At 46.2% G+C, this 72,089-nt stretch overlaps 2 protein-coding genes across 2 annotated transcripts; both read left to right on the plus strand.

Moving 5' to 3' along the window:
- The first annotated feature begins 16,625 nt into the window (after positions 1 to 16,625).
- LOC138663328 (gastrula zinc finger protein XlCGF66.1-like) lies at positions 16,626 to 29,284 on the plus strand. Its single transcript, XM_069749509.1, has 6 exons — positions 16,626 to 16,697; positions 27,701 to 27,850; positions 27,980 to 28,159; positions 28,242 to 28,365; positions 28,449 to 28,546; positions 28,745 to 29,284. Exons 2-6 carry the CDS (start codon positions 27,773 to 27,775, stop codon positions 28,841 to 28,843), a joined length of 579 nt encoding a protein of 192 aa, XP_069605610.1. The 5' UTR covers positions 16,626 to 16,697; positions 27,701 to 27,772; the 3' UTR covers positions 28,844 to 29,284.
- Positions 29,285 to 62,431: 33,147 nt separating this feature from the next.
- Positions 62,432 to 70,665, plus strand: LOC138666446 (oocyte zinc finger protein XlCOF6.1-like). The gene is made up of 4 exons (XM_069754669.1): positions 62,432 to 62,440; positions 62,567 to 62,747; positions 69,629 to 70,179; positions 70,276 to 70,665. The coding sequence occupies exons 1-4, from the start codon at positions 62,432 to 62,434 to the stop codon at positions 70,663 to 70,665; spliced, it is 1,131 nt and encodes a 376-aa protein (XP_069610770.1).
- Positions 70,666 to 72,089: the final 1,424 nt, after the last annotated feature.

Consider the following 72,089-nt stretch of genomic DNA (forward strand, 5'->3'; position numbering starts at 1 on the left):
AAACGGGGCCAGGGTGGGGAATAGTGTTACCATAGGGGATAATTAAGGGATATTATTACTGCAGTGATGTATTTATTTTATTTTTTGAGTATACTGTTTTAAATGGGGGGGCGGTCCTGTTACTGTGCAGAGTGACACTATATCACCTTTTTTTCTTCATGTGATGTAATGTAGAAGTTGTGAAAAATTAAGTAATGTGTTCTGCAAGCGGAGCTCGAGATAACTGTGTTATTTCCTGCAGAAACGAGTCCTGGCTGGAAGGAATGATGGCGGTCTGTGCTGGATGAAAGATGAAGGACTTCACCTAGAGACGTCACTGGTGAGTCAGTGTTACCTATACACTGACACTATACACTGTATACTATATACAGGTCCTGTGTATAATGTCACCAGTGATCTCTGTATTACCTCTACACAGACACTGCATACTAAGTACAGATCTCCTGTGAATACTGGCACTTATGGTGATAGTATTGTGTTTTTTTTTTTTATTACTGATCAGTATTGTAGTATTCAGTCACTATGTGGTGGTAATATGTGGTCTGGAAATGGTGTTGTGGTATTTGTCCCCTGTATGTAGTATTATTCGGTCACTATGTGGCCTGGTCATGGTGTGGTGGTATTAAGTCACAGGTGTGGCATGTGGGGGTGACACCATTAGGCCCAGTTTAAGTTCTACAAAACAGGAAAACCATTTTTGGTAACCTTTGTGTGTATTGAGCCGGGGGGGTGGGGGGGGAGGGCGCCAAACTCGGGAACAGCCCCGGGCGGCAAAAGCTCTAGCTACGCCTCTGCTCATGTGGACTTTAATCTTGAGCTCCTTCCACAAGTTTTCAATTGGGTTAAGGTCAGGAGACTGACTAGGCCACTATAACACCTTGATTTTTTGCCTCTTGAACCAGGCCTTGGTTTTCTTGGCTGTGTGCTTTGGGTCGTTGTCTTGTTGGAAGATGAAATGACGACCCATCTTAAGATCCTTGATGGAGGAGTGGAGGTTCTTGGCCAAAATCTCCAGGTAGGCCGTGCTATCCATCTTCCCATGGATGCGGACCAGATGGCCAGGCCCCTTGGCTGAGAAACAGCCCCACAGCATGATGCTGCCACCACCATGCTTGACTGTAGGGATGGTATTCTTGGGGTCGTATGCAGTGCCATCCAGTCTCCAAACGTCACGTGTGTGGTTGGCACCAAAGATCTCGATCTTGGTCTCATCAGACTAGAGAACCTTGAACAAGTCAGTCTCAGAGTCCTCCAAGTGATCATGAGCAAACTGTAGACGAGCCTTGACATGACGCTTTGAAAGTAAAGGTACCTTACGGGCTCGTCTGGAACGGAGACCATTGCGGTGGAGTACGTTACTTATGGTATTGACTGAAACCAATGTCCCCACTGTCATGAGATCTTCCCGGAGCTCCTTCCTTGTTGTCCTTGGGTTAGCCTTGACTCTTCGGACAAGCCTGGCCTCAGCACGGGAGGAAACTTTCAAAGGCTGTCCACGCCGTGGAAGGCTAACAGTAGTTCCATAAGCCTTCCACTTCTGGATGATGCTCCCAACAGTGGAGACAGGTAGGCCCAACTCCTTGGAAAGGGTTTTGTACCCCTTGCCAGCCTTGTGACCCTCCACGATCTTGTCTCTGATGGCCTTGGAATGCTCCTTTGTCTTTCCCATGTTGACCATGTTTGAGTGATGTTCACAAGTTTGGGGAGGGTCTTAAATAGTCAGAAAAGGCTGGAAAAAGAGATAATTAATCCAAACATGTGAAGCTCATTGTTCTTTGTGCCTGAACTACTTCTTAATACTTTAGGGGAACCAAACAGAATTCTGGTGGGTTGAGGGGTTGAATAAATGACCCTCTGAAAAAACTTTTCCCAATTTAAAAAAAAAATAAACAAAGGAATAACATTCTTTTTTGCTGCAGTGCATTTCACACTTTCAAGCTGATCTACAGTCCAAATGTCACAATGCCAAGTTAATTCCAAATGTGTAAACCTGCTAAATCTGCAGGGGGTTGAATACTACTTGTAGGCACTGTATACATTTTTTATTTTTTATATATATTGGTAATATTTAAATTTTTTAATATTTAAAACTAATGTTCTTCATTTCATATTCCTCATCCCGATATAGTATTTCCTGTGAGAATATGAATATAATATATTGGCAACCTATAATTATTTATTATTGCATAAATAATTTCAAGCAATTTATCTGAATATCATGTGTTTAATGAATTATCTGGTCTCCGTATATTATTATAGTACCTGTAAATTGCAGTGTAAATTTTGCTATATATTTGTTCTACTTCAATTTAATTGCCCAGTATGGATGGCATTGATGTGAAATGTTGTAATATCGGAGAATCCTGTTTGCGATGACTTTGCGGTCCATGGTTGGTGTTTGATCGTGTCTGCTTTAGGTTTCCTATTTGCTTCCCGGCGGATTGCGTTTCTCTGCTGTGCTATTCCGGGCTATCCCGCCTGGTGATGATTTGCTGTCACTGACAGGTATCTGATCGTGACTGCATTTGGTTTTTCTTTTTTCTGGGTGGTGGAAAATTGCCTTCCCCGCTGTGCTTACAGCGTGAACCTGCTACTGGATTGTTCAGTGGAGGTAATTGACCCTGCTATTTGAATACCCCTCTTCCGTTCCCCGTTTTTCTAAGTGTAATAACTAATAGTAATATGAAGATTAACCTTATCATTATCATGCGAATTAATACATACTTTTTTTGCATATATTTTTTCTTGAAATGTTTTATAAAACTTTTTTAATAAATAGATATATTTACAATTTTTCTATATGCATGAAGTAACCATTTTTATGCATACATGAAATCACGATTTTTATACAATATGTCTTTTAATAGATGTTGGCAATATTATTTTTCCTTGTATAATTCTGATTATACATAGTTAAATAGTTACATAGTTATTAAGGTTGAAGGAAGACTTTAAGTCCATGTAGTTCAACATCATTTTATTTCTTCCGCCTTGTCTTTGAGTTTTCTCTGGCTGGAATAGTGGCATGAGAGGTTAATGAGTGGATCAAAATCCTGGTTTATACTTTTGAAGCAAGTTCGTATCCCCAATTTGTTTTTCTTTGTTCAATATTTTTATAAAAGCATTTTTTTTTCTTTTTACTTTCCTGAACGAACCTAAAAAAGAAAAAGAAAATATATGAGTATAATAATTACTAATATTTTCAATTGTAATCAAGTTCCTAATGATGATCCACAATTGAATACTCTGTACCTGGTTTTCTCCCATCCCGGCTCACTGCATGACTTTACTAACTCCCCTCTCCCACTTTCTGACCACAACCTTCTTTCCTTCTCTGTCAAGAATTGTCTCCTTACCCGGGACACCCGCACTTACCACACTTATCGGAATACACTTTCCATTAATACCCAGCAGCTTATGGACAATCTCCACACATCTTTAGCCCCCATCTCCTCCCTCTCCTGTCCAGACTTAGCATTGTCACACTTCAATAATACACTGAAGAATTCCCTAGATGAAGCAGCACCTTCTACACGCAGAAAGACCTGACCCAGACAACGGCAGCCCTGGCACACAATGCAAACACGCTTTCTTCAGCGCTGCTCAAGGTGTGCAGAGCGGCAATGGAGAAAATCTCTCTTAGCAGAAGACTTCATCCACTATAAGTTCATGCTCAAAACCTATAACTCTGCCCTTCATCTGGCTAAACAATCGTACTTCACCACCCTCATCACCTCACTATCCAACAACCCAAAATGAATTTTGAAACCTTAAACTCCCTCCTGAAACTCAGCGGTGAGGATCTGGCCACTTATTTCCTAGAAAAAATCAACCACATCCATCAGGATATCTCAGCCCAATCTCCTCAGTGCCTGGATTCTCTTCCCTGAAAGTAGAAAAAACCGGCGCACAGCCATACATGTAATATCTAAACAGGGGGTGCAAGCAGCAGAATAATAGACGAGAAAAGGGAAGAAAAAAGACACTGCTACAAAATTGCACACCACCCAATATATATATATATATACAAAACAAAACACTTTATTGGCATAACAATAAAAACAATTAAAATCACTACGCCACTATGGGCCACCTGGATACATGATGTAACAACATATACAGATAAATATAACGCCTGTCAATATATCAATAGAATATAATATAATATAGAATATAAACAAGTATAAAATAATACCGTCCTGCCTAATGGCTCATGGGGTATCTAAAGGCATATATATAGTAAGATGACATATCTGGACCCAAGGAATAGAGGGTAGGCTAAATAGCCACAAGGTTACCAATATAGTGGTCACAAAAGAATCCCCATACCTCCATACAGAGTCATAGAGTGTAATAAGCTGCGGTATAATACAAACCGGCCTATAGAAGGACAGGCTGAGATATCCAGGAGACCTAGTGGGCCATAGCCCCATGCGTATCGCCTCCGAAATGAGGCTTCCCTGCCGCACCTCAAGCTCACTAGACATCTTTGAGCCTGTTTCAGAAGAAGAAGTTTCCACGCTCCTCGCTTCTGCTCGGCCTACAACCTGCAACAGTGACCCCATTTCTTCACATCTCCTGCAGTCTCTCTCACCAGTGGTCACCACTCACCTGACTAAAATATTAAACCTCTCTCTTTCTTCAGGTATCTTTCCCTCCTCATTTAAACATGCCATTATAACCCCTTTACTTAAAAAGCCATCCCTGGAAAAAAACTGCACTGCTAACTACAGAACTGTCTCTAGCCTTTCCTTCATCTCTAAACTCCTGGAATGCTTGGTCCACTCCCGTCTAATCCGCTGTCTCTCGGATAACTCTCTTCTTAACCCCTTACAATCTGGCTTCCGCTCTTTACACTCCACTGAAACTGCCCTCACTAAAGTCTCTAATGATCTAATAACAGCTAAATCCAAAGGTCAATGCTCCCTGCTGATTCTCCTGGATCTCTCTGCCGCATTTGACACTGTGGATCACCAACTCCTCCTCACTATGTTATAGGCCTCAAGGACACAGCCCTCTCCTGGTTCTACTCCTACCTCTCTGACCGCTCCTTCACTGTATCCTTTGCCGGCTCCTCTTCCTCTCCTCGTCCCCTTACTATCGGGGTTCCGCAGGGCTTAGTCCTAGGCCCCCTCCTCTTCTCTCTATACACTGCCCCTACTGGACAAAAAATCAGCAGATTTGAGTTCCAGTATCATCTTAATGTTGATGACACCCAATTATACACTTCCTCCCCTGACATCACCCCTACCCTAATTCAAAATACCAAGGATTGTCTGTCTGCTGTCTCTAACATCATGTCCTCCCTCTATCTGAAACTAAATCTCTCTAAAACGGAACATCTTGTGTTTCTCCCTTCTACTAACCTCACTCTACCGAACATCGAAATAACCCTGGAGGGTTCAACCATAACTCCCAAGCAGCATGCCTGCTGTCTTGGGGTCATATTCGACACTGAACTTTCTTTTACTCCCTATAGCTGATCACTTACTCGCTCTTGTCACCTGCATCTTAAAAACATCTCCAGAATCCAACCTTTTCTCACCTTTGAAACTGCTAAGACTCTTACTGTCGCTCTTATTCATTCCCGTCTGGACTACTGCAACTCTCTTCTGATCGGTCTCCCTCTTACCAAACTTTCTCCTCTCCAATCCATCTTGAATGCTTCAGCCAGGGTCATATTTCTGTCCAGCCCTTTCACCGATGTCTCCATCTTGTGCCAGTCATTACACTGTCTACCCATTCGCTACAGGGTCCAGTATAAACTCATCTCTCTCACCCACAAAGCTCTCCACAGTTCTGCACCGCCTTATATCTCCTCTCTCATCTCTGCCTATCGCCCTACACGTGCCCTCCGTTCTACAAATGACCTAAGACTAACATCCCCCGTAATCCGAACCTCGCACCTCCATCTCCAAGACTTCTCTCATGCTGCGCCAGCTCTCTGGAATGCACTTCCCCAGATGATCAGACTGATACCTAGCCCCGACCTATTCAAGCGCGCTTTGAAAACCCATCTCTTCAAACAAGCCTACCACATCAACTACTCAGTAAACTAACTTTGCCCTGTTCCCTCCTTCCAAATATTATTCTGAATCCGCACCCTACTATTCATCTGTCTCCACACCCTCTATGCACACGATAACTGCACTTGATACTTGACTATTGCACTTAAGCACATGGGCTGATGACCGGATCATGCAGCTTTATATGAAAATCCCTATTTACTATAATTGCCAGACCTGAAATAACAAGCACTTTTCACCTATTGTGCCCCCCCATTTCCTTGTAGATTGTAAGCTTGGGAGCAGGGACCTCACCCCTAATGTCACTGTTTAAATTGTCTTAAATTGTATTGAATTTATTGTCTGTGCATTTTTTCCTCTTAATTGTAAAGTGCTGCGGAATATGTTGGCACTATATAAATAAATATTATTATTATTATTATTAATTGTCATGTGCTATACCATGTGTCTATCATATGAAGTTTGACATTGTTTGACATGTGATTTCTTTCTGGCACCAGATTTGAATGTGTAATATATTTGAACAGCATGTAACGACATTGTAAGTTCAAAGCATCTCCTGAGGAAGAAGTCCTAGTGACTTCGTAACGCGTTGAGAATAAACCATCATCTTTATCTTCAATACGTCCGGACATTCATCTTTACAGCAGCGTAGATACTAACCACGTAACTTCCAGATTGATTACCCTGACTTGCTCACGATCTGACCTAGTGGATCTGCGGCAGCTGTCAAAACTCTGAGTTTGTTATGTGGTTTTTTACAATAAATAGGTGCGTGCAATCCTATTGTACTTTTGAAATTCTCTATCGGATAAGACCCTATTGCGCTTTTATTTTTTCCTGTAGTTGTTGCTGTCTAATTTACATTACATGGCAAAAACGCTGAAACGTTTCCACATATTTCAGTGATTTTAAGATTGTTTTTTCATGAAACATTGTATTTTGTTAGTGATAAATTTAGGTTTATATGTTTTGCTTTTATTTATAAAAAATATCAGACGTTTTGAAAAATTTAACAAAAGTTAACAATTATCAAACTTTGAATAATTATACATTTTAATCCAGGTAGTCATACAACATAAAATTGTTAAAAAAAAACAACATTTACCTTAGGCATCCTTCCCATGTCCATATAAAACAAGTGCGTGAAAACCTGCTACGTTTGAACACGGTCTTACAGTCGTTTTTTTGTCAAAATGACCTTAAAAAAAACTACGCTTGTCTCACACAAAAACAAGACGTCATATAGTGAGAAGTTGCAGAGGGAGTCACGGTTTTTGAGATATTTGTTTTCTTGACGAATTTCCCCATTTCTCTTGCGCTTTTTATGTTAGAATTAGCTTCTCATGCTTGTGCGTGGGTGGGGTAGGGAAGAGGTGATGGAGCTGGTGTTGGTGCCCCTGAAATTGACCCCTCTTATGTAACTAGGGGGCTGAGGAGTATTTTGTTCAGAGGTGTTCTGCTTCCTGGACAAGAAAAGGGAGCAGGACCACTGCAGAGACCTTCCTCAGATTGATCGCTGCAGGCCCTCAGACCGCAATATCGTCGTGTCTGTGTGACAGCAAGACGAACCCTGCAAACGACAGGGGAAACCCCAACCACTGCGCCCGCACTGCAAGCAGCGGTATAGGACGTGAAGTGCGACCCAGCTGATCCAGTAATTCACCGGCAGCTGCGACAGCAGAAGAGGCAGACCGGCAGAGTACAGGGCCAAGGGCCCCAAAGTGCGGGAGGTCCGGGGCCAAGGGAAACCTAGTCTGAGTCATCTGAGGAACCTGTGCTGTTCGGTGGGGCAACTCGTTCTGGAAAGCAGTCTGTTGTTCAGCACAAAGGGGAGTATGTTTTTACTGTGGTAGAAAGGGCAATTTCACGGGCAAGTATCTTTCCCTTTCTCACGGTAAACAGCCGCCTGGAAACTAAGTAGCTCAGGTTGCGGGGAGGTTAGCAACCCCGGTGTATATATCTCCTCTGTAGTGAGGGATTGACACGCTTAGCTGCTTCCTCAGGTAGACACAGGAACACTTTGGTGGTGAAGAACTTGCTGGTTTATTGGAGTCCGCATACACCAAGGCAGGCTTAATGGAAAAATAAAACAAAGTGTAACAGAGTCCTTTCTGTAGGTCTCAACCTGCAGGCACCTGGCAATTTCCTCCGCTCCTCCTTGGAGCTACATGGGAGTACCTCCTCTCCCAAAACACCACCCAGACTGTATCACATGTCCAGGTATTTAACCCCTTAAGCCCCGAGGGTGGTTTGCACGTTAATGACCGGGCCAATTTTTACAATTCTGACCACTGTCCCTTTATGAGGTTATAACTCTGGAACGCTTCAACGGATCTTGGCGATTCTGACATTGTTTTCTCGTGACATATTGTACTTCATTTTAGTAGTAACATTTATTCGATATAACTTGCGTTTATTTGTGAAAAAAACGGAAATTTGGCGAAAATTTAGAAAGTTTCGCAATTTTCCAACTTTAAATTTTTATGCCCTTAAATCACAGAGATATCTCACGCAAAATACTTAATAAGTAACATTTCCCACATGTCTACTTTACATCAGCACAATTTTGGAACCAAAATTTTTTTTTGTTAGGGAGTTATAAGGGTTAAAAGTTGACCAGCAATTTCTCATTTTTACAACACCATTTTTTTTTAGGGACCACATCTCATTTGATGTCATTTTGAGGGGTCTATATGATAGAAAATACCCAAGTGTGAGACCATTCTAAAAACTGCACCCCTCAAGGTGCTCAAAACCACATTCAAGAAGTTTATTAACAGTTCAGGGGTTTCACAGGAATTTTTGGAATGTTTAAATAAGAATGAATATTTAACTTTTTTTCACACAAAATTTATTTCAGCTCCAATTTGTTTTATTTTACCAAGGGTAACAGGATAAAATGGATGCCAAACATTGTTGTACAATCTGTACTGAGTACGCTGATAGCCCATATGTGGGAGTAAACCACTGTTTGGGCGCATGGCAGAGCTCGGAAGGGAAGGAGCGCCATTTGACTTTTAAATGCAAAATTGACAGGAATTGAGATGGGACACCATGTTGCGTTTGGAGAGCCACTGATGTGCCTAAACATTGAAACCCCCCACAAGTGACACCATTTTGGAAAGTAGACACCCTAAGGAACTTATCTAGATGTGTGGTGACCACTTTGACCCACCAATTGCTTCACAGAAGTTTATAATGCAGAGCCGTAAAAATAAAAAATCATATTTTTTCACAAAAATGATCTTTTCGCCCCCAATTTTTTATTTTCCCAAGAGTAAGAGAAGAAATTGGACCTCAAAAATTGTTGGCCAATTTGTCCTGAGTACGCTGATACCCCATATATGGGTGTAAACCATTGTTTGGGCGTATGGCAGAGCTCGGAAGGGAAGGAGCGCCATTTGACTTTTCAATGCAAAATTGACTGGAATTGAGATGGGACGCCATGTTGCGTTTGGAGAGCCCCTGATGTGCCTAAACATTGGAACCCCTCACAAGTGACACCATTTTGAAAAGTAGACCCCTTAAGGAACTTATCTAGATGTGTGGTGAGCACTTTGACCCAACAAGTGCTTCACAGAAGTTTATAATGCAGAGCCGTAAAAATAAAAAATCTTATTTTTTCACAAAAATGATCTTTTCGCCCCCAATTTTTTATTTTCCCAAGGGTAAGAGAAGAAATTAGACCACAAAAGTTGTTGTGCAATTTGTCCTGAGTGCGACGATACCCCATATGTGGGGGTAAACCACTTTTTGGGTGCATAGCAGAGCTCGGAAGGGAAGGAGCGCCATTTGACTTTTCAATGCAAAATTGACTGGAATTAAGTTGGGACGCCATGTTGGTTTGGAGAGCCCCTGATGTGCCTAAACATTAAAACCCCCCACAAGTGACACCATTTTGGAAACTAGACCCCATAAGGAACTTATCTAGATGTGTTTTGAGAGCTTTGAACCCCCAAATGTTTCACTACAGTTTATAACGCAGAGCCGTTAAAATAATTTTTTTTTTTTTTCGCAAAAATTATTTTTTAGCCCCCAGTTTTGTATTTTCACAAGGGTAACATAATAAATTGGACCCCAAAAGTTGTTGTCCAATTTGTCCTGAGTACGCTGATACCCCATATGTGGGGGGGAACCACTGTTTGGGCGCATGGCAGAGCTCGGAAGGGAAGGAGCGCCATTTGGAATGCAGACTTAGATGGATTGGTCTGCAGGAGTCACGTTGCATTTGCAGAGCCCCTGATGTACCCAAACAGTACAAACCCCCCACAAGTGACCCCATATTAGAAACTAGACCTCCCAAGGAACTTATCTAGATGTGTTGTGAGAACTTTGAACCCCTAAGTGTTTCACTACAGTTTATAACGCAGAGCCGTGAAAATAAAAATTCTTTTTTTTTTTCACAAAAATGATTTTTTAGCCCCCAGCTTTGTATTTTTACAAGGGTAACAGAATAAATTGGACCCCAAAAGTTGTTGTTCAATTTGTCCTGAGTACGCTGATACCCCGTATGTGGGGGGGAACCACTGTTTGGGCGCATGGCAGAGCTCGGAAGGGAAGGAGCGCCATTTGGAATGCAGACTTAGATGGATTGGTCTGCAGGCGTCACGTTGCATTTGCAGAGCCCCTGATGTACCCAAACAGTAGAAACCACCCACAAGTGACCCCATATTGAAACTAGACCTCCCATGGAACTTATCTAGATGTGTTGTGAAAACTTTGAACCCCCAAGTGTTTCACTACAGTTTACAACGCAGAGCCGTGAAAATAAAAAATCCTTTTTTTTCCCACAAAAATGATTTTTAGCCCCCCAAATTTTTATTTTCCCAAGGATAACAAGAGAACTTGGACCCAAAAAGTTGTTGTCCAATTTGTCTCGAGTACGATGATACCCCATATGTTGGGGTAAACCCCTGTTTGGGCGCACGGGAGAGCTCGGAAGTGAAGGAGCACTGTTTTACTTTTTCAATGCAGAATTGGCTGGAATTGAGATCGGACGCCATGTCGCGTTTGGAGAGCCCCTGATGTGCCTAAACAGTGGAAACCCCCAATTATAACTGAAACCCTAATCCAAACGCACCCCTAACCCTAATCCCAACTGTAACCCTAACCACACACCTAACCCTGACACACCCCTAATTCTAATCCCAACCCTAATCCCAACCGTAAATGTAATACAAACCCTAACCCTAACCCTAGCCCTAACCCTAGCCCTAACCCTAACCCTAATGGGAAAATGGAAATAAATACATTTTTTTTAATTTTATTATTTTTCCCTAAGGCTAGGTTCACATTGCATTAGGGAAATCCGTTTAGCACTAGCGGATTGCGCTAACGCAATGTCTTTTTAGGTGTCGTGTTTAGTGGTCGCGTTAACGTCCCCGCTCTGGAAGATCGGGGATCGGACCTCGGGCGCGCCGCGGACGCTGCAAGCAGCGTCTGAGGCGCGCCACAAAAGAACGGCACCTTGCTAGCGCGAGCCGAAAATGGCACGCTCTAGCGATGCGCTACACCCGAAAATCACATTGCTGTCAATGGTTGTGCTAACGGACCCGTTGCACGGCGTTAATTGTGACATTTTCGCCGTGCAACGCTGTCCGTTAGCGTTAACCCATTAACGCAATGTGAACCTAGCCTAACTAAGGGGGTGATGAAGGGGGGTTTGATTTACTTTTATAGCGAGTTTTTTATATCGGATTTTTATGATTGGCAGCCGTCACACACTAAAAGACGCTTTTTATAGCAAAAAAGTTTTTGCGTCTCCACATTTTGAGACCTATAATTTTTCCATATTTTGGTCCACAGAGTCATGTGAGGTCTTGTTTTTTGCGGGACGAGTTGACGTTTTTATCGGTTACATTTTCGGACATGTGACAGTTTTTGATCGCTTTTTATTCCGATTTTTTGTGAGGCAGAATGACCAAAAACCAGCTATTCATGAATTTCTTTTGGGGGAGGCGTTTATACCGTTCCGCGTTTGGTAAAATTGATGAAGCAGTTTTATTCTTCGGGTCAGTACGATTACAGCGATACCTCATTTATATCATTTTTTTTATGTTTTGGCGCTTTTATACGATAAAAGCTATTTTATAGAAAAAATAATTATTTTGGCATCGCTTTATTCTCCGGACTATAACTTTTTTATTTTTTTGGTTATGATGCTATATGGCGGCTCGTTTTTTGCGGGACAAGATGACGTTTTCAGAGGTACCATGGTTATTTATATCCGTCTTTTTGATCGCGTGTTATTCCACTTTTTGTTCAGCGTTATGATAATAAAGCGTTGTTTTTTGGCTCGTTTTTTTTTTTTTTTTCTTACGGTGTTCACTGAAGGGGTTAACTAGTGGGCCAGTTTTATAGGTCGGGTCGTTACGGACGCGGCGATACTAAATATGTGTACTTTTATTGTTTTTTTTGTTTTTTTTTTATGTAAAGAAATGTATTTATGGGAATAATATTTTTTTTTTTCTGCTTTATTTAGGAATTTTTTTTTTATTTTTTTTTACAAGTGTGGAAATTTTTTTTTTTACTTTTTCACTTTGTCCCAGGGGGGGACATCACAGATCACCGATCTGACAGTGTGCACAGCACTCTGTTAGATCGGTGATCTGACATACAGCCGGGCAGGATTAGAGCTGCAGCTGCAGCCTGATCCTGACCCGGAAGTGCTCCCTGCAGGACCCGGATGCAGCCCGGCGGCCATTTTGGATCCGGGGACTGCAGGGAGAAGACGCTCGGTACACGGTGAGCACATCACCGTGTACCGATCGTCTCAGGGAAGCCCGCAGGGAGCCCTCTCCCTGCGCGATGCTTCCCTGCACCGCCGGCACACCGCGATCATCTTTGATCGCGGTGTGCCGGGGGTTAATGTGCCGGGAGCGGTCCGTGACCGCTCCTGGCACATAGTGCCGGATGTCAGCTGCGATAGGCAGCTGACACCCGGCCGCGATCGGCCGCGCTCCCCCCGTGAGCGCGGCCGATCGCATATGACGTACTATCCCGTCCATGGGAATTAAGTCCCAGGTCACCTGGACGGGATAGTACGTCATATGGGATTAAGGGGTTAACCAGGATCATGTGATGATCACATGATTATGACATCACCTCAGTACACCTGCTAGTACACCGGCCGGTGTCGGCTGCAGGAAGAGATATGGTGAGCACTCTCCCTCCCACTCTATGAGTTTTCACATAAAACCAGCCTATATATGCAGCTTACTTTAACCATCCCAACACTTAGTGTGCTGGAGGAAAAATATCCTGGTTTCATACTCCATCTGATCACGGTCCGGGATCCGTATCCGCTCCCTCTCATCCCAGACCTCTTTATTCAGATTATAGGAGCAAAATGGTTTTCTAAACTGGGATCTCAGGGGGCGTATAATCTCAATCATATTAAAGAGGGGGATGAGTGGAAAACATCTTTCAATACTGTTGTATACAGCTTGTCTGATTTCAGTCTGACGGAGACTCTAACACACCTTACTCTTGGAAGTCCCAGACACAATCACACCTTTTCCAGAATCCACTGGGGCTGAGCTAACCACTCCCTCTGCTATAACCATTTTAACCCCTGTAGTTGCTGGATGATTGTAAATTAACAATGCAGCTTCTATCTGTCACACTTTGTTGCGATGTATTTAGTCTTTACCTCAGCATCGATATTGAGGTATCACTTGCACGTCTACAGCATTTATTCAGCAGAAATGCAGGAATTTTTAGTTATAGTCATTAACATCGTGCTCCAAAATAATTATTTTTCTTTTAATGGCTCCTATTATCTACAAAAACAGGGCACCTCAGTGGGAGCTTCCTTGTCCCCGTTCATTGCAAACATCTATGTCTCACTAGATGAGGGCCCGATTCTAACGCATCGGGTATTCTAGAATATGTATGTAGTTTATTTATGAAGTTTTCAGAATAATGCAATTTTTACACAGGATTCGGCCGGCCGGGAGCAAACAATTAGCGAAGCGTGGTTCAAATTCCACGCCAATTCGCGGCCGGACTGCGCCTGTCGCTGATTGTTCGCGGCTGGCCGGGGGTGTGACCAATCAGTGAAGCCAGGGTCGGCTCCAGGTTTTTGAGGGCCCTTGGCGAAAGAGTCTCAGTGGGCCCCCCTCTTTAACACATTGCACGATTCATGATGCACAGATACAGCAGAGAAATATACCACAGCCAAGTAGCATATAACACAGCCCACGTAGCATATAGCACAGCCGCGTAGCATACAGCACAGGCCACGTAGTATATAGCACAGGCCATGTAGTATATAACACAGCCCACGTAGCATATAGCACAGCCCACGTAGCATATAGCACAGCCCACGCAGGATATAGCACAGCCCACGCAGTATAAAGCACAGCCCACGCAGTATATAGCACAGCCCATGCAGTGTATAGCACAGCCACGTAGTATATAGCACAGCGCATGCAGTGTATAACACAGCCCACGTAGTATATAGCACAGCCCACGTAGTATATAACACAGCCCGTGCAGTGTATAACACAGTCCACGTAGTATATAGCACAGCTCACACAGTATATAGAACAGCCCATGCAGTGTATAACACAGCCCACGTAGTATATAGCACAGCCCATGCCGTGTATAACACAGCCCACGTAGTATATAGCACAGCCCACATAGTATATAACACCACCCTCGCAGTGTATAACAGCCCATGTAGTATATAGCACAGCCCACACAGTGTATAACACAGCCCACGCAGTATATAGCACAGCCCACGTAGTATATAACACAGCCCACGTAGTATATAACACAGGCCACGTAGTATATAACAGCCCACGTAGTATATTGCCCAGCCATGTATATTGCACAACTACGTAGTATATAGCACAGCCTACGTAGTATATAACACAGCCACATAGTATATAGCACAGCTCACGTAGTATATAGCACAGCTCACAGAGTATATAACAGAGCCATGTAGTATATTGCCCAGCCACGTAATATATTCACAGCTACGTAGTATATCACAGCTCACGTATTATATAGCTCAAGTAGTATATAGCACAGCTCACACAGTATATAACCCAGCCACATAGTATATTGCCCAGCCACGTAATATATTGCAAAGCCCACATAGTATATAGCAGACGCAGTATTTTACACAGCTCACGCAGTATATAACACAGCCCACGTAGTATATAGCACAGCGATGTAGTACATAACACAGCCCATGTAGTATATAACAATGTGGACACCATATCCCTGTTAAAAAAAAGAATAAAAAAATAGTTATATTCTCACCTTGTTGGCCCCCCGGATCCAGGCAATGCCCCCAGATCCAGGCGCCGGAAGGTGAGTATATAATGATTTTTTTTTATTATTATTTTTAACATTAGATCCTCTTATTATTGATGCTGCATAGGCAACAATAGTAAAAAGTTGGGCACACATGGTTAATAGCAGCATTAACAGACTGCGTTACACCGCGGCATAACGCTGTGTGACTCAGCCATTAACCCTGTGTGAGCGCTGACTGGAGGGGGCACTGACAGAGAGTAGGAAGGGGCGAATTCGCGGCCGGACTGTGCCCGTCGCTGATTGTTCACGGCTGGCCGGTGGCATGACCAATCAGTGAAGTCAGGGCCGGCTCCAGGTTTTTGAGGGCCCTGGGCAAAAGAGTCTCAGTGGGCCCCCCTCTTTAACACATACCACGATTCATGATGCACAGATACAGCAGAGAAATATACAACAGCCAAGTAGCATATAACACAGCCCACGTAGCATATAACACAGCCACGTAGCATATAGCACAGGCCACATAGTATACAGCACAGACCACATAGCATATAGCACAGCCACGTAGTATATAGCACAGCCCACATAGTATATAGCACAGCCCACACAGTATATAGCACAGCCCATGCAGTGTATAACACAGCCCACGTAGTATATAGCACAGCCCACGCAGTGTATAACACAGCCCACGTAGTATACAGCACAGCCCATGTAGTATATAACAGCCCGCCCAGTGTATAACAGCCCACGTAGTATATAGCACAGCCCACGCAGTGTATAACACAGCCCACGTAGTATACAGCACAGCCCATGTAGTATATAACAGCCCGCCCAGTGTATAACAGCCCACGTAGTATATAGCACAGCCCACGCAGTATATAACAGCCCACGTAGTATATAACACAGCCCACATAGTATATAGCACAGCCACGTAGTATATTGCCCAGCCATGTATATTGTACAGCTACATAGTATATAGCACAGCCCACGTATTATATAACACAGCCACATAGTATATACAGTAGCACAGCTCACACAGTATATAACACAGCCACGTAGTATATTGCCCAGCCACGTAATATGTTGCACAGCCCACGTAGTATATAGCACAGAGATACAGTATATAACACAGCTCATGCAGTATATAACACAGCTGACATAATATATAGCACAGCCCACGTAGTATATAGCACAGTCCACTTAGATGATTATATATATAGATAGTGGGAAGAGCAAAATATCTTCTCTGGTTCCAACCTCTTTTCCTCCCATCATGTGACCCCTGACTCCTCCCCTCCTGTGACCTCATTACAGGTCCTGTAATGCCAGTCATTCCCCACTTGTACACAGTGCAGTCTCCTCCCAGCCCCCAGTCAGGCAGGAAGAAGCTAAGCAAACAGCAAGGTAAAAAATTGGCTCAGCCCATTATTCTCTATGTGGAGTGCGGCTCTGCGGGTGGAGGTCGGTGCTGGAGGCTCCATTATTCTCTATGTGGAGTGCGGCTCTGCGGGTGGAGGTCGGTGCTGGAGGCTCCATTATTCTCTATGTGGAGTGCGGCTCTGCGGGTGGAGGTCGGTGCTGGAGGCTCCATTATTCTCTATGTGGAGTGCGGCTCTGCGGGTGGAGGTCGGTGCTGGAGGCTCCATTATTCTCTATGTGGAGTGCGGCTCTGCGGGTGGAGGTCGGTGCTGGAGGCCCCATTATTCTCTATGTGGAGTACGGCTCTGCGGGTGGAGGTCGGTGCTGGAGGCTCCATTATTCTCTATGTGGGGTGCGGCTCTGTGGGTGGAGGTCGGTGCTGGAGGCTCCATTATTCTCTATGTGGAGTGCGGCTCTGCGGGTGGAGGTCGGTGCTGGAGGCTCCATTATTCTCTATGTGGAGTGCGGCTCTGCTGGTGGAGGTCGGTGCTGGAGGCTCCATTATTCTCTATGTGGAGTGTGGCTCTGCGGGTGGAGGTCGGTGCTGGAGGCTCCATTATTCTCTATGTGGAGTGTGGCTCTGCGGGTGGAGGTCGGTGCTGGAGGCTCCATTATTCTCTATGTGGAGTGTGGCTCTGTGGGTGGAGGTCGGTGCTGGAGGCTCCATTATTCTCTATGTGGAGTGTGGCTCTGCGGGTGGAGGTCGGTGCTGGAGGCTCCATTATTCTCTATGTGGAGTGCGGCTCTGCGGGTGGAGGTCGGTGCTGGAGGCTCCATTATTCTCTATGTGGAGTGCGGCTCTGTGGGTGGAGGTCGGTGCTGGAGGCTCCATTATTCTCTATGTGGAGTGCGGCTCTGCGGGTGGAGGTCGGTGCTGGAGGCCCCATTATTCTCTATGTGGAGTGCGGCTCTGCGGGTGGAGGTCGGTGCTGGAGGCCCCATTATTCTCTATGTGGAGTGCGGCTCTGCGGGTGGAGGTCGGTGCTGGAGGCCCCATTATTCTCTATGTGGAGTGCGGCTCTGCGGGTGGAGGTCGGTGCTGGAGGCCCCATTATTCTCTATGTGGAGTGCGGCTCTGCGGGTGGAGGTCGGTGCTGGAGGCTCCATTATTCTCTATGTGGAGTGTGGCTCTGCGGGTGGAGGTCGGTGCTGGAGGCTCCATTATTCTCTATGTGGAGTGTGGCTCTGTGGGTGGAGGTCGGAGCTGGAGGCTCCATTATTCTCTATGTGGAGTGCGGCTCTGCGGGTTGAGGTCGGAGCTGGAGGCTCCATTATTCTCTATGTGGAGTGCGGCTCTGCGGGTGGAGGTCGGTGCTGGAGGCTCCATTATTCTCTATGTGGAGTGCGGCTCTGCGGGTGGAGGTCGGTGCTGGAGGCTCCATTATTCTCTATGTGGAGTGCGGCTCTGCGGGTGGAGGTCGGTGCTGGAGGCCCCATTATTCTCTATGTGGAGTGCGGCTCTGCGGGTGGAGGTCGGTGCTGGAGGCCCCATTATTCTCTATGTGGAGTGCGGCTCTGCGGGTGGAGGTCGGTGCTGGAGGCCCCATTATTCTCTATGTGGAGTGCGGCTCTGCGGGTGGAGGTCGGTGCTGGAGGCTCCATTATTCTCTATGTGGAGTGTGGCTCTGCGGGTGGAGGTCGGTGCTGGAGGCTCCATTATTCTCTATGTGGAGTGTGGCTCTGTGGGTGGAGGTCGGAGCTGGAGGCTCCATTATTCTCTATGTGGAGTGCGGCTCTGCGGGTTGAGGTCGGAGCTGGAGGCTCCATTATTCTCTATGTGGAGTGCGGCTCTGCGGGTGGAGGTCGGTGCTGGAGGCTCCATTATTCTCTATGTGGAGTGCGGCTCTGCGGGTGGAGGTCGGTGCTGGAGGCTCCATTATTCTCTATGTGGAGTGCGGCTCTGCGGGTGGAGGTCGGTGCTGGAGGCTTCATTATTCTCTGTGTGGAGTGCGGCTCTGCGGGTGGAGGTCGGTGCTGGAGGCTCCATTATTCTCTATGTGGAGTGCGGCTCTGCGGGTGGAGGTCGGTGCTGGAGGCTCCATTATTCTCTATGTGAAGTGCGGCTCTGCGGGTGGAGGTCGGTGCTGGAGGCTCCATTATTCTCTATGTGGAGTGCGGCTCTGCGGGTGGAGGTCGGTGCTGGAGGCTCCATTATTCTCTATGTGGAGTGCGGCTCTGCGGGTGGAGGTCGGTGCTGGAGGCTCCATTATTCTCTATGTGGAGTGCGGCTCTGTGGGTGGAGGTCGGTGCTGGAGGCCCCATTATTCTCTATGTGGAGTGCGGCTCTGTGGGTGGAGGTCGGTGCTGGAGGCTCCATTATTCTCTATGTGGAGTGTGGCTCTGTGGGTGGAGGTTGGTACTGGAGGCTCCATTATTCTCTATGTGGAGTGCGGCTCTGCGGGTGGAGGTCGGTGCTGGAGGCTCCATTATTCTCTATGTGGGGTGCGGCTCTGTGGGTGGAGGTCGGTGCTGGAGGCTCCATTATTCTCTATGTGGAGTGCGGCTCTGCGGGTGGAGGTCGGTGCTGGAGGCTCCATTATTCTCTATGTGGAGTGCGGCTCTGCTGGTGGAGGTCGGTGCTGGAGGCTCCATTATTCTCTATGTGGAGTGTGGCTCTGCGGGTGGAGGTCGGTGCTGGAGGCTCCATTATTCTCTATGTGGAGTGTGGCTCTGCGGGTGGAGGTCGGTGCTGGAGGCTCCATTATTCTCTATGTGGAGTGTGGCTCTGTGGGTGGAGGTCGGTGCTGGAGGCTCCATTATTCTCTATGTGGAGTGTGGCTCTGCGGGTGGAGGTCGGTGCTGGAGGCTCCATTATTCTCTATGTGGAGTGCGGCTCTGCGGGTGGAGGTCGGTGCTGGAGGCTCCATTATTCTCTATGTGGAGTGCGGCTCTGTGGGTGGAGGTCGGTGCTGGAGGCTCCATTATTCTCTATGTGGAGTGCGGCTCTGCGGGTGGAGGTCGGTGCTGGAGGCCCCATTATTCTCTATGTGGAGTGCGGCTCTGCGGGTGGAGGTCGGTGCTGGAGGCCCCATTATTCTCTATGTGGAGTGCGGCTCTGCGGGTGGAGGTCGGTGCTGGAGGCCCCATTATTCTCTATGTGGAGTGCGGCTCTGCGGGTGGAGGTCGGTGCTGGAGGCCCCATTATTCTCTATGTGGAGTGCGGCTCTGCGGGTGGAGGTCGGTGCTGGAGGCTCCATTATTCTCTATGTGGAGTGTGGCTCTGCGGGTGGAGGTCGGTGCTGGAGGCTCCATTATTCTCTATGTGGAGTGTGGCTCTGTGGATGGAGGTCGGAGCTGGAGGCTCCATTATTCTCTATGTGGAGTGCGGCTCTGCGGGTTGAGGTCGGAGCTGGAGGCTCCATTATTCTCTATGTGGAGTGCGGCTCTGCGGGTGGAGGTCGGTGCTGGAGGCTCCATTATTCTCTATGTGGAGTGCGGCTCTGCGGGTGGAGGTCGGTGCTGGAGGCTCCATTATTCTCTATGTGGAGTGCGGCTCTGCGGGTGGAGGTCGGTGCTGGAGGCCCCATTATTCTCTATGTGGAGTGCGGCTCTGCGGGTGGAGGTCGGTGCTGGAGGCCCCATTATTCTCTATGTGGAGTGCGGCTCTGCGGGTGGAGGTCGGTGCTGGAGGCCCCATTATTCTCTATGTGGAGTGCGGCTCTGCGGGTGGAGGTCGGTGCTGGAGGCTCCATTATTCTCTATGTGGAGTGTGGCTCTGCGGGTGGAGGTCGGTGCTGGAGGCTCCATTATTCTCTATGTGGAGTGTGGCTCTGTGGGTGGAGGTCGGAGCTGGAGGCTCCATTATTCTCTATGTGGAGTGCGGCTCTGCGGGTTGAGGTCGGAGCTGGAGGCTCCATTATTCTCTATGTGGAGTGCGGCTCTGCGGGTGGAGGTCGGTGCTGGAGGCTCCATTATTCTCTATGTGGAGTGCGGCTCTGCGGGTGGAGGTCGGTGCTGGAGGCTCCATTATTCTCTATGTGGAGTGCGGCTCTGCGGGTGGAGGTCGGTGCTGGAGGCTTCATTATTCTCTGTGTGGAGTGCGGCTCTGCGGGTGGAGGTCGGTGCTGGAGGCTCCATTATTCTCTATGTGGAGTGCGGCTCTGCGGGTGGAGGTCGGTGCTGGAGGCTCCATTATTCTCTATGTGAAGTGCGGCTCTGCGGGTGGAGGTCGGTGCTGGAGGCTCCATTATTCTCTATGTGGAGTGCGGCTCTGCGGGTGGAGGTCGGTGCTGGAGGCTCCATTATTCTCTATGTGGAGTGCGGCTCTGCGGGTGGAGGTCGGTGCTGGAGGCTCCATTATTCTCTATGTGGAGTGCGGCTCTGTGGGTGGAGGTCGGTGCTGGAGGCCCCATTATTCTCTATGTGGAGTGCGGCTCTGTGGGTGGAGGTCGGTGCTGGAGGCTCCATTATTCTCTATGTGGAGTGTGGCTCTGTGGGTGGAGGTTGGTACTGGAGGCTCCATTATTCTCTATGTGGAGTGCGGCTCTGCGGGTGGAGGTCGGTGCTGGAGGCTCCATTATTCTCTATGTGGGGTGCGGCTCTGTGGGTGGAGGTCGGTGCTGGAGGCTCCATTATTCTCTATGTGGAGTGCGGCTCTGCGGGTGGAGGTCGGTGCTGGAGGCTCCATTATTCTCTATGTGGAGTGCGGCTCTGCTGGTGGAGGTCGGTGCTGGAGGCTCCATTATTCTCTATGTGGAGTGTGGCTCTGCGGGTGGAGGTCGGTGCTGGAGGCTCCATTATTCTCTATGTGGAGTGTGGCTCTGCGGGTGGAGGTCGGTGCTGGAGGCTCCATTATTCTCTATGTGGAGTGTGGCTCTGTGGGTGGAGGTCGGTGCTGGAGGCTCCATTATTCTCTATGTGGAGTGTGGCTCTGCGGGTGGAGGTCGGTGCTGGAGGCTCCATTATTCTCTATGTGGAGTGCGGCTCTGCGGGTGGAGGTCGGTGCTGGAGGCTCCATTATTCTCTATGTGGAGTGCGGCTCTGTGGGTGGAGGTCGGTGCTGGAGGCTCCATTATTCTCTATGTGGAGTGCGGCTCTGCGGGTGGAGGTCGGTGCTGGAGGCCCCATTATTCTCTATGTGGAGTGCGGCTCTGCGGGTGGAGGTCGGTGCTGGAGGCCCCATTATTCTCTATGTGGAGTGCGGCTCTGCGGGTGGAGGTCGGTGCTGGAGGCCCCATTATTCTCTATGTGGAGTGCGGCTCTGCGGGTGGAGGTCGGTGCTGGAGGCCCCATTATTCTCTATGTGGAGTGCGGCTCTGCGGGTGGAGGTCGGTGCTGGAGGCTCCATTATTCTCTATGTGGAGTGTGGCTCTGCGGGTGGAGGTCGGTGCTGGAGGCTCCATTATTCTCTATGTGGAGTGTGGCTCTGTGGGTGGAGGTCGGAGCTGGAGGCTCCATTATTCTCTATGTGGAGTGCGGCTCTGCGGGTTGAGGTCGGAGCTGGAGGCTCCATTATTCTCTATGTGGAGTGCGGCTCTGCGGGTGGAGGTCGGTGCTGGAGGCTCCATTATTCTCTATGTGGAGTGCGGCTCTGCGGGTGGAGGTCGGTGCTGGAGGCTCCATTATTCTCTATGTGGAGTGCGGCTCTGCGGGTGGAGGTCGGTGCTGGAGGCTTCATTATTCTCTGTGTGGAGTGCGGCTCTGCGGGTGGAGGTCGGTGCTGGAGGCTCCATTATTCTCTATGTGGAGTGCGGCTCTGCGGGTGGAGGTCGGTGCTGGAGGCTCCATTATTCTCTATGTGAAGTGCGGCTCTGCGGGTGGAGGTCGGTGCTGGAGGCTCCATTATTCTCTATGTGGAGTGCGGCTCTGCGGGTGGAGGTCGGTGCTGGAGGCTCCATTATTCTCTATGTGGAGTGCGGCTCTGCGGGTGGAGGTCGGTGCTGGAGGCTCCATTATTCTCTATGTGGAGTGCGGCTCTGTGGGTGGAGGTCGGTGCTGGAGGCCCCATTATTCTCTATGTGGAGTGCGGCTCTGCGGGTGGAGGTTGGTGCTGGAGGCTCCATTATTCTCTATGTGGAGTGCGGCTCTGCGGGTGGAGGTCGGTGCTGGAGGCTCCATTATTCTCTATGTGAAGTGCGGCTCTGCGGGTGGAGGTCGGTGCTGGAGGCTCCATTATTCTCTATGTGGAGTGCGGCTCTGCGGGTGGAGGTTGGTGCTGGAGGCTCCATTATTCTCTATGTGGAGTGCGGCTCTGCGGGTGGAGGTCGGTGCTGGGGGCTCCATTATTCTCTATGTGGAGTGAGGCTCTGTGGGTGGAGGTCGGTGCTGGAGGCTCCATTATTCTCTATGTGGAGTGCGGCTCTGCGGGTGGAGGTTGGTGCTGGAGGCTCCATTATTCTCTATGTGGAGTGCGGCTCTGCGGGTGGAGGTCGGTGCTGGAGGCTCCATTATTCTCTATGTGAAGTGCGGCTCTGCGGGTGGAGGTCGGTGCTGGAGGCTCCATTATTCTCTATGTGGAGTGCGGCTCTGCGGGTGGAGGTTGGTGCTGGAGGCTCCATTATTCTCTATGTGAAGTGCGGCTCTGCGGGTGGAGGTCGGTGCTGGAGGCTCCATTATTCTCTATGTGGAGTGCGGCTCTGCGGGTGGAGGTCGGTGCTGGAGGCTCCATTATTCTCTATGTGGAGTGCGGCTCTGCGGGTGGAGGTCGGTGCTGGAGGCTCCATTATTCTCTATGTGGAGTGCGGCTCTGTGGGTGGAGGTCGGTGCTGGAGGCTCCATTATTCTCTATGTGGAGTGCGGCTCTGCAGGTGGAGGGTCCACACCAGAACTGTAGCAGGTAAAGACCCCAATATCCACAGGTGTCCCTTCTAATTGGGGGGAAACTATCCCCTCTATTAATCCTCGGACAGTTCTGACAAACACAGTATAGTGCCCCTTTATGGAGGTGACAGAAAGTCTGTTTAGTCCCTTTAGCTTCATAGTATCAGCTCTAATCCAATGGTGAGAGAGCGATTTACCCTGAAGAGTCACAGATTGTGGGGTTGTTATAAAATGTTACATTTAGGGGGTTTGTGTTGTCTCCTTATAAGAATCACAATGGTTTTGTTCCTTTTCCGCTGATAGATGCAAACGACCCAACTATGAAAGGTGGGAACCAAGGAAACCTGTATTACTCTCATAGTACGAGGCCCCACACAGTATAATGTTGCCCCATTATCCCCCACACATTGATAGTACAAGATGTCCCACACAATCTTCTTCCACCCAAACCACTAGATAATAAATCCTCACTAAGGCCGGTTTCACGCTGCGTTAGCAGCAGCCCATTCAGCACATACAAGCAATGAAGAGAAAAATGTGGCGCTGCACAGCCTGTGAATAAGATACTGGTAAAACACAGTCACTTGTGGGTGTTTAGACTTCAGTAGCTGGAGGTGCTCGCATGAGGAAAAACAGGCATTCCAATATAAATACAACAAAGAAAAAAATGCGGCAGCACTCACCAGATGGCGTGGTTCAATCCTTTATTGGAGATAAAAAATCCATAGTAGCGAGTTCACGGCTCGGGGGAGTGCGGACATAGTGGAAGTGAGCAGGGAAAGACAACAGCTGTTTCGCGCTCTACCAGGGACCTGTAGAAGCGTTGGTAGAGCGCGAAACAGCTGTTGTCTTTCCCTGCTCACTTCCACTATGTCCGCACTCCCCCGAGCCGTGAACACGCTACTATGGATTTTTTATCTCCAATAAAGGATTGAACCACGCCATCTGGTGAGTGCAGCCGCATTTTTTTCTTTGTTGTATTTCCATTCAGCACATACGCTAACGGGCTGCTGGAACGCAAGTGCCGACTTTGGCACATCGCTAGCTCTATCTGCGCTAGCAGTGACGGACCCGAAAACGCTGCAGCTCGCGTCTCCAGGTCCGTCGCTCAATGACGGCACATCCCTAGCGCACGCCCATTGTGGGCGTGCGCTAGTGATGTGTCCAACATAGCAGTCAATGGCGGCCGTAACGGACTACGTTACACCGCGTTTAACATAGTTAGTGGACGCAATGTGAACCCGGCTTTATCCCCTTTCTTGGTACCATACAGTGCCACTTTCTTGGTTCCCACACACAGTATAATTTTTTCACAGTACCTCCATGCCCAATTTTTTCGGGGGTGTTTTTCATGTAATATATTGAAGCCTGCAAGAAAATGTTAAAAAAAAAATAAACCAACAACATAATATAAAGAAAAAATACAACCCTGTGCATGGAGACATTGGCCTCATATATCGCCTGTCTTGGTTCTTACAAACAATCTTTTCTAAAAGCCTCAAACTTCTGTGTGTGAATCAGACATGAGATCTAACGTGATAGAAGATTAGAGTGCGGGGAAGACGGGAAACCTTCATATAGACGGCCGGAGGTGATGAAGTCAGTGACGGACTCTGGACAAATCTGTTCCTAGAGCCGTAGTAGAAGATGAAGATGTCGTCCTCATCATGAAGTAGTTATTTCTCCTGTCACGTGTAATGAATATCTCCTACAGTATTGCTAATGCCGATTCCAGTGTCGGTAAATGAGACGAGAATTAGCGTTATGGAAGATGAGTCTATGAGGAACGTATTCAGCTGCCGACTCAAAGGGAGAAACTGCTTGTTGTCTGTGGCCTAAATATACACGGCTCTGGCAAATTTAAGAGACCACCGCAAAATGCTCAGTTTGTTGGATTTTTCTCTTTATAGGTATATTTTTAAGTAAAATGTAAATTGTTCTTTTATTCTATAAACTACTGACAACATGTCTCCGAAGTTCCAAGCAATAAATTTTGTATTTATTTTCTGAAAATGAGAAATAGTCAAAATAACAAAAAAAAAATGCATTGTTTGCAGACCAAATAATGCAAAAAAAAAATACAAGTTCATAATCATTTAGAAACCACAATACTAATGTTTTAACTCAGGAAGAGTTCAGAAATCAATATTTTGTGGAATAACCATGATTTTTAATCACAGCTTTCATGCGTCTTGGCATGATTTCCACCAGTCTTTCACAATGCTTTTGGGTAACCTTATGCTACTCGTTGTATAAAAATGTAAGCAGTTCTTTGTTTGATGGCTTGTGACTATCCATCTTCCTCTTGATTACATTCCAGAGGTTTTCAATGGGGTTCAGGTCTGGAGATGGGGTTGGCCATGACAGGGAGTTGATGTGGTGGTCCTTCATCCACATCTTGATTGACCTAGCTGTGTACCATGGTGCATCGTCCTGCTGGAAAACCCAGTCCTCAAGAGTTGGGGAACATTGCCTGAGCAAAAGGAATCAACTGTTTTTCCAGGATAACCTTGTTTGCGGCTTGATTCATATGTCAATAACCTGCCCAATTCCAGCGTTGCTAAAGGTACCTTCACACTGAACGATATCGCTAGCGATCCGTGACGTTGCAGCGTCCTGGCTAGCGATATCGTTGAGTTTGACAGGCAGCAGCGATCAGGATCCTGCTGTGCCATTGTTGGTCGCTGCAGAAAGTCCAGAACTTTCTTTCGTCGCTGGATCTCCCGTAGACATCGCTGAATCGGCGTGTGTGACGCCGATTCAGCGATGTCTTCACTGGTAACAAGGGTAAACATCGGGTTACTAAGCGCAGGGCCGCGCTTAGTAACCCGATGTTTACCCTGGTTACCAGCGTAAAAGTAAAAAAAAACAAACACTACATACTTACCTTCCGCTGTCTGTCCCCCGCTGTGCTTCTCTGCATTGTGAGCGCCGGCCAGCCGGAAAGCAGAGCACAGCGGTGATGTCACCGCTCTGCTTTCCGGCCGCTGTGCTTACACAGTGCAGAGAAGCCCAGCGCCAGGGGACAGACAGCGAAAGGTAAGTATGTAGTGTTTTTTTTTTTTTTTTTACTTTTACGCTGGTAACCAGGGTAAACATCGGGTTACTAAGCGCGGCCCTGCGCTTAGTAACCCGATGTTTACCCTGGTTACCGGCATCGTTGGTCGTTGGAGAGCTGTCTGTGTGACAGCTCTCCAGCGACCAAACGGCGACGCTGTAGCGATCCGGATCGTTGTCTGGATCGCTGCAGCATCGCTTAGTGTGAAGGTACCTTTAGGCATCCCCAGATCAAGTCGTCTAATGGCTAGACGGAGACATGGAGAGGCGCACAAGCCAGAGTCTTGCACCCACTGTGAAATTTGGTGGAGGATCGGTAATGATTTGGGGATGCTTCAGCAAGGCTGGAATTGGGCAGGTTAATCTTTGTAAAGGATGCATGAATCATGCCGCAAACAAGGTTATCCTGGAAAAACAGTTAATTCCTTCTGCTCAGGCAATGTTCCCCACCTCTGAGGACTGTTTTTCTCCAGCAGGACAATGTGCCATGCCACACAGCTAGGTCAATCAATGTATGGATGAATGACCACCACATCAAATCCCTGTCATGGCCAGCCCAACCTCCAGACCTGAATTCCATTGAAAACCTCTGGAATGTAATCAAGAGGAAGATGGATATTCACAAGCCATCAAACAAAGAACAGCTTACAGGTCACCCAAAAGCGTTGTGAAAGACTGGTGGAAAGCATGGCAAGACGCATGAAAGCTGTGATTAAAAATCATGGTGATTCCACAAAATATTGATTTCTGAACTCTTCCTGAGTTAAAACATTAGTATTGTTGTTTCCTAATGGTTATGAACTCTTTTTTTTTTTCTTCTTTTTTTTTTTGCATTATTTGAGGTCTGCAAGCACTGCATTTTATTGTTATTTTGACTATTTCTCATTTTCAGAAAAAAAATACAAAATTCATTGCTTGGAACTTTGGAGACATGTTGTCAGGAGTTTATAGAATAAGAAGACAATTTACATTTTACCTATAAAGAGAAAAATCAGACAAACTAAAAATTTTGCAGGGGTCTCTTAAAGTTTTTCCAGATCTTACTAGATGTAAAGAAGGAAACTAAATGCTTTAAAATAATAAATCTCCTCATATGTTTCCCTTACTATCTCCAGTAACTGTATTATTACACAGGATTTTATGATGTTACATCGGCTCATCTTCTCATTCAGGTCTCTACAATATCGGCTCCTCCCAGTGAAGATCTTCTACATAAGAACATTTTCCTGATTTACCCATCAAGGATGGATATGGCAAGAGACAAGATGGCGGAGAGGATATTACACCTCACCCTAGAGATCCTCTTCCGGCTTACTGGAGAGGTGAGAGATTCTGATGACGTCACATTACATCATTCTTATCTATGGGAATAACAGATGGACAGAACTGGAGAGGTGAGGACTCAGGAAATGTCTGTAGTGAGATTTATTAATGTGTCTCTCCATAACCAGGATTACATAGTAGTGAAGAAGACCTCTAGTGAGCGCTGTCAGGACCCTGTGTCTGAGGGATGGGGAGGACCCCTGAGCCCAATCACAAGGCCTCCACCTCACCCCCTGATCCATGAGGACATCAATGACCAGAAGATCCCAGAACTCATCTACAAGATGATTGAGCTGCTGACTGGAGAGGTGACACTGCTGGGAATGCTGGGACATTATACAGTAACACTATGAAGGGATCGGGGGATGACGGTATCATTGTATGTGTCAGGTTCCTATAAGATGTCAGGATGTCGCCGTCTATTTCTCCATGGAGGAGTGGGAGTATTTAGAGGGACACAAAGATCTGTACAAGGACGTCATGATGGAGGTTCCCCAGCCCCTCACATCACCGGGTAATAGACAGGACTAAATACACACGGCCTATAATTTTCTGTATGTAAAGAATGAATTCAGTCCCTGTATATATTTCCTCCAGATCTATCCAGTAAGAGGACAACACCAGAGAGATGTCCCCGTCCTCTTCTTCCACAGGACTATAAACAAGAAGATTCCAATGCTCCTCAGGATCATCAGGTAGATGGAGAGAAGGTGTCATGAGACCTCCCCTGTGATGTTTAGACGGCTGTGAAGATCTTGTGCTCAGTCTTGTTTTATCCACCAGTATTATATGTTTTATACTTGTGTAATGAGAACGGTGGAGATGGCAGGATTAGAGCTGGTCATAGATGTGACTTCTCCATCTGTTTGTGACTTTTACAATATTTATTTCAGGGTGAAGATCTGACCCATATTAATACTACAGAGACATATGTGAGGGGTGATGAGCGGTGTAAAGAGGAGATTCCCACATATAACTACACAGGTGAGTAGTAACCACTAAATGCACTACCTAGGTTAATACGATTAATCCCCAATCCCCACAGTTTTAAGCGTGCCCTAAAAACTCATTTGTTCAGACTGGCCTACCGCCTCAATGCATTAACCTAACGATCCCTGTGTGGCCTATTTATAATAAAAAAAATAAAAAAAAAGGTTCCTCGCATCATGTTCTCATACACTTTATGCAGTATTAGCCCTCTGTGTCTGTACTGCTACATACTTAGGCAGGTAACTGGTTCATGCAGCTTTACATGAACACCCGAGCCTTACACTATAGCTGGTCCGAATAACTAAAGCAATTGTTACCATCCACCTCTCGTGTCTCCCCTTTTCCCCATAGTTTGTAAGCTTGCGAGCAGGGCCCTCACTCCTCTTGGTATCTGTTTTGAACTGTATTTCTGTTATGCTGTAATGTCTATTGTCTGTACAAGTCCCCTCTATAATTTGTAAAGCGCTGCGGAATATGTTGGCGCTACATAAATAAAAATTATTATTATTATTATAATGCAGAGAAGTCACAGATTCTTCTCCGTCACCGGCTGTGGCTGCTTTATTGGTAGTATTGTCCGTCCGTATCACAATCATGCGATCACCATTTTGCCTCTAGACCACAACATTCTCCTCCTCCCAAAACTGTTCTAGTGACTTTGGTCATTGAAAACCGTTTTCTATAGAGCTTGCAACCAGGAGGATCCAACTACCCCCTGAGATTAGAAGACTCTGACCGTTACCTGCCCAGATCTCTAAACTACAAAGTCAAATTACAGAGCACGTAGAATGTGCTGACAAGTTAGAAAATCACTTGAAGAAAAATATTATGACGGTCCTGTAAGAGAAAGCGGAGGGTAATGATGCTGTTGGCTTCCTAGATCCCTGATATCTTATTGGATGAATCTACCTTCACCCCCTTCTGTGCTGCTGAATGTGCTCATATGGTTCCTACAAGACCAGGTCCAGTCTTTCTGGCCGAACTTCACTTTTATGATCAACAACAGTAAAGGTGTAGTAAGGGTCAAGTGTGAATTTCTGTACAATAACAGAGTTTCCCTTTCTCCTGACTTTTCAATTTGTATTAACCCCTTAGTGACGGAGCCAAATTTTTGAAATCTGACCAGTGTCACTTTATGTGGTAATAACTCTGCAGCGCTTCAACAAATCCCAGTGATTTTGAGATTTTTTTTTCGTGGCACATTATACTTTATGATAATGGTAAATTTAGGTCAATATGTTTTGTGTTTATTTATAAAAAATATCAAAAATTTGAGAAAAATGTTAAAAAATTAGCAATTTTCAAACTTTGAATGATTATTCCTTTAATCCAGATAGTCATACCACAGCAAAACATTAATAAATACCATTTCCCTCATGTCTGTTTTACATCAGCACCATTTGTAAAATGTTATTTTATTTTGTTAGCATTTTAGGAAGATTAAAAATGTTGCAGCAATTTTTCATTTTTTTCAAGGAAATTTTCAAAATTTATTTTTTTAGGGACTTATCCATGTTTGAAGTGACTTTAGGGGTCTCATATATTGGGAAACCCCCAAACGTGATACCATTTTAAAAACAGCATCCCCAGACGTATTGAAAACTGCTGTCAGGTAGTTTATTAACCCTTCAGGTGCTTTACAGGAATTAATGCAAAGTGGCATGATGGCAATGAAAATGTGCATTTTTGCCACCTAAATGTCACTAACTTCTCAACAGATTACTACAGCAATCAGGCTCTAAGGCCGCTGTTAGGTCATGAATTGCCATGTCAAACATCATGACCACACAATCAAGATCTGAGGGCACCAATTTGGTTAAATAGGAAGCCCCCACACTCTGTTAACCATTTATAATGATGTAGTCACTATTGACAGCAGCATCTAAGGGGTTAAACAGAGTTGGACGGTGCAAACACTGATCGTGGCTGATACAGCAAGTTGTCAGCTATAGTGTACAGCCGACAGCTGCTGGATTGTCACCTGTATGGGGAAGCTATTCTCTTATATGTAAGGTCAGTTAAAAGACGTATTGGCTGTCATTAAGGGGTTAAAACTAATTTCATGGAGGATTGTGATAAACTACATATATCATGGCACAGGTGTAATGTTTTATATCTCTAAGCTGTGCATGGCTGATGGCTGTAATATACATTTATTCACCCCAGCAGGAGATGTGTTGGCTCGAGCCCTGGTTTCATGGATTCACTCCACGTCCTAAATGACATTATGTTTTCGATCCTGAGGGATTCAGATTACTGCACAATCTCTCCCGAAATGGGGGCGCTAATACTTTCTCTACTCTTGTGGTCAGGGCTCACAGTAGCTCCAATGGTTCACCATAAATGAGTGCAACTCTGGTTTACTAGTGGAGTTCTCTCCATGTACATACGTTGTTGTTGGAGATGTCACATTTTATTTGTTCTACTTTTTTTTTTTTTACCTGTTCATTCTGTATGATAGTTTGATTGTGGTGGGATTGTCCTGCCTCAGTTATGTGAGTCTGTAACTCCCTGATAGTCTTTGAAAAAAAAAAAAAAAAAAGCTCTCCATCGCCTCTTCCAAAATACCTAAGATCTAAATTTAAAGTGAACCTCTCAGCAGGATTGTGCACAGTAACCTGCAGACACTGTTAGGTCAGCGCCGTTATACTGATTACATTGATACCTGGTGATGAAATCTGTCTTATGGTTGTTTTTTCAATCTTTATTTGTAGTTTTCAGGTAATGAGATTCTTGTGCTACGGGGTGGGGCTGTGGGCGGGGCTTTATGTGGTGCCCTGATTACATATGCATCTGTATTGGCTTATGGCAGGTCACTGATCCCTCGTCTATCTCATATTTTGTAGTGTCTTACATTTGTGGACACCATTTTGCTGCCCCAAAAATCTGTAGCTGTTCTCAAAAAATTTACTTACAGTTTTTAGATTTATCACTGTGTACGCCACACGCAGCGCATATCATTGCACAAAATATCTCACAATTTTAATAATAAACAAAAAAATACTGCTCTAAAAGACCGTGTTTAGGTGGGATGGGCTACCCACCTGAACAAGTGCTCAGTTTTTTGGCCCCAGTGAGGCTCCGTACCTCAGTGGCGTCACACACTGCCGAGCAGTGCTGGCCATTTTTTTTTTTTCCCCTCTCCGTGTAACCGGGGAGGCCTCCGGCCGGGACGTCCTTGGCTCTGCGTGGATGTGGGAGTCCTCCCTGCTTTATTGCATAGATCCTCAGGAGGTATACACTCAGCAGATCTCATATGCTACGTTCACATTTGCGTTGTTGGGCACAGCGTTGTCGACGCAACCCACAACGCATATACACAGCGTTTTGTGATGCATGCGTTGTCATAAAATAGTAAAGTTCAGGAATTTTGGCACAGGGAAAACGCTACAAGTAGCGTCGTCCGCGCCCTGTCTGGTGCGTCAAAATGACGCGTGCGTCGTAAAACGCATTACAACGCATACCGGCGCAAGTCCATGCGCCCCCCATGTTAAAGATGGGGACGCATGCGTCGGTATCCGTCAACGACGCTGCGCCCAACAACGCAAATGTGAACGTAGCTTTACTCAGCCCTGCATGGACTTGCAGCAGGGCACTAATCATCTGGGAAGCACTGACCGATATCTGCACATCAATCAAACTCTCACCTACCAGACTCATTGTGAACCCTAAAGGTACCGTTACACTAAACGACTTACCAACGATCACGACCAGCGATACGACCTGGCCATGATCGTTGGTAAGCCGTTGTGTGGTCGCTGGGGAACTGTCACACAGACAGCTCTCTCCAGCGACCAACGATCAGGGGAACGACTTCGGCATCGTTGAAACTGTCAACGATGCCGAAGTCCCCAGGTAACCAGGGTAAACATCGGGTTACTAAGTGCAGGGCCGCGCTTAGTAACCCGATATTTACCCTGGTTACCATTGTAAAAGTTAAAAAAAAAAACCAGTACATACTCACATTCCGATGTCTGTCACGTCCCCCGCCGTCAGCTTCCCGCACTGACTGTGTCAGCGCCGGCCGTAAAGCAGAGCACAGTGGTGACGTCACCGCTGTGCTCTGCTTTACGGCCGGCGCTGACAGTCAGTGCAGGGAAGCTGACGGCGGGGGATGTGACAGACATCGGAATGTGAGTATGTACTGTTTGTTTGTTTGTTTTTTTTGAACTTTTACAATGGTAACCAGGGTAAATATCGGGTTACTAAGCCCAGCCCTGAACACATCGCTGGATCGGGGTCACCTACGCCGATCCAGCGATGACAGCGGGTGATCAGCAACCAAAAAAAGGTCCTGATCATTCCCCAGCGACCAACGATCTCCAAGCAGGGGCCTGATCGTTGGTCGCTGTCACACATAACGAGATCGTTAGCGGGATCGTTGCTACGTCACAAAAAGCGTGACGTTGCAACGATATCGTTAACGAAATCGTTGTGTGAAGGTACCTTTAGGTATGTGAGCCTAATTAGTATGCATTCTAAATAAAACCCATTATTTAGTGTTATTGCCTAAGGCCTGCAGGCTGAATTGTCTGTGCATTTACGGCCGTGATTTGTGCGACTAATGGCTCATTCAGTGTCCACACACTAGCAACTGGCATCAGCTCTAGACATATAATCTCATCTTACTGAGCACTTGTTCAGGTGGGTAGACCATCCCACCTAAACAGTCTTTTAGCATGGTATTTTTTGTTTATTATTTTTTCAATATATCGACGTAAATTAGCACAGTGTCCGTCTAATACCAGCAGCTACGTCACTGAGTGTTCATAAACAGCTTTCTCCTCTCCTATTTAGGGTAGCACAGGTGTGGTTTGAAATTTTATCTCACAATTTTAGTACTCCTTTTTTTATTTTTTGTGTAATAGCCAACTTGTTGACACAATTTTGTTGGGCCCCAAAAAATCAAGGCCACATTTAGATCAGTCCGTTATCTCTGGCTGACGCCTGTTGTATCTGTGTTGGAAAAATCGTAGGCATAAGTTGCATAGTTCTGTCTGGTAGCCTTGTTCTACTCATTTATTTTTTGCCAAATTAAAAAAAAAATTATACCTTCTGTTATCTGTGGCTGAGGCCTGTTGTATCTGTGGTGGAAAAATCTTTGCTTTGCAGGCATACTGATCACATATATTTTTTTCCCTTCCCCATGACAGCACCGCACATTGCGGGAGATGCTATCCGCCCCCAGGAACAGGAAACCTGTAGCAGAGATAATAGAGGATGGCACATCTCTCCTCAGTTTTGGTTTCCTGTTCCTGCAGGTGGATGCCTGTGCTGAAATACCTCCAGAGGGATCCTCCTCTGATGCTTTCCGGTCTGGAGGCAGAGGTCCGGGGGGGCTGCAGCTGGGCGCGGTGGTGCGCGTCTGTTATCTGGCCGCACTCGTCCCCTTCCGGAACTCCCCGGTGGCCACTCCTGTCAGGAGGCTGGGCCGGGGTGCAGACGTGCCCATCACGACGCTGGCGCCGACTGAATGGGTGACGACTTCCGGTCGCTCCGGAAGTGACGTCACACGCCGGAGTGAGAGGGTGTGCTGGATGCTTCCAGGTGGAAGTCGTTCCAGGAGCATACACACCACTTCACTCATATAAAACAAGACAGCGCACAGTAACCAGCGGTGAGCAGCCTCAAGCATGGCGGACCCCGCTGCAGATGGACGTGTACCAGAGGAGGACCCACAGCCTGTCGTGGTATTCATGGGTTCGGTGAGTGAGTGCCTTTGTAAGGCGAAGCACACTATTAGAGACGACCCTATATAATGTTTATATTATAGGGTAGGAAGGCCACCACAAAGCAGAATAGGGTGTGTGCGTTATGCAGGGAAACCCTCCCTAAAATGTACGAGAAACTGATCTGTCGACCGTGTATTGAGAAAACAGTAGCCGAAGAGTCGCCATCCCTACTCCAAAGCATTAAATCCATCATTAGGGATGAGGTGAAGATGTCAGTAAAAGAGCAGTTAAAGGAACAAGCAACAATCAGCTCTGAAAAACCCACCCCTCCCCATACCACTAAAAAACCCCAAAGCTCTGATACAGACTCAGAGGAAGAGCTGGGAGAATTAACTCCCTCCGAAATATCAGATCTAGACTCATCGGATGAGGAGTGTGGCCTTATTTCTCATCCGAGAATATTGGGGAATTGTTAAAATTGGTTAGGTCCACTATGGGGGTTGAAACGCCCAAGGAACAACGCACGGTACAAGACTCTGTTTAGCAATTTAGAAGGGAAAAAACATAAGGTTTTTCCTTTTCATGAAAGCCTCCTAAATTTAATTAAAAGAGAGTGGGGAAAAAACCTAACAAAAAGATATCACTACCGCAGACACTAAAATGTAAATATCCGTTTGACGAGGAAGTCTGTGACAAATGGGAGAAAGCCCCAAGATTAGATGCAGCCATCGCCAGCACATCTAAAGGAATAACCTTACCATTTGAAGATATGGGTGCCCAAAAAGACCCCTTGACAAGAAGGCTGATGCTTTCTTAACCCCTTTACCCTCAAGGGGTAGTTACAAGGTTTAAAAGTTGACCAGCAATTTCTCATTTTTTACAACACCATTTTTTTTTAGGGACCACATCTCATTTGAAGTCATTTTGAGGGGTCTATATGATAGAAAATAACCAAGTGTGACACCATTGTAGAAACGTCACCCCTCAAGGTGCTCAAAACCACATTCAAGAAGTTTATTAACCCTTCAGGTCTTTCACAGGAATTTTTGGAATGTTTTAAAAAAAAAAATAAACATTTAACTTTTTTTCACAAAAAATTTACTTCATCTCCAATTTGTTTTATTTTACCAAGGGTAACAGGAGAAAATGGACCCCACAAGTTGTTAAACAATTTGTCCTGAGTACGCCGATACCCCATATGTGGGGGTAAACCACTGTTTGGGCGCTTGGCAGAGCTCGGAAGCGAAGGAGCGCCATTTGACTTTTCAATGCAAAATTGACTGGAATTGAGATGGCACACCATGTTGCGTTTGGAGAGCCACTGATGTGCCTAAACATTGAAACCCCACACAAGTGACACCATTTTGGAAAGTAGACCCCCTAAGGAACTTATCTAGAGGTGTGGTGAGCACTTTGACCCACCAAGTGCTTCACAGAAGTTTATAATGCAGAGCCGTAAAAATAAAAAATCATATTTCTCTAGTCACCTTCCATGACGGCATACGGAGGTTGCCTCTTTGCCCTAATGGGGAACAGGAAATGGAGAGGTTAAAAGGCCCTCCCACCTCCCTCTCACCAGTGTCTTTCCTGTTCCCCATGGGACAGGAGAGGTTTACTTCGTATGCAGTGGTGGCCGGTAACTACTGCTACACAGGCTCTGCCTAATTATAAACCGGGCAGCATGGGGTCGTTTCTTACCTCCCCTTCCCGCTTACGCTGCTCCCGTCGCGCCGCGCTGCGGTGTCCTCGGGACCTGGTCCTAGCCTTCCCGCGCCCCCGTGAGGGCAAAGCAGGCTAGCGTTCCTATCCGGAGTCCTCCTGGAGCTCTCCGGTGTACTCTCCTCCACATGCCGCTGGCAACCCGGAAGTGATCGCGCGCGTCACTTCCGGTCTTTTCTGGGCGCCCTGGAGGCACTTCCGCCGGCGGTATCTCGTGCAGGACGGCGTCCTCCACCCTGGACCATGGAGGGGAGGAGGAATTTTACAATCGCTGGGGGCTGGGACATGCCACAGAGCATAAAACCTGCCAGAAGACGTCGCAGGTAAGACTGTCCTATCATGGAGAGCAGTACCTGCCCTGCACTTGCAGAGCCCAGCGCTGCCCCTGCCACAGTAAGTGCCGCAGGGACAAGGGGTCCTTAGATAGTATTTGGGGGTATTACTATTAGCATGACTCTCTCTCCCCTCTCATTGCAGGGAGAAAAGTCTATCCCCAAAACTACTACAAAAAAGAAGTGTGCCATCTGTAACATTAAGCTGCCACCATCTTGGGAGAAAAAACTCTGCAAGACCTGTACTGACAAGATTGTCAGGGCAGAGCAACCTTCTTTACTAGAAGAAATACGCTCCTTGGTCAAACAAGAGGTGCAATCCTCCCTAGCGGCCTTTACCCCCCTCCCCCACCCCCTCAGCCACCCTCCCCAGCTAAAAAAAGGAAGATCCAGGAGGAGGATTCTGAATCTGAATCAGACCTCTCCTATGCCTCATCCTCGGGTAGACGGGAGGAACCTACGTCCCCTATAACCTCTGAAGTTAGGAAGTATCTTTTCTCTTCAGAATGGGTTGAGGATTTAGTAGCTGCTGTACGCAGTACTATGGGGCTGGAGGAAGAGCCAGAGCCACAGTCCATACAGGACCAGATGTTTGGCGGTATATCCAAGGGTAAACGGGTGGGGTTCCCGATCCACTCAAATATATCAGATATGATCGATCAAGAGTGGGAACTACCTGAAAAACGTCTCAGTACTCCATCCGAGATGAAGCATAGATTCCCCTTAGAAGGAGATTTGACCAAATGGGATGTTCCGAAAGATGATTCACAGGTGGCAAGAGTGGCTAAGAGAACGGCTCTTCCGTTCGAAGACTCGTCTCAATTAAAAGACCCGATGGACAGAAAAATTGAAAGTCTGTTAAAAAAATCATGGGAAACCTCCTCGGTAGCCCTCAAAGCCAACATTGCTTCAACCTGCGTGGCTAGAGCACTTTTCCGTTGGTTAGGTGAACTAGAATCCCATATATCCCAGGGTACATCTAGAGCTGAATTGTTGGAATCGCTACCCAGTCTCCTTAGAGCCACGGGTTTCCTAGCAGACTCTTCTATGGAAACCATCAGAATTGTTGCCAGGTCTTTAGTACAGACCAATTCGGCTAGAAGGGCGCTTTGGTTAAAAATGTGGTCTGGTGATATCACCTCCAAGGCCAAATTATGCGCCATACCATTTAAAGGTAACTATGTCTTCGGGCCTTCCCTGGATGACATCTTGGAGAAGGCAACTGATAAAAAGAAAGCCCTCCCAGAGCAAAAAAATCCCAAAAAGAAGTTTTTTCGTAACTTTCAGGGCCAAACCTCTCAGAGAGGGAAAGGCAAGTCTGGGAGGTGGAGTTACCCGAAGGGAGGGGGGAGAAACATCCTTATCCCTCAGCAACAGCAGCAGCAGTCTCAACAAGAGAAGCGGTGACTTCGACCCGGTGGGGGGGAGACTCTCGGAATTTATACTCCAGTGGCAAAAAATCACCAATTGCTCCTGGGTCCTCAAAGTCATCAAAGAGGGTCTTCTAATAGAACTGATTTCCTCTCCCCCACGGGGTCTAAAAATCACCTCCCTTCCCTCCGTGAAAGACCAGTCCACTCTCGAGTCGGGTCTCAGGACCCTAAAGATGTCAAATGTGATATCCCAGGTTCCGGAATCAGAAAGGGATCGGGGTCACAACTCTCGTCTATTTCTGGTTCCCAAACCATCGGGCGAGTCGCGTATTATTATAAATCTGAAGGGCCTCAACCGGCATGTCAAATACAGAAAATTCAAGATGGAATCAGTGAAAAATGCGATTCCCTTGATAAGCCCGCACTCCTTCATGGCCACTATCGATTTGAAAGATGCATACTTTCACATCCCCATTCATCAGAGACATCGCCAGTATCTCAAGTTGGCAGTGCAGAAGGGACATCTGATAGAGCACTATCAGTTCAACGTCCTTCCGTTTGGGATCTACTCTGCTCCAAGAGTATTTTCCAAAATAATGGGGGAAGTAGTCTCCTTCATCCGGAGGCAAGGCGTCTGTATAGTGCCATACCTAGACGACCTTTTGTTAGTGGCTCCCACCAAACAATCTCTGGAGTCTCATGAATCAAAGACGCTCGATATTCTGACATCTCTGGGATGGGTGCCGAATTTAGAAAAATCTCACCTACGACCCTCAAAATGCAGGAAATTCCTGGGAGTTCTTTTGGACTCTGCAAGACAAATGTCCTTCCTCCCACTGGAACATCGTCTGACTCTATTATCAAAAGTCAAGATGTTCAGAGACACCAGATCCCCCTACAATCAGAGAAGGCATGTCTCTGCTAGGATCGATGACAGCTTGCATCCAATCGGTACCCTGGGCCCAAGCCCATTCCAGGATTCTTCAGGCACATATTCTGCAGAATTGGAACGGTCAGCCCAGTTCTTTGAACAGGAGACTGTACACACCGGGCTGTGTCAAGGCCTCTCTGGCGTGGTGGATGACTCCGAAAAATTTACAAAAGGGAGTCAGTTGGACTCAGGTTCCTCTGACTACGGTCACAACAGATGCCAGCAAAAGAGGCTGGGGGGCCATGATAAATCGCACCCCTTTTCAAGGGCTCTGGGATCAATCGACGAGCAGGAAATCATCCAACTACAGAGAGCTAAAAGCTGTAGAAGAAGCCCTTCTGATAGGGGGTCATCTTATCAAGGGACATCATGTCCGAATATATTCGGACAATGTGACCACGGTGGCTCACATCAGACATCAGGGCAGTTCAAAAAACAACCTGAAGAAGATATCTGCCAGAATATGTTCCTGGGCAGAAAGACATCTGTTATCCCTGACGGCAGTTCGCCTGAAAGGCTCATCCAACACTCAGGCGGATTATCTAAGCCGTCAAGACATACATCCCGGAGAATGGTGTCTGAGCAACCGAAGTTTCGAGATGCTGGTGAACAAATGGGGTCTTCCAGAAATCGACCTCTTTGCATCCCGGCAAAATGCGAAAGTCGAAGCCTTCTTCTCCCTAAACCCCAGAGACGGCTCCAGAGGAGTGGATGCATTGGCCCAGGATTGGAATTTTCGTCTGGCCTATGCTTTTCCACCAATTCCGATATTGGCAAAGGTCTTGCAGAAAGTTCGGGAAGAACGAACACCAACTATATTGGTAGCCCCATTGTGGCCAAAGAGGAGTTGGTACAACCTGATAGTGGATTTACAGGTGGATGGGCCATTCCAGTTTCCGATGGAAGAAAACCTTCTTTACTCGGACTCCCATGATAGCACGACGAGAGAGGGGATCCGCCCATTAGGAACAGGAAACCTACAGATACAAAAGGGCGGTACCTCTCCCTTGCCTCAGTTGGTTTCCTGTTCCTGAGGGGACGGGTGCCTACAGAAGGAGCCCAGGCCGGCTGGCCGAATACGGTAGCGGGGGGGTCTCCTACCTCGGCCGGTGCGGAGATCCCTGGAGACGCCACGGTGGTCCTTGCTGGATTGCACGTCGGTGGCGTTCGCAGCAGGGAGCGGAGTCCGGAGGATTTCCTGCATCCTTCAGCGTCGGCGCAGGTAAGTATTTCCCATTGGTGGCGCAGCGGTGCGGCGTGGCTGCGGGTGCCGGGCTCAGATGTGTGGGTGAGCTCCGGAGCGCTGCCGATCCATCCCCGGCGTCCTGCACAGCTCTCAGCGTGTGCTGGAGCATTTCCGGGTGCGGTGACGTGGGGGGCGGAGTTTGGTAGCCGCTTCCGGGTCGGCGCATGCGCGGTCGGTCCAAGATGGCGGCGCCCATCGCATCTGGACGCCGGTTCGTCCGCCAGCCCTCCTGCCCTCCCTGCTGTGTCTGGAGCCAATAGGGTTAGCGCTGGCCCATCTGCTGACCGGATCCAAGGGGGATTTAAGCGGGTTACAATGTCAGAACCCTGCTTTTTGGTCACAATTCGTCATGGAGAGTGGTGGTGAGCAGCGGCAGCAGCTGTCAGACGAGGTGCGTCAGAAACCCAAGAAAGATAGAGGCGACCAGCCCAGTCGTAAAAGCTCATCCGAACAGGGATCCAGAGCTTCGACTAGGAAAGAACCCCCTCGGATTCCGGTACTTGACTTTGGCGCACGGGTAAGTGATCTACGCGAAAGTTCACTCTGTGACGCGGGCCCCTTATACTTTATCTTTCCAGGGGAAGAAGAGTACGGACAAGTCAAAACATAAGGAGTGTGCCCTCTGTGGAGTCCCCTTACCTGACTCTTGTTCGAAAAAGTTATGTGCCCCCTGTATACAACAGACGGTGAGGTCTACAGGAGTGGTTGGGTGGATGTGATTTTAGGTCAGATAGTGGTTATCACCTATATTGTCCTCCCCTAGGTAGCAGAAGAGTCCGTGAGTACGGCAAACTTAAAGGAAATGATCTGGCTAGAAGTAAGGGAGTCATTACGATCCCTATCCCAAGCGGAAGGCTCGAAGCATAGGACCCCTCTGGACTCTAATTCGTCAGAAGAGGAAAGAGAAGAAAGTACCTATCTCTCTAGTCCTTTCTCCTCTTCATCAGATGAGGAGTCTGGACGATTTTGTCTACCCTTGGATAAGATTGACAGGGTGGTCAAATCAGTTAGAGGGACGATGGGTATAGAGGAACCCAAATCACAGCCCTCAAAACAGGAGTTGATGTTTAGTGGATTAGATCGTAAAAAACATAGATCTTTTCCGGTAAATGAGAAGATCCAAGAATTAATCCTCCGAGAATGGAAAAAAACGGAAAAAAAGGGGGCCTTACCGCCAGCTTTAAAACGCAGGTATCCCTTTGATGATCCGGTTGTGGATACATGGGATAAAGCCCCTAAGTTGGACGCGGCAGTAGCAAAAGCGTCAAAGAAAGCCTCATTACCCTTTGAAGATATGGGGTCCCTCAAAGATCCTCTAGACAGGAAGGCGGATATCTTCCTAAAAGGTACCTGGGAGATGGCGGCAAGATCCCTCAGACCAGCCGTGGCCGCAACATGCACAGCCAGGTCATTAATGGTCTGGCTAGATCAATTAGAGTCTCAACTTAAGGACGGTGCATCCAGAGATTCTATTCTGAAAGCGCTACCGACAATTCAGAATGCTGCGGCGTTCCTATCGGACGCATCTGTGGACTCTGTCAGAATGGCGGCTAGAGCGGCAGGACTATCTAACGCGGCTCGCAGAGCCCTATGGTTAAAGTGCTGGTCAGGTGACATTCAGTCCAGAACTAAACTCTGCGCCATTCCGTGCGAGGGACAATATCTCTTTGGTCCAACGCTGGATGAATTGCTGGAAAAGGCAGGTGATGACAAAAAGAAGTTTCCCAGTCTGTACTCGGCATCCTACCGCCGACCCTTCAATCGAAGAAGGTTTGGTCGCGGGAAGAAACGCGGGTCCTCTCCCACTAGAGAAAGTTTCAGATGGGAACACAGACGCGGTAGAGGTACGGGCTACATGTTTCGCCGTTCCTCAAAGGATCAGAAAAAACCGGACCAATGACTAGCGATCCCTGTGGGGGGTAGACTGTCAGCATTCTCCTCAGCGTGGCTTGACATTAAGAACAGTAAATGGGTCAGAGGCATTATTACAAAAGGTCTAAGGCTGGACTTCAATCATTGGCCTCGAGAAAAATTTAAATTAACCCCTTTTCGTTCCTCCCCCCTGGAGCAAGCAGCTCTAGAAGCAGAGGTCATGAACTTATGCTCTAAAAACGTATTGGTGGAAATCCCAGAATCAGAAAGAGGAAGGGGATTTTATTCTCCTCTTTTTCTGATCAAAAAGCCAGATGGATCTTTTAGAACGATCATAAATCTAAAATGTCTTAATGAGTTCCTGGTTAATGAATCCTTCAAAATGGAAACAATTAATTCGGCAATAAAAATGTTGTTTAATCACTGTTTCATGGTAGTTGTAGATCTTAAAGACGCATACTATCATGTTCCGATACATGAAGATTTCCAGAGGTTCCTGAGAGTAGCTGTGTCAGTGGGGGGTCGCATTCGCCATTTCCAGTTCAGAGCTCTTCCCTTTGGCTTATCAGCGGCTCCTAGGGTGTTTACAAAACTAGTGGCCGAGGTCATGGCGCACTTACGAGAGTCTGACATCCTGATTATTCCCTGCTTGGATGATTTTCTTATAGTAGGGAACTCAGCAGACCATTGCCTGTCCCAGCTAGAAACAGCCACATCCAAACTTGAGCGTCTGGGGTGGATCATAAATTATGAGAAATCTCGTTTACAGCCTCAAAAAATACAAAGATTCTTAGGACTGTTATTAAACTCAGAATCCCAACAGTGTTGTCTTCCACCCGACAAATTATTACATATCCAGCAACAGGTGTCTAAGGCAATTGACAAGCCATCCATGACCCTTAGACAGGCTATGTCACTATTGGGTTCCTTAACCTCTTGCATTCCCGCTGTCCGTTGGGCCCAATTCCACACCAGACCGTTACAATCCGAGGTGCTGGTTAATGACAGAATCTTACAGGGGTCCCTGCAGAGTCAGATTACCTTAGGTCCAAAAGCACTCACATCTCTTAGGTGGTGGCTAGTCAGTGAAAACTTATCGGCGGGAGTTCCCTGGGTGTCACAGATAACACGTGTTGTAACAACAGATGCTAGCCCTTCGAGTTGGGGAGCACACATGGATGACATGATGGTTCAGGGTCTATGGCCCCCTCCCCTAACATCAGCCTCCTCCAACCAGAAAGAGTTAATGGCAGTAGAGCTTTCAGTGAAAAAATTCCTCATATATCTGCAGGGTCATCATGTCAAGATCCTATCGGACAACCAGGTGGCAGTCGCATACATAAATCATCAGGGTGGAACTCATTCCGAGTCACTGATGAGAGTGGCGGATCGTCTGTTGCAGACAGCGGAAAATCACTTCTTATCCCTAACCGCTCTACACATAAGAGGAAAAGAAAACGTCAAAGCGGACTTTCTAAGCCGCAACACCCTGAGGCAAGGGGAGTGGTCCCTAAACAATTGCGTGTTCGATCAGATTGTCCACAAATGGGGACATCCAGAAGTAGATTTATTTGCTACCAGGGACAACCGGAAGACATCAAAATTCTGTTCCCTAAATCCCAGGGAGAATCCTCTGGCGGTAGACGCTTTTCTGATCAGTTGGGATTTTCAGCTGGCGTATGCATTTCCTCCACTAGGCCTGTTACCCTTAGTAGTCAGGAAGATAAGAGAAGATGGAGCCAGAGTTATATTGATTGCCCCATTCTGGCCCAGAAGGGCCTGGTTCACTTGGCTCAGGATCATGTCAGTGGAGGATCCCTGGGTGCTTCCGGAGATTCCGGATTTGCTCTACCAGGGTCCGATCAGTCATTCGCAAGTAAAGAACCTTCATTTAACGGCATGGATTTTGAAAGGGCGTTACTGAAAAACAAGGGGTTCTCCCCGAGTTTAATTGAAACCCTTATGAAAAGTAGGAAGCTAATAACCACAACAATCTACGCTAGGACCTAGCGAAAGTTTCTGGCCTCTTCTGATTTCAATTTAGAAGAAGGAATACCTATAAAACAAATCTTAGAATTCCTGCAAAAAGGCTTAGAGTTAGGTCTATCCACTAGTACTCTAAAGGTACAGGTCTCGGCCCTAGGGGCCCTATTCTCCTGTAACATCGCCAATAATTACTGGATCTCAAGGTTCATTAAAGCATCTAGTAGGTCTAGACCCATACATAAAGATAGATCTATGCCTTGGGATCTCAACTTAGTCCTATCAGCATTGACTAAAGAGCCGTTTGAACCTTTACAATCAGCTTCAATTAAGGCCTTATCCCTTAAGACAGCATTTCTGGTAGCAATTACATCTGCCCGTAGAGTAGGAGACATACAAGCTCTCTCCAGGGTTTCCCCTTATACGGAGTTTCTACCAGACAGAGTAATCCTCAGACCGGACCCAGCCTATTTACCAAAAGTATCATCACGGTTTCACAGGTCACAAGAGATAATTTTACCATCCTTCCTCCCCAATCCTGCTAACCCTAAGGAAGAACTACTCCATACTTTAGACGTTAGGAGATGCCTGCTAGAATACATCTCTGTTACTGACACATGGAAGAAAGATGATGCATTATTTTTATCTTTCCAAAATCCTAGAAAGGGACTCAGGGTATCAAAGTACACGCTAGCAAAGTGGATTAGGGAGGCTTTCTCTTTGGCTTATACTGCAGGTGGGGGTCCAGCTCCGCAGAATCTGAGGGCGCATTCCACCAGGGCCATGGCTACATCCTGGGCGGAAAAATCTGGAGTATCAATCGACCAGATATGTAAGGCGGCCACATGGTCATACCCGTCCACCTTCTTTAAACACTATAGGTTGGATTTGGGGGCTTCCTCTGATCTCACATTCGGGTTAAGGGTGCTACAAGCCATAGTCCCTCCCTAAGGTACCTTACATCTCTGTAATTCTCTCGTCGTGCTGTCATGGGAGTCCGAGTAAAGCATTAAGCTACTTACTGGTAGCGGCATTTCTCGGAGGCCCATGACAGCACCCTTAGTTCCCTCCCTATTCACGTGGGGGTTGCACTTCCTATAGATGTATATATCTCACATATGATACCCAGTTCCAAATATATGGCTGAAATTTTGTATATAATCTGTATATAGTGTATAATTTTTGTGCCACTAACCGCGGTAGTCCTCTCAAGACTCTGAAATACAACTGAGGCAAGGGAGAGGTACCGCCCTTTTGTATCTGTAGGTTTCTTGTTCCTAATGGGCGGATCCCCTCTCTCGTCGTGCTGTCATGGGCCTCCGAGAAATGCCGCTACCAGTAAGTAGCTTAATGCTTTCTCAAGGACCAATACATCTCCTAGACGTCCACAAATGGAATCTGGCGGCATGGCTACTGAAGCCCAGGTGTTGAGAGCCAAAGGACAATCAGAAGCAGTGGTTTCCACACTTCAAAAATCAAGGAAACCGGTGACCATTGCTATATGTAATAAAATCTGGAAGAAATTCTCATCCTTTTGTCTTCCCGAAGTACCAGATCCCTTTAATCCGAATCTGTCGCAAATTCTAGATTTTTTTGCAAAAAGGGTTAGAAATAGGCCTCAGGCCGAGCACCCTAAAAGTCCAAGTTTCCGCGCTCAGTTCAATATTTGACCAGGATCTGGCAAATCATCGCTGGATTAAGAGGTTCATGATATCAGCCTCTAGGATGAATCCTAAAAAACAAATAACAGTACCTTTATGGGACCTGAATCTGGTACTACAAGGACTTACAGGTGCACCCTTTGAACCATTATCCTCCTGCTCGCAGAAAAATCTGATTTATAAAAAAATTTTTCTAGTGGCCATTACCTCAGCAAGGAGGGTAGGAGAATTACAGGCTCTCTCAATGAGAGAACCATACTTGTCTATCCGAGATGACTCTATAATACTGCGCCTTGACCCCTCCTTTCTTCCAAAGGTCGTATCAGATTTCCACCGCTCTCAGGAAATCATTTTACCTTCTTTTTGCCAGAATCCAACAAATCCAAAAGAAGAAAAATTTCATACTCTGGATGTCAGACGCATTGTATTATTTTACCTAGAGCAGACCAGCTCTTACAGAATTGATCAGAATCTGTTTGTTCCTCCCTAGCACCAAAATTAGTTGGTATTCCTCCGTATGCCGTCGTGGAAGGTGACTAGAGAAAATAGAATTATTCTTACCGTTAATTCGGTTTCTAGGAACCTTCCACGACGGCGCTAGTTCCCTCCCTATATATTCCTGGATTTAAATCTGGGATTCAAGGTAAACCGGTGCTATGGTTTTCAGTTATAAGTCACTGGTGGGAGGGCCTTTTAACCTCTCCATTTCCTGTTCCCCATTAGGGCAAAGAGGCAACCTCCGTATGCCGTCGTGGAAGGTTCCTAGAAACCGAATTAACGGTAAGAATAATTCTATTTTTTTCACAAAAATGATCTTTTCGCCCCCAATTTTTTTATTTTCCCAAGGGTAAGAGAAGAAATTGGACCCCACAAGTTGTTGTCCAATTTGTCCTGAGTATGCTGGTACCCCATGTGTGGGGGGGGACTACTGTTTGGGCGCTCGGAAGGGAAGGAGCGCCGTTTCGGAATGGAGACTTTGATAGAATGGTCTGCGGGCGTTATGTTGCGTTTACAGAGCCCCTGATGTACCTAAACAGTAGAAACCCCCCACAAGTGACCCCATTTTGAAAATTGGACCCCCCCAAGGAACTTATCTAGATGTGTGGTGAGAACTTTGAATTCCCAAGTGCTTCACAGATGTTTATAATGCAGAGTCGTGAAAATAAAAAATATTTTTTTTCCACAAAAACGATTTTTTTAGCCCCCAAGTTTTTATTTTCCCAAGGGTAACAGGAGAAATTGGACCCCAAAAGTTGTTGTCCAATGTGTCCTGAGTACGCTGATACCCCATATGTTGGGGTAAACCTGTTTGGGCGCACGGGAGAGCTTGGAAGGGAAGGAGCACTGTTTAGTTTTTTTCAACGCAGAATTGGCTGGAATTGAGATCGGACCCATGTCGCGTTTGGAGAGCCCTAATGTGCCTAAACAGTGGAAACCCCCCAATTATAACTGAAACCCTAATCCAAACACAACCCTAATCTCAATGGTAACCCTAACCACACCCCTAACCCTGACACACTCCTAACCCTAATCCCAACCCTATTCCCAACCGTAAATGTAATCCAAATGTTAGCCCCAACCCTAACTGTAGCCCTAACCCTTATGGGAAAATGGAAATAAATACATTTTTTTAAATTTTTCCCTAACTGAGGGGGTGATGAAGGGGGGTTTGATTTACTTTTATAGCGGGTTTTTTAGCGGATTTTTATGATTGGCAGCCGTCACACACTAAAAGATGCTTTTTATTGCAAAAAATATTTTTTGCGTTACTACATTTTGAGAGCTTTAATTTTTCCATATTTTGGTCCACAGAGTCATGTGAGGCCTTGTTTTTTGTGGGACGAGTTGACGTTTTTATTGGTAACATTTTCGGGCACGTTAGATTTTTTGATCGCTTTTTATTCCGATTTTTGTGAGGCAGAATGACCAAAAACCAGCTATTCATGAATTTCTTTTGGTGGGGGCGTTTATACGGTTACGCATTTGTTAAAATGGATAAATCAGTTTTATTCTTCGGGTCAGTACGATTACAGCGATACCTCATTTATATCATTTTTTTTATGTTTTGGCGCTTTCATACGATAAACACTATTTTATAGAAAAATTATTTTTGTTTTTTGCGGGACAAAGTGACGTTTTCAGCGGTACCATGGTTATTTATATCCTTCTTTTTGATCGCGTGTTATTCCACTTTTTGTTCGGCAGTATGATAATAAAGCGTTTTTTGCCTCGTTTTTTTTTTTTTTTTTAACGGTGTTCACTGAAGGGGTTAACTAGTGGGACAGTTTTATAGGACGGGTCGTTACGGACGCGTCTATTAAATATGTGTACTTTTATTTTTATTTTTTTTAATTTAGATAAAAGAATGTATTTATTGGGACAATATTTTTTTTTATTTATTTAGGAATTAATTTTTTTTTTTACACATGTAATTTTTTTTTTTTTTTTTTACTTTGCCCCAGGGGGGGACATCACAGTAAAGTGACAGATCGCTGATCTGACACTTTGCTGTGCAGTGTGTCAGATCAGCGATCTGACATGCACATCAGGCAGGCTTCCCGGCGCCTGCTCTGAGCAGGCGCTGTGAAGCCACCTCCCTGCAGGACCCGGATGCAGCCCCGCGGCCATTTTGGATCCGGGCCTGCAGCGAGGAGGAGGTAAGAGACCCTCGATCACATTGCGTTGCTCCGAGGGTCTCAGGGAAGAACGCAGGGAGCCCCCTCCCTGCGCGATGCTTCCCTATACCGCCGGAACACTGCAATCATGTTTGATCGCAGTGTGCCGGTGGTTAATGTGCCAGGGGCGGTCCGGATGTCAGCTGCGATAGTCCACCCGTGAGCGCGGCTGATTGCGCTAGGCGTGCTATTCCGTCCTTGGGAAGTAGGGCCCACCCCACATGGACGGAATAGTACGTCCAATGGCAGAAAAGGGTTAAAATCCGCTTGGGAGGCGTCAGCGTGGTCATTTAAGTCAAGTCAAGTGGCTGGAGGAATTAACTAAGCAAATTAAAAATAAATTCCCGAGAGACAGTTAGAGGCAATACCCTCAATACAGAAAGCGGCAGGTTTTCTAGCGGACGTGTCGGTGGACTCCGATGTGCCGCCCGTACGTGCGCCCTCTCAAACTCAGGGCGTATGGTTAAAAAACTGGAACGCAGACTTCCAGTCTAAAGTAATACTTTGTGCAGTTCCTTGTGAGGGTCAGTACCTTTTTGGGAAAACATTAGATGAAGTACTGGAAAATTCTTTGGATAAAAAGAAACGGTTTCCACTTCCTCCCTTCTTTAAATGTCGTTGGGGTGATACTCGCTCGTCCTTTCGAGGATCAAGAAATACAGCTGACCGCGGACGATCTGATGATGGGTCCATGCGAGGAAGACCCTGGAGGAAAGATAAGGGATTCCTCTTCAATAAGCCTCCCCCTAGATCAAACTCAAAACAGCAATGACGCCAGGAATTCGGTGGGAGGAAGGCTCCAACATTTCCTCCATAAATAGTTGGCATTACCTGCCTCTCAATGGATAACAACAAATTTATTATCCGAGGGCCTGCGACTAAATTTCATCAGGCCCCCGCCACGGAGACTAATATTCACTCAAGTGGCCAAGAATAATCAGGCCGCACTAGAGAAAGAAATTAGAATCCTACAGACGAAAGTACTAAAAAAGGTACCACATCAACAAGTTGGACAAGGGTTCTACAGCACCCTTTTCCTTACACCAAAACCAGATGGTTCAATGAGAACGATATTCAACCTACAATCATTAAACCGATATATCCGGGTGGAAACATTCAAAATGGAGACTCTAAGGTCGGCAGTGACGTTACTCAGTCCAGGGTGCTACATGGTGGTAATAGACTTAACCGATGCCTATTACCATGTACCAATCTACGAAGAACACCAGCAATACCTAAGACTGGTAGTAGAAATGGCTCAGTTTCCCACTCATCTACAATATTGGTGCCTTCCCTTCGGGGTCTCAGTAGCTCCCCGTATTTTTACAAAAATAATATCGGAAATGGCATCTTGCGTAAGGAAGGAAGATATACTGCTGGTGCCCTATTTGGACAACTTTCTTCTTGTAGCGGACAACGAACAAAAATGCGGAGAGGCGGTCACAAGGGTACTAGAAATACTGACAAATTTGGGCTGGATAAGAAACTTAAAGTCAAGACTAAATCCAACCCAGATACAGGAATTCCTGGGAATCCAGCTGATTTCAATCGAGCAAAAATGCGTTCTCCCAGACAGAAAGATTCACTCCGTCATTCAAAAAATACTCCAAGTACAGACGGGTCAACCCATCTCTCTAAGGTCCGCAATGTCACTTCTAGGGGTCCTAACAGCGACAATTCCAGCGGTCAAGTGGGCGCAAGCCCATACAAAAGAATTACAACATCAGATCTTGTCTGAACAGTCGGTGGTTCCATGCAATCTGAATTGGAAAATACTCCTATCACAGCAGTACTAACTACGGATGCAGGGCCATTAGGTTGGTCTCAGTCTACCATCCTACCCGTGCTCTCCATTCTGCTAATGACCTGAGGTTAGCATCCTCAATAATCAGAACCTCCCACTCCCGTCTCCAAGACTTTTCATGTGCTTCGCTAATTCTTTGGAATGCACTACCCAGGTTAATAAGATTAATCCCCAATCCCCATAGTTTTAAGCGTGCCCTAAAAACGCATTTGTTCAGACTGGCCTACTGCCTCAACGCATTAACCTAAATATCCCTGTGTGGCCCATTCACAAAAAAAAAACCGAAAAAAAACCCTTTAAACCTTAATCAGGTTCCTCACATTATGTTCTCATACATTTCATGCACTTAATAGCCCGCTGTGTCTGTACTGTCACATACTTAGGCTGTTAACTGGTTCATGCAGCTTTACATGAACACCCGATCCTTACACTATGGCTGGTCCGAACAACGAAAGCAATTGTTACCATCCACCTCTCGTGTCTCCCTTTTTCCTATAGATTGCAAGCTTGCGAGCAGAGCCCTCACTCCTATTGATATCTATTTTGAACTATGATTTTTGTTATGCTGTAATGTCTATTGTCTGTACAAATCCCCTCTATAATTTGTAAAGCGCTGCGGAATATGTTGGCGCTATATAAATAAAATTATTATTATTATTATTATTATGGAGCGCACCTGTCAGATCTAGTTCTACAGGGTCCGTGGGAACACTCAATGAGAATGGCATCCTCCAACCTAAAAGAGTTGACAGCCGTAAGGCGAGCACTTCTCCAATCAGGCAAAAAGGTCCAAGGAAAACATGTCTGACAACTGTACTACTATAGCATACATAAAACGACAAGGAGGAACAAGATCAACATCTCTGATGTCGGAAGCCAAATGTCTGTTTGAATGGGCAGAAAACAACCTTTTGTCTTTATCAGGAACGCACTTAAAGGGAAAAGAAAATCTTGTGGTGGACTTCTTAAGTCGTCATGTATTGTGCCAGGGAGAGTGGTCCCTGAACCAAGACGTATTTGGGAAAATCTGCGCTATCTGGGGCATGCCAGAGATAGATTTATTTGCCACAAGAAGAAAACGACAGATAAACAGGTTCTACTCCCTCAATGCAAGATGGGGTAGATGCACTGCTACACCAGTGGAAATTTCATCTAGGGAATGCATTTCCTCCAATTCAATTAATTCCGATAGTCCTAAAGAAGATTTGAGAGGACAAAGCGCAGATAATCCTTGTAGCACCCTTTTGGCTGAGATGGGCATGGTTCACATGGCTCAGATGCATGTCTCTCGGACCCATGGATTCTCATGGACATACCAAATCTCCTACACCAGGGCCTAGTGCTACATCCTCAAGTGCACAGACTCCATCTCACCGCCTGGAACTTGAGAGGGGACTGTTACTAGCAAATGGTTTCTCGAACTCTTTAGTAGACATGCTGCTCACCAGCAGAAAGAAAGTAACGTTGGATAAGTACCAAAAGATATGGGAAAAGTTCCTGGAATTCTCGGGATGGAAGTTGTCCAATACGAGCCAGAAAGTCCCGGTAAAAGAAATACTCGAAGAGGGTTATCTACTAACACCCTAAAAGTACAAGTCTCTACCCTGGGTGCATTGTTCGACCAAAAACTTGCAGATCACCCCTGGGTCTACCAGTTCATCCGAGCTTCATTTGCAGTGAGACCCTCAAAATTATTACCTAAGGTGCCTCCCTGGGATCTAAATTTAGTCCTAAAATGCCTTAACCTCTCCTCCTTTCGAGCCTCTTGCTTCTATCTCGGAGAAGGCCTTAACTTTAAAAGCAGTACTCCTGGTTGCCCTAACGTCGACTTGGCGTATCTGCGAGCTGCAAGCTATTTCTGTAAATCCTCCATATACTACCTTTTTGGAGGACCGAGTGATCATAAAAACTGACCCGGCATTATTTCCAAATGTCAATTCAAAATATCACAGGGACCAGCAAATAATTTTGCCCTCATTTTGTGCAAATCCAAAATCCCAGGGAGAACAAGCTTTTCATTGCCTTGATGTAAGACGTTGCCTACTCCAATACATAGATATGTCAAAATCATGGCGAAAGTCGTGAACCCTTTTTGTCTCCTTCCAGGGAACAAACAGGGGTAAAAAAAGCTTCAAAATCAACTATTGCACGGTGGCTTCGTATGGCTATTGCACTGTTTTACTCTTCCTCAATGTTCATGTTCTTGTCCCAGCACAGCCTTCAGCTGTCTATACCCCAGTCATTGGAACGCAAGCGTAAATACCCAGCCAACGCCCCACAGGCCACAGTACTAAATTCTAACATTTCTCATCTGCTTTTTCTTGAAAAGTTTCCTTTTAGGCTCGTTGAGACGGACGCTTTCCGCAACCTGATTTCGGCAGCCGTCCCAAGGTACTCTGTCCCCAGTCGCCACTTTTTCTCCCAGTGTGCTGTACCGGCATTACACCAGCATGTGTCCCAACAATGCTGTTACTGGGAAAGTCCACCTAACCACGGAAACGTGGACAAGTGCTTGTGGGCAGGGATGGTACATCTCACTGACGGCACACTGGGTTAACATAGTTGAAGCTGGGATCCAGTCGGACCTTGGGATGGAACACGTGTTCCACACCGTGGATTGCGGGCCCTACATCAATCAGGGTTGCCCCCACAGTCTACAGCTCCTGCACCTCCTCCTCTTCAGCCTCCATCTCTGAAATGAACACATCAGTCAGAAGTTGGAAGCTCTGCAGCACTGCCTCAGCCAAGTGGCAATAAGCTGTGCTGAAGCTAATCTGCTTGGGTGACAAACCGCTGAAAAAACAGTAATATTTTGATGACACCGCTGAACATATAGCTAGGCATATTCGTGTATGACAATGGCCGGAACCTGGTGTCTGCTCTGAGGCAAGGTGAGCTCATACACGTACCTTGCCTGGCCCATGTGCTTAAACTCGTGGTTCAACGTTTTCTGAAAAGCTACCCGGAGCTGCCGGGTCTGGTATTGAACGTACACCATCTGTCTGCCCATTTTAGAAAGTCAGCTACAGCTTCAGCCACCCTTGCCATGCTTCATTAGCGTTTGCTGCTTCCGGCTCACAGACTGGTGTGTGATGTCCCCACACGTTAGAACTCTACACTGCATATATTGGAAAAGATTTGTGAGCAGAAGAGGGCAGATGTTGACTACCAGTATTAACAAGGCCGTTGATATTCAGTTCAAACTCCACACATAAGACTTCACGAGTGGACATAAATGTCAGACCATCCTCCAAAACTTTGAGGACTGCAACAAGATGGTGAGCGGCGATGAAGCCATAATTAGTGTCACTATCCCGCTTTTCTGCATTCTGAAAACCTATCTGCTCACAATTAAAGAGGATGCATTGCAGGCAGAGCACGAGGACATGGAGCAAGGACCCATACAGGGTGATTACACTCAGCCCAGCCTCATGTCTTCCCAACTTGGATTGGTGGACAATGAGGAGGAAGAACAGGAGCTATTTTCATGCGCTATAGACGGTACTACAAGCACAGCTGTCATACCGTCTGTCCAGCGGGGATGGCCTGAGGACAGGGGGAGGATAGCATGGTCAGTTGCCCTGCTGTTAAGGACACAGAAGTCTTGCCTGTTAGCAGTCTGGCACACATGGCTGACTTTATGTTGCACTGCGTTTCACGTGACCCTCTCATTATTAAAATTTTTGGTGACACTCATTACTGGTTGGTGGCACTTCTAGACCCACGCTACAAGGAGAACTTTCAATCTCTTATCCCAGAGGCAGACAGGTGTACTAAAATGTTGCAGTACCAGAGGCCCTTTGTAGTGGAATTGCTTAAAAAATTCCCATGTGAGAATGCTGGCAGCATACGTCAGTTTGTTGTACAACCAAGGAGTCCAAGCGAGAGAGACAGAAGTACAATCCAGCTCAGGCAGGGGAACAATAGCCAAGTTCTGGAACAGTTCTCTCAGACCCTCCCATCATGCTGGCACAGAGGCAAGGGGTGCTGTCACAAGAAGTGCAATGTTTTGGAAGATGGTGAGGGAGTAACTTGCAGATCGTGCAAACGTCCTCTGGGATTCCTCTGTGCCTTTTAATTATTGTGTATCCAAGCTAGACACGAGGCTCTCTACGCCTTGGAGGTCCTGGCATGCCCTTCTGCTAGCGTTCTGTCAGCGGGTTTTTAGTGCCGTTGGGGGAATTATAACAGATAAGCGCATCCGCATGTCAACTGAAAATGCTGACAGGCTGACTCTTATAAAAATGAACAAGGGCTGGATTGGGCAAGACTTCTGTACACCACAAAGTGAAAACAGCGAAACATAACCTATAATTGTCTTTATGGGGGAGGTGTATTCCCATGCACCTCTTCACAACCACACATGGGTATGCACTTTCAGATTTGGTCTTTTTGTTGATATCCTCCTCCTTATCCTCATCATCCACAAGCACACACACACCAGGGTGAACGGATTCTGTGATGCTAAAGTCCCTAATTTTTTGGTAAAAGGGTGTTTTTATGATTCCCGTTACTAATTGGAAACCAAAACAAATGTTACTCCCCCAGGGGGAAATGTCATAAAGATGAGATGTACGTCTATTCTTCCCATTTATTCGTATATTTTCCTGTTTTCCTATCTGTGGTTAGTCCACTAATGAGGTAGTGTATATCTCTACAATAGAAAATTATTCAAATACTTTTATATTACCGTATATACTCGAGTATAAGCCGACCCGAGTATAAGCCGACCCCCCTAATTTTGCCACAAAAAAACTGGGAAAACTTATTGACTCGAGTATAAGCCTAGGGTGGAAATGCAGCAGCTACCGGTGAATTTCAAAAATAAAAATAGATACCAATAAAAGTAAAATTAATTGAGACATCAGTAGGTTAAGTGTTTTTTTGAATATTTAAAAGAAAACATTAAATTAGCACTGTAAGTGGAAAAAAGGGTCAACAAAAACAATACGGTAACAACAATAACTTTAAAAGTACAAAAACCATAGATCAATCAGCAACCAAGCTAAGCACAAGTTAAAATCCTTCAAATTCACTGGATTCATCATCTGTATCTCCAAACAGAGCCTCAAATTCAGCTGGTAAGAGGTTATCAGCATAGACGTTGTCATCATCACTGAGTTTGTCATCACCGTCACTGCTGTCATTCTCATACAAAGCGTTGTCTTCACTGCCATCCATAGCGTTACTAATGCCACACTTCTTGAAGGCCCGTTGCACCATGTCCTCTGGAATCTCTTCCCATGCATCACGAACCCACTTTGCTATTAATTCTATGTCCGGCTTCATCAGATTTCCAAGTTTTGTCAGTCGGGCTTGACCAGATGACATCCATTCATGCCACATCCTTCGCACACGGTCTTTGAAAGGTTTATTTAAACACACATCTAGGGGCTGCAGTACAGATGTAAGTCCACCTGGAATAACCGCCAGAGTAACTTGAGAAGACTTTGCCAGTTTTTTTATGTCATCAGATGTGTGTGCTCTGAACATATCCCAGACTAGTAATGATGGTTTTTTCTTTAAGGTTGCTCCTGGTCGTCTATTCCAAATTTCTTCCAGCCATTTTTTTGTTCCATCTTCATCCATCCAGCCTTTAACAAGCGCGCGCACTGTAATTCGTGGTGGAAATTTGACCTTTTTAGGCAAGGTCTTTCTTTTAAAAATAATGACAGGCCGCAGCTTAGTTCCATTAGCCAAACATGAAAGAACGACTGTGAAATGGTTTTTTTCATTTCCTGTGGTTCTGAGTAAAATAGTTTTGTCTCCCATATTTGCCACAGTTCTGTTGCTTGGAAGATCAAAAGTCATAGGTGTTTCATCCATATTTCCAATATCTCCCAGGTCATAGTTATGGATCCTTCTTTGTTTTATGATGAATGAATGGAATGACATCACTTTTTCATCAAGGTCTTTTGGCAACTTCTGTGAAATCTTTGTTCTTTGCCGCAAACATAGGCCAAATCTACTCATGAAGCGGGTACACCATCCTGCTGATGCAACAAAATTTTCAATGCCTGGTGCTTTCAATTTGTCTTCTTTAGCCATTTGAAGAGCACGTAAGCGAATTCCCATGCGTGTTACGCAGTAACCATTTTGACGACACTCCATAACCCATTTATGCAACTCAGTCTCTAGAGCCTCATATGACGTCTTCAAACCACGTCGAGCTTTTTTTGCCTTTGGAATCTTTACCAAGTCAGCTTTCATTTTCCGCCACTCTCTCACTTGTTTTTCGTTAACACAAAATTCCCTACTTGCTATACTGTTATTGCTTTCTTCTGCTCTTGACACAACCTTAAGTTTGAAACCAGCTTCGTATGACCTGCGTTTTTGTTTTGGTCCAGGATCAGAAGTATTGGGATCCATTTCTAACGGGATAAAAAAAAAACGTTAAAAAAAAACCCCATACTATAGCGATTAAATTCTCAAAATACTGTATACCCAAGACCACAGACCACGTAATGCTCCATAAAGTTCATAATGTGCCCATAAGATGCTCTATATAAAAATGTGCCACATATAATGCCCCATACAGTTCATTATTGCCTCATAGCTGTGCCATATAGTGCTCTGCACCGTTCATATTTCCCCATAGCTCTGCCATATAGTGCTCTGCACCGTTCATATTGCCCCATAGCTCTGCCATATAGTGCTCTGCACTGTTCATATTGCTCCATAGCTGTGCCATATAGTGCTCTGCACTGTTCATATTGTCCCATAGCTGTGCCCCATACAGTGCTCTGCACTGTTCATATTGTCCCATAGCTGTGCCCCATACAGTGCTCTGCACTGTTCATATTGTCCCATAGCTGTGCCCCATACAGTGCTCTCCACTGTTCATATTGTCCCATAGCTCTGCCATATAGTGCACTGCACTGTTCATATTGGCCCATAGCTGTGCCCCATATAGTGCTCTGCACTGTTCATATTGTCCCATAGCTGTGCACCATACAGTGCTCTCCACTGTTCATATTGTCCCATAGCTCTGCCATATAGTGCTCTCCACTGTTCATATTGGCCCATAGCTGTGCCCCATACAGTGCTCTGCAGTGGTCATATTGCCCCATAGCTGTGCCCCATATAGTGCTCTGCAGCGGTCATACTGCCCCATAGCTGTGCCCCATACAGTGCTCTGCAGCGTTCATATTGGCCCATAGCTGTGCCCCATACAGTGCTCTGCACTGTTCATATTGTCCCATAGCTGCGCCCCATACAGTGCTCTCCACTGTTCATATTGTCCCAAAGCTCTGCCATATAGTGCACTGCACCGTTCATATTGGCCCATAGCTGTGCCCCATATAGTGCTCTGCACTGTTCATATTGTCCCATAGCTGTGCCCCATACAGTGCTCTCCACTGTTCATATTGTCCCATAGCTCTGCCATATAGTGCTCTCCACTGTTCATATTGGCCCATAGCTGTGCCCCATACAGTGCGCTGCAGTGGTCATATTGCCCCATAGCTGTGCCCCATATAGTGCTCTGCAGCGGTCATACTGCCCCATAGCTGTGCCCCATATAGGGCTCTGCAGCGGTCATACTGCCCCATAGCTGTGCCCCATATAGTGCTCTGCAGCGGTCATACTGCCCCATAGCTGTGCCCCATATAGTGCTCTGCAGCGTTCATTCTGCCCCATAGCTGTGCCCCATATAGTGCTCTGCAGCGTTCATTCTGCCCCATAGCTGTGCCCCATATAGTGCTCTGCAGCGTTCATTCTGCCCCATAGCTGTGCCCCATATAGTGCTCTGCAGCGTTCATTCTGCCCCATAGCTGTGCCCCATATAGTGCTCTGCAGCGTTCATTCTGCCCCATAGCTGTGCCCCATACTGTGCTCTGCAGCGTTCATTCTGCCCCATAGCTGTGCCCCATACTGTGCTCTGCAGCGTTCATACTGCCCCATAGCTGTGCCCCATACTGTGCTCTGCAGCGTTCATATTGGCCCATAGATGCTCCACGTAAATCTGTGCCGCTGCTGCTGCAATTAAAAAAAAAAAAAAAAAGCCATACTCACCTCGCTGCTTGCAGCTCCCAGCGTCCGGTCCCGGCTTCTCTCCGCACTGACTGATCAGTGATCAGGCAGAGGGCGCCGCGCACACTAGTGCGTCATCGTGCCCTCTGACCTGAACAGTCAGAGCGCAGATAGATGCCGGGAAGATGGAGCGGCGCCCGGCGGCTGGAACGTGGACAGGTGAATATTACATACTTACCTGGTCCCGACGTCCGGCTCCCTCTGCCTGTCACAGCTGTCTTCGGTGCCGCAGCTTCTTTCTCTAATCAGCGGTCACCGTTACCGCTGATTAGAGAAATGAATAGGCGGCTCCACCCCTATGGGAGGTGGAGCCGCCTATTCATTTTTCTAATGAGCGGTCCCACGTGACCGCTGAAGAGGGGAAGAAGCTGCAGCACAGAAGACTCGTGGGACGGCAGGGACAGCGCCAGGATCGCTGGAAGCAGGTAAGTATGCCTCAGCGCCCTCACCCGCCGACCCTGCCACCCACCTTGACTCGAGTATAAGCCGAGAGGGGCACTTTCAGCCCAAAAATTTGGGCTGAAAATCTCGGCTTATACTCGAGTATATACGGTATCTTTTTATTTATGTTCCTGAGCTGTTGCTAGGGACAAACATATCTCGTTGGACACATTCTTGTTTCATATTTATGAACCTGTGTTCGCCCCTCCGTTTTATTTTCTTTCATAGGTCGATTCACATTTTTTATTTTTCTTTGATTTCAGTATGATTTATGTTATGTCTCCTCATTCTCCACCACTACATCACCAGGTTTAACGTGTTCTGTGCTGCTACACCAGCGCAAGGGTGTCTCTTATGCCCATAAAATCATTTTAAAAAATCTTACCCTAATGGGGAATTGTTTGGCAGCCCATGCACTTAGTGTATGGGCATTACAAGTCTAGGAGACCTGCTCCTTAACATTGTGCCTAGTTTTTAATAATGCCATCCTCCACATATCATCATTCGCCGCCACTAGAACACCATGGTGAACGTGTTTGTATGCTGCTACAGCCATTCAGTTTTTGGGCAAGGGTGTCTGATACCCATAAATATTTTTTTTAAAACTGTAACCCCCATGGGGAAATGATTGTCAGCCCATGCACTTAGTGTATGGGCATTACAAGTTAGGAGACACGCTCCTTTACAATGGACCTAGTTTTGTTTTGAGCCCTTTATCATATGTTTCCTCATTCTCCACCACTACATCACCAGGTTTAACGTGTTCTGTGCTGCAACACCAGTGCAATTTTTGGCAAGGATGTCTATTGTAACGAATGGAAATGGAGGCATAGAAGATGAAGTTCACATTTGTTTTTATTGAAGCTAAATGTGGAACCTCGGGACCACGGTCCGGGGGGGCTCCGAAGAGGGTGTGACTATGTGAGCCCCAGACACCCGTATTATGTCCCCTCGAACAGGGTCAGAATGGAATACCTGGGGGACACTGGTGCTACCTCCAGTTAGACCCCGGACTCGTGGCAGCTGTCCCAGCGGAACAGACGGACAAGCGGGGTAAGTGGAAGATGTAGAGCTAACCAGATGATACCAGGTATACGGGTAAGAGCTGGTACCGGCGAGTCTGGCATCCGAAGAGGTAGATGGCTGACTGATGGGACGAGACGGGATTGCTTAGATTGACCTGTCGTCATCCAGGATAGCCAGGTAACAGGTAGCTGATGATCTGTGGAAACAGATAGTATAAGCGGAATACCAGCAAAAGAACTTCAGAAACAGGAGCACGTGCAGACAGGAACCGGAAGTAAGCAACAGTGGATACTTGTTGCTCTGGCACCCTCCCTATGGTGGAAGGGCTAGAAATAGTGATTACTAACACACCATTGGTCAGAAGAACTTTTTGAAAAATGCGCGCTCTTTTTAAGAGACAGAGTGAGCGCACGCGCGCGACCTAAATACTCTGCTCGGAAACCTGCTGGCTGCATGCCAGGAAGCAGCTGAGGGAGGAGGAGCAAAGGCTGTATCCAGACATATTCTCTTTAGGCTCCCATGACCTCTCCTCAGCACCAAAGCCCTTCCAAACCACCAAATACAAAATCTTACACCTTACTCTTTTGGTGGCCAGGATGTTCTTTACCTCAAAAACATCCTCCTCACTGACGGGATCAGGAGTGGAACCCGGATTTTTAAAGGAGCTCAAAACTACTGGTTTGAGGAGGGAAACATGAAAAGAGTTAGGAACACGTAAAGAAGCAGGCAATTTCAATTTGTACGAGTCTGCATTGATCTGTTTCAAGACCTCAAGTGGACCGATGAAGCGGGGACCCAACTTGTATGAGGGCGAATATACCTGGAAGAAAGCCACACCTTATTTCCGGGCTGAAAGATAGGTGCATCCAGACGTCTTTTTTCCGCGTTCTTCTTCATGTGTTGTGAGGCTTTTTCCAAAGCGACCTTGGTGTCGCTCCATATTTTTGAGAATTCTCCAGTAAAGGTGTCAGCAGCAAGGATGCCAGAAGACCCAGAGATGGGAAGAGGAATCCCGGGTTGGAGTCCAAATACTATCTGAAATGGAGATTTCCCAGAGGATTCACTTACTTGATTCTTGTACGAAAATTCTGCCCAAGGTAGCAATTTGATCCAGTCATCATGATGGTCATTGACGAAGTGATGCAGTAATCCAGTCAGGATTTGATTGGTCCTCTCTACTTCTACTTGCCCATTAGATTGAGGGTGAGAAGTGAAGTCCAGTTCTACTTGCACCGATTTACAAACCGCTCTCCAGAACTTGGAAGTGAACAGGACACCCCTGTTTGAGACAATGTGGAGAGGAAACCCATGAAGACAGAAAATATGCTGTATGAAAAGATCTGCAAGCTCGGAAGCAGATGGAAGACCAGGTAATGGAACGAAATGATTCATGTTCGAAAAACAATCCACCACTATCCAGAAGACGGAACAGCCGGAAGATACTGGAAGATCAGTAATAAAATCCATCGCAATGTGCTGCCAGGGAACTGAAGGAACAGAAAGAGGTAAAAGCTGCCCGGAGGGCAGATGCTTAGCCGTCTTGTTGCGGGCACATGAAATGCAAGCAGCCATATGCCCATGGTGGGCCACCAGTAATAACGGGAGATGAGCTAGTCTTTTTCTGACCGGCATGGCCCGCCAACTTGGAAGAATGACCCCACCGGAGGACATGGCTTTGATTAGAAGAAGATACCAAAGTCTTTCCTGGGGGAAGTTGAGCAAGATTAACTGCGGCTACGGACACAAACCTGGATGGTTCAATGATGTGTTGTGGTTCCTCCTCACGATCGGGTGGCAGGAATGCTCGAGAGTGCATCGGCTTTTACATTCTTGTCAGCTGGACGGAAATGAAGAACAAAATTTAAATCGGGCAATCCTGACGAGGATGGAATAATTCCTCTCGGAAGTAGAAAAGACCTTAGAGAAGAAGCCACAGGTGACCATCTGACCGGTAGATGACTTCATCTATAGGTGCTGGGACAGTACTCACCCAGAAGCGTCTACCTCTAGAAAGAATTATCAGAATCAGGTGGATGTAGAATAGGTGCAGAAGAGAAGGCCTGTTTTAGAGAAACAAAGGCCTCCTCTACCTCAGGAGTCCAATCCTTGGCGTTTGCTCCTTTCCGGGTCAAGGCTGAGATGGGTGCCACTCGGGTGGAGAAGTGAGGAATAAATAAACGGTAATAGTTAGAGAAGCCCAGGCTTTCAAACCGGATGGACGAGGCCACTTAAGAATAGCAGATTCCTTCTCTGGATCCATCTTTAACCCTGTGGACGAGACTATATAACCCAGGCAAGGCAGAGAAGATTTTCAAATTTAGCATAAAGTCTGTTCTCCCTAAGTCTCTGTAAAACCAGGTGTACTTGCCTCCAGTGGGAGGCTAAATATGCAGAGAAAATCAGGATATCGTCCAGGTAAACAACAGCACACGAATAGAGCAGATCTCGGAAAATATAATTTACGAATTCCTGAAAAACTGCAGGTGTGTTACTTAGGCCAAACGGCATTACCAGGTATTCGTAGTGTCCGTCCCGAGTGTTAAAAGCGGTTTTCTACTCCTCTCCTGTACGAATACGTATCAAGTTGTAGGCCCCCCTGAGGTCCAGTTTGGTGAAGATCTTAGACCCTCTAAGGCGATCAAACAATTCAGAAATAAGAGGCAACGGATACCTGTTCTTTACCGTAATCTTGTTCAGCCCCCTGTAATCGATACAGGGCCGTAGAGATCCATCCTTTTTCTTTACAAAGAAGAATCCTGCCCCTGCTGGCGACGATGACCTCTGGATAAATCCTCTGGCCAGATTCTCCCGAATGTATTCCGACATGGACTGGGTCTCTTCTTGAGAAAGAGGATAAATTCCCCTCGAGGAGGTGATGTTCCGGGGAGTAGATCTATCGGGCAATCATACGACCTGTGCGTAGGAAATTTGTCAGCCTTCTTTTTCCCGAAAACATCAGCGAAGGCCCAATAAGAGGAAGATAGACCTGGCAGGTCAGAAGGCTGGACTGAAGGAAGAACAGGTCGAACGGGGACGATACACTAATCCAAGCAGGAACCTCCCCAGCGCAGGATCTCACCCGTCTTCCAATTTAAGACTGGTTCATGCATCCGGAGCCAGGGAAGACCTAGAAGCAAAGGGTGAGACGAACGTGGCAACACATAAAAGCGGATTCTTTCTGAATGAGTTAAACCTACCCGGCGTTCCAGAGGCACAGTCTGGAACCGAACGGACTCAGACAGGGGTTTGCCATCCACAGATGTCACCTGCAATGGTTCTGGAAGGCGCTGGATGGTTATCTGATAACGATCCACAAGCGCCTGCTGAATGAGGTTCCCAGCAGCTCCAGAGTCCAGGTGACAGAGTTCAGAAAATTTTACCTTGCCGAAGACCACATAGACTGTTATTTGCAGTGGTGGAGAAAAATGATCCTTACCTAGGGCTGCCTCTCCATCCGACCCTAGGCACTGGAATTTCCCGAGTTTTTTGGACAGGTGCGGATGAAATGCTCAGAACTGCCACAGTAGAAACAGCTCCCCTCCTGGCAACGCGCCTCCTGGCAACGCGCCTCCTGGCAGCGGTTACTCAAGCTTACTCTGTCTACTTCCATAGCCATAGGTGAGGGAAATGTAGTTAGAGAAGATGCTGATTTAAAAGTACTAGTAGCCGGGTGGTTGCAACCTCTTTCACGTCTGATCTCTCTGGATCATTCCTGAAACCGTAGGTCAATCTGGACTGCCAGAGAAATCAGGTCATCCAGGGTTGAAGGTATGTCCCGTCCCGACAGCTCATCTTTAATTTTTCCTGAAAGGCCTTCCCAGAAGGTAGCCACCAAGGCTTCATTGTTCCAGGATAGTTCGGACGAAAGAGTACGGAACCGCACCGTAAACTAAGCCACAATAAGAGCCTCCTGGTATAGACGAAGAAGAGCTGAAGCTGTCGACGTAGCACGACCAGGTTCGTCAAAGGGTCAGAATGGAATGCCTTGGGGACACGGGTGCTACCTCCAGTTAGACCCCGGACTCGTGGCAGCTGTCCCAACGGAACAGACGGACAAGCAGGGTTAGCGGAAGACGTAGAGCTAACCAGATGATACCGGGTATATGGATAAGAGCTGGTACCGACGAGTCTGGCGTCCGAAGAGGTAGATGGCTGGCTGATGGGACGAGACGGGATTGCGTAAATTGACCTGTCGTCATCCAGGATAGCCGGGTAACAGGTAGCTGATGATCTGTGGAAACAGAGTATAAGCGGAGTACCAGCAAAAGAACTTCAGAAACAGGAGCACGTGCAGACAGGAACCGGAAGTAAGCAACAGTGGATACTTGTTGCTCTGGCACCCTCCCTATGATGGAGGGGCTAGAAATAGTGATCACTAACACACTAAAAGAGGTCTGGATACACATGATGAGAGCATTATACTGCCTCTGTACAAATCCCTAGTTAGACCGCACATGGAGTACTGTGTCCAGTTTTGGGCACCGGTGCTCAGGAAGGATATAATGGAACTAGAGTGAGTACAAAGGAGGGCAACAAAATTAATAAAGGGGATGGGAGAACTACAATACCCAGATAGATTAGCGAAATTAGGATTATTTAGTCTAGAAAAAAGACGACTGGGGGGCGATCTAATAACCATGTATAAGTATATAAGGGGACAATACAAATATCTCGCTGAGGATCTGTTTATACCAAGGAAGGTGACGGGCTTAAGGGGGAATTCTTTGCGTCTGGAGGAGAGAAGGTTTTTCCACCAACATAGAAGAGGATTCTTTACTGTTAGGGCAGTGAGAATCTGGAATTGCTTGCCTGAGGAGGTGGTGATGGCGAACTCAGTCGAGGGGTTCAAGAGAGGCCTGGATGTCTTCCTGGAGCAGAACAATATTGTATCATACAATTATTAGGTTCTGTAGAAGGACGTAGATCTGGGGATTTATTATGATGGAATATAGGCTGAACTGGATGGACAAATGTCTTTTTTCGGCCTTACTAACTATGTTACTATTGGTCAGAAGAACTTTTTGAAAAATGCGTGATGTCTCTTTAAGAGACAGGGAGTGAGCGCACTCGACCTAAGTACTCTGCTCGGAAACCTGCTGGCTGAATGCCAGGAAACAGCTGAGGGAGGAGCAGAGGATGTATCCAGACAGAATGGAGCCGGCACAGAGAGGGAGTCTCGACAGGGACCCCGGGATGGTACAGAAGCAGGCCCGGGTGTAACATCTATGATGTCCATAAAATATTTTAAAAAAAATTGAACCCCAATGGGGAAATGTTTTGCAGCCCATGCAGTTCGTGTATGGGCATTACAAGTGTAGGAGACCTGCTGCTTAACATTGGGCCTAGTTTTTAATAATTCCTTCATCAATGTTTCCTCATTCTCCACCACTACATCAACAGGGTTAACAGGTTCTGTGCTATACAGCCAGTCCAATATTTGGAAAGTGTCTGTGATGGCCATAAAATATTTTTTAAAAATGTACTCCCCAAGGGGAAATATTTGGACAATTTTAGTACTCAAAATGTTTTATTTTAGTGTCATAGCCTACTTATGGACACCATTTTGGTGGGCCAAAAACAAACAAACCACATTTTGATCACTTTATCTCCCTCAGACACACAGGGTGTATCTGTGGTGTCCAAATCCTTCCTTTGCAGGCATACATTGTATTTTTTGGTCTGCTAGACTGCTACCCTTGGTGTATACAGTATTTGGTGGCTTTGAAAATTTTACAAAATACATTCCACATATTGAAACAGTCTGTTATCTCAGTCACACGTCTGGTCTATCAGTGGTCTTTAAATCTCGTCTTTTCAGACATACATTCCAGTTTTTGGTCTGATACCCTTGGCGTATGCAGTATTTTGTGGTTTTAAATTTTTTTTAAATATAGGCCATTTATTGAAACAGTCTGTTATCTCCGTCTGATGGCCATTTTATGTGTGGTCTAAAAATAGTTTTTTGTCATGCATATATTCCAATTTTTGGTCTGTTTAATAGCCCAAGGTCTATACACTATCTTGGTTAAAACAAAAAAATGTTTAGTGTGGTAGTTCGGTGACACGCCTCATCTGTCTGTGAGCTACAAAGTGTGCTTTTGAGGCTTCCGTTCTCCTTTTTTTTTTTTTTTTTGCTGTTACCCTAGCTCAAAACAGTAAACACTATTTTGTCATGAATTTTTTTTTTTTTTTAAATTTACCCCCCATGGGTAAATGCTGGTCAGCCCATACACTGTGTATGGGCAGTACAAGTCTAGGAGACACGCTCGTTGGTAATGGGACCGTTTTGTTTAGGAGGTCCTCCTCCAAGTTTCTTCCAAGGGGCGATTGGGATGCATGCAAATTTGAGGTGCATGCAAAGGCGGCCCTGCATTCAATGAATAATGAAGCTGTATGGCAGGACCAACTGAAAACTGTGAATTGGGTTTTCCTGTGGCCTTCCAGTATCTGGCTTCAAAGGCTTAAATATTGGAGCTTACTAGTGATGAGCAAGTATACTCGTTGCTCGGGTGGTCTCCGAGTATTTGTAAGTGCTCGGAGATTCAGTTTTCATCGCCGCAGCTGAATGATTTACAGCTACTAGCCAGCCTGAGTACATGTGGGGGTTGCCAGGGTCAGAACCAGAAGGACAGAGTACAGAATCAGAAGATACAAGAGTGTTTAGTAAACGGGTCACGACAGGACACAAATACACAAGCAGTGAGCTGAGCACAGAGGACTGAACCTGAGGAGAATAATGCTGTATCTGGCAGATTCCGGCAATATGCTTTGAGCTTTAGTAGGGTGTGGTACTTTCCAGTTGGCTGAAGTAGAGAGCAGATTACTCCAGCTGGAACAGATCCCAGATTATATCGGACACACCATATGCAGAAGCCCTAATATAAATAAATGGCAGAAAATGAGAATAGTCAAAATCCCCAAAAAGTGATTCCATTTTGTAAATTAATTCACTGATGGTTATAATCTATAGGAGAAGTGAACATTTTGACTCCACAGCCACTTTCTGGAAATTAACATGCAGTGGATATAATCCCCACCTGGTATGATCATCCACTAAGCTCTCCTGCTTTGTCTGTCTATATGAAGTGCATATAATCCCCACCTGGTATGTCACCCTACTTTACATACAGACTCTGCTCCTAGTATTCACATGGTATGTCTTTCAACTAACCCCAGCTTTACCCCAGTGTTATTTATGACCTTGTTTACTTTGCATACATTGCATAGCTCAAGTCTGCCAAGACTTTAGGTTGCAGTGTGTATCCTATAAGTGTATCATACAAGTTCGAAGATCAGAATTTAAACCAGAAGGGAACTGGACACGGTCACTGTAAACAATGTTTGTTTGTTTTCTCGCTCACCCCTATAATCCCTCACTTTCTGCTAACTCCCCTAATCCCAACCCCTAGTAAGGAACTGTTAATCTCTTCTTCAGTCCTCCCGAACCATCTCACCTTCTCCTCAGAATTGTTCCTCAACATCCTCTGTCTCCAAACACAGAGAGCCACCTCATGCCCTCTCCTGCTCCCACCTGCTAACACTTTTTCTGCTCCTTCTCACTACTGGTAATATCTCTCCAAATCCTGGTCCTCCTCACCTCACCTGGTCCTCCTCCTGTCATTTCTCCCCTAAGAGGAGCTCTGTGGAACGCTCGCTCTGTCTGCAGCAAGCTTTCCTACATCCATGATCTTTTTGCTACTACCAAACTTTCCTTCCTCGCCATCACCAAAACCTGGCTCACCCCTTCTGACACAGCCTCTCCTGCTGCACTTTCGTATGGTGTATTCCACCTTTCTCGCACACCCCGCCCCAGCAGCAAGCATGGTGGAGGAGTTGGTTTTCTCCTGTCAGATAACTGCTCCTTCACCACAATCCAATTACCACCCTGTTTCCCTCCCTTCCTTTGAAGTGCACTCTGTGCGCATCTACTCCCCCTCCAACCTCTAAATGGCTGTCATTTACCGCCCCCCCCCCGGGCCAGCCACCACCTTTTACCAGTTCACCACCTGGTTACTTCATTTCCTCTCCGCTGACATCCCCACCATCATCTTGGGTGACTTCAACATCCCCATTGACACTTCCCTCTCAGCTGCCACTAAGCTTCTATCTCTCACTTTCTCCTTCGGCCTCACTCAATGGTCTTCTACAGCCACTCACAAAGATGGCCACACACTGGACCTCATCTTCACCCGCCTCTGCTCCTTATCTAACCTCTCTAACTCGCGTCTTCCTGAACCAGAACCTACTAACATTCTCTTCCCCCTCCACTCCTTGTCTACAGCCCCTAACCCACAAACTTGCACACCCTCGCAGAAATCTTAAATACCTCGATCTACACTCACTTTCTGAATTCCTTCTCCCTCTTACAGAAATAAGTTCCCTACACAATGCGGATGCTGCTGCCGCTCTATATAACACCACAATAGCTGTAGCTTTGGAATCTGTTGCCCCTCTCACACATACCAAAGCTTGAAAAATCAATGTCCATTTCGCTATTTCATCCTTCGTCTCTGCTAGATTTCTAAAACTTAACATGGACAAAACCGAATTCATCATCTTTCCCCCTTCTCACGCGACCCCCCAACGAACCTATCCATTACAGTAAATGGCTGCCCACTCTCCCCAGTCCCACAAGCTCGCTGCCTCGGGGTAATCCTTGACACTCTCTCCTTCAAACCACATATCCAAGCCCTTTCCTCTTCCTGCCGCCTTCAACTCAAAAATATTTCACGGATCCGTACATTCCTAAACCAAGAGTCTGCAAAAACCCTAGTCCATGCCCTCATCATCTCCTGCCTTGACTACTGCAACCTTCTGCTCTGTGGCCTCCCCTCGAACACTCTCGCAACCCTCCAATCTATTCTAAACTCTGCTGCCCGACTAATCCACCTGTCCCCCCGCTATTCCCCAGCTTCTTCCCTCTTTCAATCCCTTCACTGGCTCCCCATTGCCCAGAGACTCCAGTACAAAACCCTAACCATGACCTACAAAGCCATCCACAACCTGTCTCCTCCATACATCTGTGACCTTGTCTCCCGGTACTTTCCTGCACGCAACCTCCGATCCTCACAAGATCTCCTTCTCTACTCCCCTCTTATCTCCTCTTCCCACAATCGCATACAAGATTTCTCTCGCGCATCACCCCTACTCTGGAACTCTCTACCACAACATATCAGACTGTCGCCTACCTTCAAAAAGAACCTGAAGACCTACCTCTTCCGACAAACCTACAACCTGCAGTAACCACCGATCGACCAAACCGCTGCACGACCAGCTCTACCCTCACCTATTGTATCCTCACCCATCTCTAGTAGATTGTGAGCCCTCGCGGGCAGGGTCTTCTCTCCTACTGTACCAGTCGTGACTTGTATTGTTTAAGATTATTATACTTGTTTTTATTATGTATACTTCTCCTCACATGTAAAGCGCCATGGAATAAATGATGCTATAATAATGTTGGAGAGTGAAAACTTTTGCACATTTGGCATTTTATTACCCAACGCATAGTACCCAGATTGTGCTCCAAGAGACACACACTGTAAATGAAGTGGATTGTTCTCACTATAAGATTGCTAAATTCAGGGATAATAAATGTTTGACCACACTGCAAGACTCAGAAGTGAGAGGAATTTTGCTGCATTGGTTTATAGAAACCTTGTTGCTTTTCAACAGCCTTTGAGCCACTAATAGTGTGGGAACCTCTGTTTTTCCATTGACAGATGATTGACCTGAGTGGGGACTTGTGTTTTGTGAGATGAAAATTGGTATTATTTTCACCTACATAACATTGATTGGTTTCTTTTTATTTGACATTTGAGAGGCAGAATGAACAAACAGTTGAACGCTACGCTCTACTGGTTCATCCAATAAGGTTTTCTATTAGACTGTGAACGGTTATTGTCTTGGTAAATAAAGTTTTTTACAAAGCTTGCCATTTTTATGGACCGTTTAATTAGAAATGTTCAAAAATATAAAACTCATGGATATTTTATGAAAAAATAATTGTTTTTTATCTTAGCAGATGACTGTTCCGGGAGATCAGAGAGACAGCTGACATCTTCAGTTTTTAAATCTGATGATCTTGAGATCCTACAAAATAAAACTGAAGTGATTGCTATTACTCCAGATATACAATCATCCATTCACCTCAAAGATCTGTCATCTGACCCTATGAAACAGGTCCCATCTTCTGATTCATTACCGACTACTAAGGAAAAGAAAAGTCCCAAAAGTGGCATTAAAAAACAAACTGATCCTAAAGCAAAGAAGTTATTTTCATGTTCAGAATGTGGGAAATGTTTTAACTGGAAATCGGTTCTTGATATCCACAAGAGAACTCACACAGGGGAGAAGCCTTTTTCCTGTTCGGAATGTGGGAAATGTTTTAACTGGAAATCGGTTCTTGATATCCACAAGAGAACTCACACAGGGGAGAAACCTTTTTCCTGTTCAGAATGTGGGAAATGTTTTGCACGTAAATCATGTTTTATTAACCACCAGAGCACTCACACAGGGGAGAAACCTTTTTCATGTTTAGAATGTGGGAAAAGTTTTGCACGTAAATCATATTTTGTTAACCACCAGAGAGCTCACACAGGGGAGAAACCTTTTTCCTGTTCAGAATGTGGGAAATGTTTTGCACGTAAATCACATTTTGTTGAGCACCAGAGAGCTCACACAGGGAAGAAGTCTTTTTCCTGTTCAGAATGTGGGAAATGTTTTAACCGGAAATCTGTTCTTATTAGCCACCACAGAACTCACACAGGAGAGAAACCTTTTTCATGTTCAGAATGTGGGGAATGTTTTGCACGTAAATCAAATCTTGTTAACCACCACAGAACTCACACAGGGGAAAGGCCTTTTTCCTGTTCAAAATGTGGGAAATGTTTTAGCTGGAAATCTGTTCTTGTTAGCCACCAGAGGACTCACACAGGGGAGAAGCATTTTTCCTGTTCAGAATGTGGGAAATGTTTTAACCAGAAATCAGATTTTGTTATACACCAGAGAACGCACACAGGAGAGAATCCCTTTTCCTGCTTATATTGGCCTGCTATCTAGATGTAGCAGAGCTGAACCTGTGATGGGACTAATGGAGTAAAAGCATCTCTGTGGAAAGGTGAGGAACTTTTTTTTTTTTACGTCTTTTGCAGATGACAATGGCATCAGGGGAATAGGCGAGGTTGTAAGTAGGGTTTAATTAAGAATATTAAAGGAGTATGTGTCTTTCTTTCAATTAAAGGACTTTTTCTGAGTGTCTGTGTTTTCTTACAATGTGACTATGGGGTTAGTAATGGGAGTGTCTTATTGATGTCTCTTAATTACTAACCTTGGGGCTTGATATCACCAGACAACACAAAGGTGACATCAACCCCCCCTAACTATTACCTGACATGCCATCGCAGTGCCAGAATTGGTGCATGTTAAGGAAGCGCTACTTCTGGGGTGGCTGAGAGCTGATGTTTTTTAGCCTGGGGGGGGAATATCCATAGCCCCTTCCTAGGCTAATATCAGCCCGCAGCTGTCTGCATAGCTTTTGCTGGTTATTAAATATAGGGGACCCCACATAATTTTTTGGAGGGTCTCCCATTTTAATAGCCAGTAAAGGTAAGTATACAGTTGTGAGCTCATATTAACAGCCTGGGACGCTTCATTGGTATTACCCCCTTCCCAGGCTATAAACATAAGCCCTTTCCTGGTTACAAAAAATTGTTTCGGAGCCCACGCCATTTTTTTCCAAAACATATTCTTTTAAATGAATGTACAGTTATTTTCACACACATACTGTACTAATTGTATTTGCAACTGACATCTACAGTGGGGCAAAAAAGTATTTAGTCAGTCAGCAATAGTGCAAGTTCCACCACTTAAAAAGATGAGAGGCGTCTGTAATTTACATCATAGGTAGACCTCAACTATGGGAGACAAACTGAGAAAAAAAAATCCAGAAAATCACATTGTCTGTTTTTTTAACATTTTATTTGCATATTATGGTGGAAAATAAGTATTTGGTCAGAAACAAAATTTCATCTCAATACTTTGTAATATATCCTTTGTTGGCAATGACAGAGGTCAAACGTTTTCTGTAAGTCTTCACAAGGTTGCCACACACTGTTGGTATGTTGGCCTATTCCTCCATGCAGATCTCCTCTAGAGCAGTGATGTTTTTGGCTTTTCGCTTGGCAGCACGGACTTTCAACTCCCTCCAAAGGTTTTCTATAGGGTTGAGATCTGGAGACTGGCTAGGCCACTCCAGGACCTTGAAATGCTTCTTACGAAGCCACTCCTTCGTTGCCCTGGCGGTGTGCTTTGGATCATTGTCATGTTGAAAGACCCAGCCACGTTTCATCTTCAATGCCCTTGCTGATGGAAAGAGGTTTGCACTCAAAATCTCACGATACATGGCCCCATTCATTCTTTCATGTACCCGGATCAGTCGTCCTGGCCCCTTTGCAGAGAAACAGCCCCAAAGCATGATGTTTCCA

Source organism: Ranitomeya imitator, chromosome 2 (assembly GCF_032444005.1).
Source record: "Ranitomeya imitator isolate aRanImi1 chromosome 2, aRanImi1.pri, whole genome shotgun sequence".
NCBI lineage: Eukaryota > Metazoa > Chordata > Amphibia > Anura > Dendrobatidae > Ranitomeya > Ranitomeya imitator.

Excerpts from the sequence above, each read along its gene's own strand:
- LOC138666446 (XM_069754669.1), top strand. Across the intron at positions 62,748-69,628 it reads GGAAGACCTAGAAGCAAAGG|ATGACTGTTCCGGGAGATCA; the intron begins GTGAGACGAACG and ends TTATCTTAGCAG. Across the intron at positions 70,180-70,275 it reads TTGCACGTAAATCATATTTT|AGAGCTCACACAGGGAAGAA; the intron begins GTTAACCACCAG and ends GTTGAGCACCAG.
- LOC138663328 (XM_069749509.1), top strand. The coding sequence starts at position 27,773 with ATGGATATGGCAAGAGACAAGATGGCGGAGAGGATATTACACCTCACC. Across the intron at positions 28,366-28,448 it reads CCAGCCCCTCACATCACCGG|ATCTATCCAGTAAGAGGACA; the intron begins GTAATAGACAGG and ends TATTTCCTCCAG. Across the intron at positions 28,547-28,744 it reads ATGCTCCTCAGGATCATCAG|GGTGAAGATCTGACCCATAT; the intron begins GTAGATGGAGAG and ends TATTTATTTCAG.